At 35.8% G+C, this 72,089-nt stretch overlaps 1 protein-coding gene, 2 non-coding genes and 1 pseudogene across 5 annotated transcripts; 3 read left to right on the top strand and 1 right to left on the bottom strand.

Moving 5' to 3' along the window:
- Positions 1-4,300: 4,300 nt before the first annotated feature.
- Positions 4,301-4,408, top strand: LOC148544733 (small nucleolar RNA R71). The gene has a single exon (XR_015900705.1). It is a non-coding gene; the product is annotated as a small nucleolar RNA R71 (small nucleolar RNA).
- Positions 4,409-26,477: 22,069 nt separating this feature from the next.
- LOC107619223 (RNA-binding ASCH domain protein) lies at positions 26,478-30,862 on the bottom strand. 3 transcript variants are annotated; one of them, XM_016321472.3, is made up of 8 exons: positions 30,574-30,862; positions 30,355-30,498; positions 29,537-29,604; positions 29,397-29,447; positions 29,230-29,289; positions 28,673-29,131; positions 28,154-28,270; positions 26,478-26,743 (listed from the first exon to the last, which is right to left on the bottom strand). In XM_016321472.3, exons 1-8 carry the CDS (start codon positions 30,698-30,700, stop codon positions 26,708-26,710), a joined length of 1,062 nt encoding a protein of 353 aa, XP_016176958.1. In that variant the 5' UTR covers positions 30,701-30,862; the 3' UTR covers positions 26,478-26,707. The 3 variants fall into 3 exon arrangements, with proteins under 3 accessions (XP_016176958.1, XP_088356232.1, XP_088356233.1); XM_088500106.1 differs by having other exon boundaries at positions 26,478-26,733; positions 30,574-30,850; XM_088500107.1 differs by having other exon boundaries at positions 26,490-26,730; positions 30,574-30,850.
- A 15,367-nt stretch (positions 30,863-46,229) lies between these two features.
- LOC148544732 (small nucleolar RNA R71) lies at positions 46,230-46,337 on the top strand. The gene has a single exon (XR_015901513.1). It is a non-coding gene; the product is annotated as a small nucleolar RNA R71 (small nucleolar RNA).
- A 25,023-nt stretch (positions 46,338-71,360) lies between these two features.
- Positions 71,361-72,089, top strand: part of LOC107615443 (phosphoglucan phosphatase LSF2, chloroplastic-like) — a 1,526-nt pseudogene continuing 797 nt past the window's right edge.

The raw sequence follows: 72,089 nt of genomic DNA, 5'->3' as shown, positions 1-72,089 counted from the left end.
GTTCAACTCTGGTTTTGGCTCCTTTTCTGGCGCTTGACGCTAGATTTGGGCAGAAAGCTGGCGTTGAACGCCAGTTTACGTTGTCTATTCTTGGCCAAAGTATGGACTATTATACATTACTGGAAAGCCCTGGATGTCTACTTTCCAACGCAATTAGAAGCGCGCCATTTCGAGTTCTGTAGCTCCAGAAAATCCACTTTGAGTGCAGGGAGGTCAGAATCCAACAGCATCAGCAGTCCTTCTTCAACCTCTGAATCTGTTTCTGCTCAAGTCCCTCAATTTCAGCCAGAAAATACCTGAAATCACAGAAAAACACACAAACTCATAGTAAAGTCCAGAAATGTGAATTTAACATAAAAACTAATGAAAACATCCCTAAAAGTAACTAGATCCTACTAAAAACATACTAAAAACAATGTCAAAAAGCGTATAAATTATCCGCTCATCACAACACCAAACTTAAATTGTTGCTTGTCCCCAAGCAACTGAAAATAAAATAGGATAAAAAGAAGAGAATATACTATAAATTCCAAACTATCAATGAAACATAGCTGCAATCATATGAGCGGGACTTATAGCTTTTTGCCTCTTGAATAGTTTTGGCATCTCACTTTATCCATTGAGGTTTAGAATGATTGGCATCTATAGGAACTCAGAGTTCAGATTGTGTTATTGATTCTCCTAGTTCAGTATGATGATTCTTGAACACAGCTTCTTTATGAGTCTTGGCTGTGGCCCTAAGCACTTTGTTTTCCAGTATTACCACCGGATACATAAATACCACAGACACATAATTGGGTGAACCTTTTCAGATTGTGACTCAGCTTTGCTAGAGTCCCCAATTAGAGGTGTCCAGGGTTCTTAAGCACACTCTCTTTTTGCTTTGGACCTTGACTTTAACCGCTCAGTCTCAAGTTTTCACTTGACACCTACACGCCACAAGCACATGGTTAGGGACAGCTTGGTTTAGCCGTTTAGACCTGGATTTTATTCTGTTAGGCCCTCCTATCCACTGATGCTCAAAGCCTTGGGATCCTTTTTATTTGCCCTTGCCTTTTAGTTTTAAGGGTTATTGGCTTTTTGCTCTTGCCTCTTGGTTTTAAGAGATTTTGGCTTTTTCTGCTTGCTTTTTCTCTTTAATTTTTTTTTTCACCTATTTTTTTTTTTTTTGCAAGCTTTGTTCTTTACTGCTTTTTCTTGCTTCAAGAATCATTTTTATGATTTTTCAGATTATCAAATAACATGTCTCCTAGTCATCATTCTTTCAAGAGCCAACATATTTAACATTCTTAAACAACAACTTCAAAAGACATATGCACTGTTCAAGCATTCATTCAGAAAACAAGAAGCATTGTCACCATATCAATATAATTAAACTAAGTTCAAGGATAAATTTGAAACTCATGTACTTCTTGTTCTTTTGAATTAAAACAGTTTTTATTTTAAGAGAGGTGATGGATTCATAGGACATTCATAACTTTAAGACATAGTTACTACTACTAATGATCATGTAATGAAGACACAAACATAGATAAGCACATAACATAGAAAACAAAAAACAGAGAAAGTAAGAACAAGGAATGAATCCACCTTAGTGATGTCCTTGAGCTCTTCTATGTCTCTTCCTTGTCTTTGCTGCTCCTCCTTCATTGATTTTAGATCTTCTCTGATTTCATGAAGGATGATGGAGTGCTCTTGATGTTCCACCCTTAGTTGCTTCCAATAATTGTGTGGAAGAAAATATATCCCCTGAGGTATCTCAGGGATCTCTTGATTTACAGTCAAATGTTCTACCACTGAGCTATAGACCCTTGATGGAAGCTTTTGTCTTTCCTTTCCTCTTTCTAGAGGCCTCTCTGGCCTTAGGTGCCATCAATGGTTATGGAGAAAAACAAAAAAGCTATGCTTTTTACCACACTAAACTTAGAATGTTGCTCGCCCTCGAGCAAAAGAAGAAAGATCAGAAGAAGAAGAAGAAGAAGAAGAAGAAGAAGATATGGAGGAGATGGATGGATGTGTGTATTCGGCCATATGGGTGGGATTGGGTGGGAGAAAGATGTTGAATTTTGAAGGTAGTGGTTGTATGGATATGAGTGGTAAATGGAAAACAGAAGGGATGATCATGAATGGGAAGAGAGATGATGAGGTAGGTGGGGATCCTGTGGGGTCCACAGATCCTGGGATGATCCTGTGGGGTCCACAGATCCTGAGGTGTCAAGGCATTTACATCCCTGCACCAAATTAGGCATGTAAAATGCCTTTGCACACAACTCTGGGCGTTCAGCGCCAGGTTGGTGCCCATTTTGGGCGTTCAACGCCCATTTGCTGCCATTTCTGGCGTTGAACGCCAGAACCATGCTTGTTCTGGGCGTTCAGCGCCAGGATGTTGCCCATTTTGGGCGTTCAGCGCCAGAACCATGCTCTGTTCTGGCGTTTGAACGCCAGGCAGATGCTCCTCCAGGGTGTGATTTTTCTTCTGCTGTTTTTGATTCCGTTTTCAATTTTTATATTTATTTTGTGACTCCACATGATCATGAACCTAAGAAAACATGAAAAACAATAAAAATAAGAATTAGATAAACATTGGGTTGCCTCCCAACAAGCGCTTCTTTAATGTCAATAGCTTGACAGTGGGCTCTCATGGAGCCTCACAGATGTGCAGAGCTTTGTTGAGACTCTCCAACACCAAACTTAGAGTTTGGATATGGGAGTTCAACACCAAACTTAGAGTTTGACTGTGGGGGCTCTGGTTGACTCTGCTTGGAGAGAAGCTTTTTCTGCTTCCTCTCCATGGTTGCAAAGGGAGATCCTTGAGTTTTAAACACAAGGGAGTCCTCATTCCATTGAAGGAATATTTCACCTCTGTCAACATCAATCACAGCTCTTGCTGTGGCCAGGAAAGGTCTTCCTAGGATGATGGATTCATCCTCTTCCTTTCCAGTATCCAGGACTATGAAATCAGTAGGGATGTAAAGGCCTTCAACCTTTACTAACACGTCCTCTACTTGTCCATAAGCCTGTTTTCTTGAACTGTCTGCCATCTCTAATGAGATGTTAGCAGCTTGCAACCCATAGATTCCCAGTTTCTTTATTACAGAGAGGGGCATGAGGTTTATTCCTGAACCAAGGTCACACAGAGCCTTAAAGATCATGGTGCCTATGGTGCAGGGTATTATGAACTTTCCAGGATCCTGTCTCTTCTGAGGCAATGTCAATTGATCCAGATCACTTAGTTCATTGATGAACAAGGGAGGTTCAACTTCCCAAGTATCAATGCCAAATAATTTGGCATTCAGCTTCATGATTGCACCAAGAAACTTGGCAGTTTGCTCTTCAGTAACCTCCTCATTCTCTTCAGAAGAGGAATACTCATCAGAGCTCATGAAGGGCATAAGGAGGTTCAATGGAATCTCTATGGTCTCTAGATGAGCCTCAGAGTCCTTTGGTTCCTCAGAGGGAAGCTCCTTATTGATCACTGGACGTCCCAGGAGGTCTTCCTCCTTGGGATTCACGTCCTCTCCTTCCCTTACAAGTTCGGCCATGGTGCTTATGTCAATGGCCTTGCACTCTCCTTTTGGGTTCTCTTCTGTATTGCTTGGGAGAGTACTAGGAGGGATTTCAGTGATCCTTTTACTCAGCTGGCCCACTTGTGCTTCCAGATTTCTAATGGAAGACCTTGTTTCATTCATGAAACTTACAGTGGCCTTAGATAGATCAGAGACTAGATTTGCTAAATTAGAAGCATTTTGTTCAGAGTTCTCTGTCTGTTGCTGAGTTGATGATGGAAAAGGCTTGCTATTGCTAAACCTGTTTCTTCCACCATTATTAAAGCCTTGTTGGGGCTTTTGATCCTTCCATGAGAAATTTGGATGATTTCTCCATGTTGAGTTATAGGTGTTTCCATAAGGTTCACCTAAGTAATTTACCTCTGCTATTGCAGGGTTCTCAGGATCATAAGCTTCTTCTTCAGAAGATGCCTCTTGAGTACTGTTGGATGCAGCTTGCATTCCATGCAGACTCTGAGAGATCATATTGACTTGCTGAGTCAATATTTATTCTGAGCCAATATGGCATTCAAAGTATCAACTTCAAGAACTCCCTTCTTCATAGGTGTCCCATTATTCACAGGATTCCTTTCAAAAGTGTACATGAACTGGTTATTAGCAACCATGTCAATGAGTTCTTGAGCTTCTGCAGGCGTTTTCTTTAGGTGAATGGATCCACCTGCAGAAGTGTCCAGTGACATCTTTGATAGCTCAGATAAACCATCATAGAATATATCCAGGATGGTCCATTCTGAAAGCATGTCAGAAGGACACTTTTTGGTCAACTGTTTGTATCTTTCCCAAGCTTCATAGAGGGATTCACCTTCTTTCTGTCTGAAGGTTTGAACATCAGCTCTAAGCTTGCTCAGCTTTTGAGGAGGAAAGTACTTGGCTAAGAAAGCCGTGACCAGCTTATCCCAAGAGTTCAGGCTGTCTTTGGGTTGAGAATCCAACCATAATCTAGCTCTGTCTCTTACAGCAAAAGGGAAAAGCATGAGCCTGTAGACTTCAGGATCTACTCCATTAGTCTTAACAGTATCACATATCTGCAAGAATTCAGTTAAGAACTGAAAAGGATCTTCAGATGGAAGTCCATGAAACTTGCAGTTCTGCTGCATCAGAGAAACTAATTGAGGTTTCAGCTCAAAATTGTTTGCTCCAATGGCAGGAATGGAGATGCTTCTTCCATGTAAATTGGAATTAGGTGCAGTAAAGTCACCAAGCATCTTCCTTACATTATTATTATTTTCGGCTGCCATCTCCTTTTCCTGTTCGAAAATTTCTGAAAGGTTATCTCTGGATTGTTGTATTTTAGCTTCTCTTAATTTTCTCTTCAGAGTCCTTTCAGGTTCTGGATCTGCTTCCACAAGAATGTTCTTATCCTTGCTCCTGCTCATATGACAAAGAAGAAGGCACAGAAAAATAATAATAATAATGGAGATCCTTTATACCACAGTATAGGGATTCCTGTGTGAGTGGAAGAAGAGGGGGAGACAAAGAATGTAATATAATGGAAGAAACACAACTGTGAGGATGGAAGAGAGGTGAGATGAGATGTTAGGATATGAATGAATAAATAGAATGAGATGGGGAGGGATAATTTTCAAAAATTATTTTGAAAAAGAGTTAGTGATTTTCGAAAATGGTTTTTGAAAAATGTTAGTAATTTTCGAAAATTTTTGAAATCAAAAATAAAAAATAAAAATAATTAGTTAATTAAAAAGAAATTTTTGAAAAAGAGGGAAGATATTTTCGAAAATTAGAGAGAGAGAGTTAGTTAGGTAGTTTTGAAAAAGTTTAAGAAACAAAAAGTTAGTTAGTTAGTTGAAACAAATTTTGAAAAGATAAGAAGTTAGGAAGTTAGAAAAGATATTTTGAAATCAAATTTTTGACAAAGATAAGATAAGAAGATATTTTGAAAAGATATGATAGAAATTAGTTTTTTTGAAAAAGATTTGATTTTTAAAATCTCAATTAATGACTTGATTCATAAGAAATCACAAGATATGATTCTAGAACTTAAAGTTTGAATCTTTCTTAACAAGCAAGTAACAAACTTCAAATTTTTTAATCAAAACATTAATTGATTATGTTATTTTCGAAAATTTGAGATAAAAATAAGAAAAAGATTTTTGAAAAATATTTTTGGAATTTTCGAAAATAACTAAGAATTTTGAAAAAGATTTGATTTTTGAAAAAGATTTTGAAAAAGATAAGATTTTCAAATTGAAAATTTGATTTGACTCATGAGAAACAATTTGATTTTAAAAATTTTTGAAAAAGTCAATCCAAATTTTCGAATTTGATGAGAGAAAAAGGGAAAGATATTTTTTTTATTTTTGCATTTTTAATGAAGAGAGAGAAAAACAAGAAAAATGATGCAATGCATGAGAATTTTAGATCAAAACATGTGATGCATGCAAGAATGCTATGAATGTCAAGATGAACACCAAGAACACTTTGAATGTCAAGATGAACATCATAGACACAATTTTGAAAAAAAATTTTATGCAAAGAAAACATGCAAGACACCAAACTTAGAATTCTTTAATGCTTACGCACTAAGAATTCAAGAATGCATATGAAAAACACCAAAAGACACAAAACAAAAAATCATCAAGATCAAACAAGAAGACTTACCAAGAACAACTTGAAGATCATGAAGAACACTATGAATGCATGATATTTTCGAAAAAATGTAAGATGCATATGCAATTGACACCAAACTTATAACATGACTCAAGACTCAAACAAGAAACACAAAATATTTTTTTGCTTTTTATGATTTTCTAATTTTTTTTTTGGATTTTTTTCGAAAATTAATTGAAAAAGGAAAATAAGGATTCCAAAATTTTTAACATGAATTCCAGGAATCTTGCATTCTTAGTCTAAAGCTTCAGTCCAAGAATTAGACATGGCTCACTAGCCAGCCAAGCTTTCAAAGAAAGCTCCAGTCCAAAACACTAGACATGGCCAATGGCCAGCCAAGCTTCAGCATTTAACACGAGAGTATATTGCTCTTGATAACAAATTGCAAGCCTCAGTCCAAATAAATTTAGACATGGCTTTACAGCCAGCCAGGCTTTACATGCTTCATGAAACACTAGAATTCATTCTTAAAAATTTTGAATAAAAAAATTTTTTTTTTGAAAGCATTTTTATTATTTTCGAAAACAGATGAGAAAATTTTAGAAATATTTTTGAAAAATTTTTGAAAATAAAATAAAAAGAAAATTACCTAATCTGAGCAACAAGATGAACCGTCAGTTGTCCAAACTCGAACAATCCCCGGCAACGGCGCCAAAAACTTGGTGTTGTTGCCGGATCCAAACTTGGCACTGATGTTACCGGACCAAAAGCTTGCCGAAAACTCAAACAATCCCCGGCAACGGCGTCAAAAACTTGGTGCACGAAATTGTGATGTCCAGGCTCAAACTATTCCTGGCACGTGAGCAACTTGGTACACGTAATCGTGATTACACATTCATAATTTGTCATAACTTCGATACAACTGACCAGCAAGTGCACTGGGTCGTCCAAGTAATACCTTACGTGAGTAAGGGTCGAATCCCACGGAGATTGTTGGTATGAAGCAAGCTATGGTCACCTTGCAAATCTCAGTTAGGCAGATATAAATTGATAATGAGGTTTTCGAATATTAATTAATAAAATAGGGATAGAAATACTTATGTAATTCATTGGTGAGAATTTCAGATAAGCGAATAGAGATGCTTTCGTTCCTCTGAACCTCTGCTTTCCTGCTATCTTCATCCAATCAGTCTTACTCCTTTCCATGGCTGGCTTTATGCAAGGGCATCACCGTTGTCAGTGGCTACATCCCCTCCTCTCAGTGAATAATATGCTCACGCACCCTGTCACGGCACAGCTATTCATCTGTCGGTTCCCGATCATGCTGGAATAGGATTCACCCTCCTTTTGCGTCTGTCACTAACGCCCAACAATCGCGAGTTTGAAGCTCGTCACAGTCATTCAATCATTGAATCCTACTTGGAATACCACAGACAAGGTTTAGATTTTCCGGATTCTCTTGAATGCCGCCATCATTCTAGCTTATGCCACGAAGATTCTGGTTAGGAGATCTAAGAGATATTCATTCTAGCTTATTTCATGTAGAACGGAAGTGTTTGTCAGGCACGTGTTCATAGGGGAGATGGTGATGAGCGTCACACATAATCATCACCTTCATCACGTTCTTGGGTGCGAATGGATATCTTAGAAGCGAAATAAGATGAATTAAATAGAAAACAGTAGTACTTTGCATTAATCTTTGAGGAACAGCAGAGCTCCACACCTTAATCTATGGAGTGTAGAAACTCTACCGTTAAAAATACATAAGTGAAAGTCCAGGCATGGCCGAGAGGCCAGCCCTCAAACGTGATCTAAGATAGCATACAACTGATCAAAGATACCTAATACAATAGTAGAAGGTCCTATTTATAATAATCTAGCAACTAGGGTTTACAGAAGTAAGTAGTTGATGCATAAATCCACTTCCGGGGCCCACTAGGTGTGTGCTTGGGCTGAGCTTGAGTGTTGCACGTGTAGAGGTCCTTTCTGGAGTTGAACGCCAGCTTTTGTGCCAGTTTGGGCGTTCAACTCTGGTTTTGGCTCCTTTTCTGGCGCTGGACGCCAGATTTGGGCAGAAATCTGGCGTTGAACACCAGTTTACGTCGTCTATTCTTGGCCAAAGTATGGACTATTATACATTACTGGAAAGCCCTGGATGTCTATTTTCCAACGCAATTGGAAGCGCGCCATTTCGAGTTCTGTAGCTCCAGAAAATCCACTTTGAGTGCAGGAAGGTCAGAATCCAACAGCATCAGCAGTCCTTCTTCAACCTCTGAATCTGTTTCTGCTCAAGTCCCTCAATTTCAGCCAGAAAATACCTGAAATCACAGAAAAACACACAAACTCATAGTAAAGTCCAGAAATGTGAATTTAACATAAAAACTAATGAAAACATCCCTAAAAGTAACTAGATCCTACTAAAAACATACTAAAAACAATGTCAAAAAGCGTATAAATTATCCGCTCATCAGCCGCCTCATCAAAAAACAATCTGTTTCTGCCATCACCGGAGAATCCTGCCGGTAAGGTTTTAAGTATTGGGTTTCGTTTCTCCTGAGTTTTCAGAAACGTTACAATCACTGCATATTGATTTCAGTCGCCGGAGTCTGATCACCGTTGCCGCCTAGGATGGCTCCTGGGGCTGCCGCCGAACCGGTTCGGAGACTGCCGTTGTTTCGGTTCAGCCGTTCCTTTGGTTCGGTAAGCGTTTCGATCTGAAAGCCCTCCCGTTACTGCTCTATTATACGTTGAGGAGTTGTAGCATTTGTTGTTATGAGAGTTAATCTCGGTTATTATATATTGTGATTAGAGTCGTTGTGGTTGCTGAGAAAATGGTTTGGAGCTGAGGTTTTGGTAGCCGGGATTTTGATTGTTGATTTCGGTGACGCGTTTGAGTTATGGAATTTGCGTTTTGAGGTAGGGGCACTTTCTGAAAACTACAGTTTATTAATTGAATTATTACATATGGATACTGATGTGAGATATGGTGTAATTAGTGATTGTATCTGCCTTATGTATTATTTGATTGACTCGAATGATTATGGATGTTGGCTTGGCTGAATTGTTGTGTGGCTTGTGAAATGTAATGTTTGAAGTTGATTCTTTAAATATTTGAAATGAGTTTAATCCGTTGAGGATTGGTTTGAATTGAGTCAATTATTTTGATCATGTGAAAGATAGAATGCTCTTGAAATTCAGCCTGGGTTGCTTTAATTGCTCTGGTTTTGATAAATGATTTATTGCTGAACCGATTCTTTAAAGCTTTATAAATGAGTTAAATCGGTTGATATTGAGTTGATTTTTGAAATGGTTTCCTTGAGGTATGCCATTGAGGCGACTGTTGGATTTAGCTTGCTTTTGAATTGATTTCTGGTTTTGAGCTGTTGAAAAGGAATGAGAAACGGTTTAGTTGGGACCCGAACCGGGTGGCAAAAGTCCAAGTTTTAGGGGAGGTGCTGTCGAAATTTCTATAAAATCCGAGTCTTTATTGAAAGGTTGTCTGGAAAATGATGAGTTAAAGACTTCTACTATTTTATTTGAATTATCGAGAAAAGGATGATTCATGCTTTCGAAATGAATTAATAAAGAGGAAATTGTGATTTAGTCTTACTTCTTAAGAAAGGCATTGTATCTCTTTCAGGAGAAGGTTATTTAGATGAAACTTGTGTTTTAAAACTGTTTGGATGTGAAAAGGGTTTATGCCTTTGAATTTGACTTGGGGGTTTCAATTAAAGAAGTTTCAATGATTTTGAAAGAACCTGAATGTCTATTGACAAGTTTCATTTTGAAATGTTTTGAGAAAGGTTTTAAGTACTCTTTGAATTCTGAATTCTTGCAAGACTAAAACAATTTTGAACAGTTGAAACGTTCTAGAATTTATCATGGGGTTGAAGTTGGTTTTGCCTAAGTAAAGGAAACGGCTTTGAAAGAAGTAAATGATTACATGACTCGGTTTGGCTTAGATCCTATTTGCTTACTCAAATCAGAAAGCCAATGTTTTAATGATTTTAAATGAATTTGGCGAAATGAGTTATGTTATTCTCCCCTAAAGACTTGGGACTCTGCCGAGAAACTTTTGTTATGAAATCCCATTGTTGTATGGGTGATTTTGAATACTTTGAAATAAATCCTTAACTTGCCATGGTTTTGGAAGTTTTGGAAAGAGAATGCCGAGAGTGGCTTTGTTTTAAAAAGGTAACTCACTTTGAGTAAATTTGGCTTATGAGCCTAAGATGATTTGAGAAACGAGATTTCTAAAGCCAAGGCTGAAAAGAGTTGAAACTTGATTTCAAAGTGAAGCGATTTGAGAAAAAGTGATTTATGGCTTAAATGCCGGTTTTATGAATTTGATGATGTTGGATGGTGGAAGTGCTATTTTGTGTTGGGCCGGAATGGCTGTGTATGATTATGAATATTGGCTGGTTCTGGATTGAACCGTGAGCCGGAATGGCTGTGTATGATATTGATTTATGGCTGATTGCCGAATGAGTTATGGGCCGTATGGTTGACTATGAATTATGAATTTAAGCCGGATGACTAAGATGGACGTTGATCCATGGTTGGGACTGAATGAATATATGCTTGAGATACCTGGGTAGTAGCAAGGGTTGTTGTTCGTCCCACTTGCTCCAGGTCAGAGATTGTGACGCCTGGGTAGTAGCGGTAGTAGTGGTGATTCCACTCGCTCCAGGTTGAGCTTTTAAACACCCACCTGGGTAGTAGCCGCAGTAGTGGTTGTTCCACTGGCTCTGGGTTGAGCGGGTAGTAGCAATGGGGTTGTAGCTCAAACCTACTTGCTCCGCGAGGGGTGTTTCTGTCCATGGTTAGCTACCAGGACGTGTCGGGTTGGCTATATAACCGACAGATGATATCATCAGCCACTAGAGACAGGCATGCATCATATACATTTATGTGACATTGTTTGGGTGTGCATATTATACTTGGTTTGCCTATGTGATTAATTGCTAATTGTTCTACTTGCAATAACTGTTTGCTTGTGCTTGCATCTTCCTATTTGTGTTTGCTACTGGGACTCTGTTGGATTGTGGTGATTGGTTGGTGGTTGGATTGTTTGGGCCTAGGGCCGTGGTTGAAATGAGGTGGACCGATGGTTGGTTTTGTTTGTGTTTCCGGTTTGGAAGGATATGAAAGGCTATTTTGGTTCAGTATAGATAAAGCTTTTTGAAAGGGGTTTTTGAGTTTTGAGAATTGAATGGTTTCTCTTTCAGTAAAGATTTTCGACTTTACTTTTATTGAAAACCGTGTTTTTGAAAAGAGGCATAAAAAGCTTATTAATCACTGGTACGGTTTATCTTCATGTATCCTATTACAGTAATTCCCAAAAACCCTCTACTGAGAACCCTTTCGAGGATGATGTTCTCACCCCCTACATTTTTCCCCTTTCAGGATATGGGCGCAGAAGTTACGAAGGGTTTATTTAGTTGTTGTTGAGATACTCTGTATTGTTTTAGTTATGGTTTATTGTACCCTCGCCTTTATCTTGATATATTCTGTAAGAGGGATAGGAATTGTATTGGTTAATGTTTGTAATAATATTTATATATATGTATGTATATATATGGATGTACTCTCTATGATTTTCTGTAAGTTGTATGGTATCTATGGATGTATGTTATCGAACGAAAGTACTTTTTGAGAGCGGTATTGCGGTTTAAAGTTTTAAACAGGCTCATATTTTAGTATTAAATAGTATAAGAGTCGTCGTAATATCCGAGCTATCAGAATCGCGCAGCCGGAAGTGTGAACTTTGGTAGTTAGGGTGTTACATGCCATGGAAGGAAGCACGCATGATTGGATGAAGACAATATGAAAGCAGAGGTTTAGAAGCAACAACGCATCTCCAAATACTTATCTGAAATTCCCACCAATGAATTACATAAGTATCTTTATTTTAATTTACGTTTTATTTATCTTTGAATTATCAAAACTCATAACCAATTGAATCCGCCTGACTAAGATTTACAGGATGACCATAGCTTGCTTCAAGCCAACAATTGTAAAGGCACTTTATCAACTATCTAAGGTTTGGCTATATATATATATATATATATATGATCCTTGAGAATGTGAATTAATTCAACTACATGCAAGCTTTATATACAAGTGCATAAAAATTAGAATTGCATGATGCATCTAGGTAGTTGCATTTAGATTAGATTGCATTGCATGGCATTCCACCACTTTAACCTAACATTACCCTTGGACTTAGCATGAGGACATGCTATTGTTTAAGTGTGGGGAGGTTGATAAACCCATATTTTATGATATATTTTGTGCTTAATCTGAGTGATTTATTCAATCCTTCACCCACTTATTCATATTAATATCATGGTTTTACTTTCCCTTCCTTATTATGTGATGTATGTGAAAAACATGTTTCCTATACTTTAAAATTAATTATTTTAATTACCTTTATTTCCATTCGATGCCGTGATTAGTGTGTTGAGTAGTTTCAGATCTTCTAAGGCAGGAATGACTTAAAGGATGGAAAGGAAACATACAAAAATGGAAGGAAAGCACAAAACAGAGTTTTTGAAGAAACTGGCAGCCACGTGATCGCATGGGCGACGCGGCCGCATGCCAGCGTGAAAAGGCATTGACGCGGCCGCATGACTGACGCGACCGCGCGCCTTAAGCAGAACACATATGACGCGGTCGCATGACTGACGCGACCGCGTGACAAGGAAAACTCCGAATGACGCGACCGCGTGACCCACACGGACGCGTGACAGAGGCCACGCACCAGAAATTGCATAAAACGCTCATAGCAAATTCTGAAGCCCTTTTGGCCCAAATCCAAGTCCAGAAGGCATAGACCAGAGGTTATGAAGTGGGAGAATGCATCCATTCAAAAAGAGTCTACACTTTAGTTAGTTTTCTATGATTTAGATTTAGTTTAGAGAGAGGTTCTCTCCTCTCTCTCCCCTCTTTAGGATTAGAATTTAGATTTAGGATTTTATGTGCTTTCAGGATTATCTCTTTTTATCAGGTTCAATATTCCTTTTTATTATTTTCCCAATTTTATTTATGGATTATTCTATGTTACAGATTACTCTTTGAATTAATGTTATTTGAGGTATTTCAGTTTATTATTGCTTTCTTTTATTTACATTATTGTTATTCCCATCTGAAGACATTTTTATTCCAGTAGATTTACTTTTCTCCTTTTGATCTTGGTTAAGAAATCAGTAACTCAGGAGTTATCAAACTCAAACATGATTGATAATTGTTATCTTTGTTAATTAAATTGAACTTCAATAATCCCAATCTTTTCTTAGGAAATAAATAGGATCCGAAGATCAAATCAATTAATCCCTTGACCTTCCTTTGCCTTAGTAAAGGTTAACAAAGTGGAATTAAGATTCAATTTTCATTATCATTGATAAGGATAGCTAGGATAGGACCTCTAATTTCTGATACCTTGCCAAAAGTTTATTTACAGTCATCTATTTATTTTACTTGCCATTTAAATTACTTGTTCTTCATTAACTTTAATTGCTAATTAAACCATTCGCTCCTCATTCTCAAAACCCCAATTTACAACCTCCATAACCAATAATAAGAACATACTTCCCTGCAGTTCCTTGAGAAGACGACCCGAGGTTTGAATACTTCGGTTATCAATTTATTTAGGGGTTTGTTACTTGTGACAACCAAAACATTTGTAGGAAGGGATTTCTGTTGGTTTAGAAACTATATCTACAACGCGACTATTTTTATAAATTCTTTACTAGCAAAAATTCTAACGTCAAAATGGCGCCGTTGCCGGGGAACTGCAATCGTGTGCCTTATTTTTGGTTATTGTAAATATTTTTCTTTTACTTGTTTATTTGTCTTTATTTTCCCCTTTTTATTTCTATTAGCTACTATGAATTCTCACCTCTTTCGCTTTGATTTTGGTTCTAATGTTATTGAAAGGAATGGAAGTTACAATAGGAACATGCATCAAGGTCAGAACAATCAAATATGGATGGAGCCAAGAGGATCTGATCAATCCTTTAGGCAACAACACCCTCCAAGATATCATGGACAAAGACCATTCTACAATGCATACCAAGCCAATAGACATGGTGGACAACCTTGTAATTACCCACAAGCCCCACCATGTGCTTATAGACCATCCTCTCAACATAACTTCGAACCACCACACTCACAAGCTCCTTTTCACCATTCACCACCGTATGATCCTCATCTACCCCGATTCCAGTCCAATTACTCCCAAACATCACCACTTCCCCATGTACCATATCCAAATCTATCACCCCGAGAATCAGAGGTTCGCCTCAAGGAAACAGTAGATCAACTTCAAACAACCCTTCATCAACTGGAGCAAGCAGTAAGTCTATTATCTTCTAGACGTTCGAACATTCAAGGACCTCCCACATCCCCATGTGGACAATCTAACAAAGAGCGTAGCATGAAGGAGATACTAGAAACTCCAGTGGACAAGACAGAACATGGCTTCGTCCTGGAACAAGTAGAGGAAGCTGTCATTATTAAAGAAGAAGAGTTGGTTGAAGACTTAGGAGACGCTGAACTTCCATGGGAATCCAGAGTTATGGAAAATTCTGTCAAGGACGTTACAATTGATGCTAAGGAGGACAGTGCCCAACCCCCACGTAATAAACTTGCATCCGCGAGTGAATTCTCTGAGATCGAAGAATCTTCCCCAAGTGAATACGAAGGTAATACGGAGGTAGATTTCTCTCAACCTCCAGTCTATGACTTAAGTGATGAGGAAGACATAGATGGCTTTGATCAGGACATGGATACATTTGAAGAATCTTGCAAAGAAGTGGAAAAATTCACAGAAGAGCACAAGGGAGTAGAACTCACAGAACCACTGGAACCACCTATCCCAAGGCCATTACCACCCAATACAAGTTTCAAGTGGGTACAATCCTTAACCTTTAACTGTGTTTTTCCACTTGAATATGGTTTGCTTGAAACAGATGGCCAGCTTAGAGCTCTCTGCGGCTTTAAGAGTAAAAGGGAAATGGCTCGTACTTAGAGCTGGTGCACAAGGTTCAATAAGGTTCCATGCTTCGACTCGAAGTGTGCGGATTGGCATCATGATCTATCAAATGGATCTCGGAAAACGTTTGGTTATTCTGGTGAGAATCTAATTTCTAAACTGCCCGGATGGAAAAATATAGATCAAGATGAAGGCGGATTTAAAAGCCAAGTTCGGGATCCTGGAATCTATTCTGACACTCGTCACCCCAGGAGCCTGAGAATCTATTTGAAGCTGCTCAGAAGCTTTACATGCCTAGTTTGGGACTCCGGAGGCTATTGGCATTCCAAGCGTTGGTGGAGATTTCTGGATGAATTTAAGCACAAGCCACCATAACAGGAAGCTCATCCAATGTCCAACTTAAGGACTTTAACTAAAAGTGCTAGGTGGGAGACAACCCACCATGGTATGATCATTCCTTTTTTTTCAATTTTAATTTTATTCTGTTTTGTTTATTTTTGAGTTTCATTTTATTTTACTTCATTGAACCTGGAATCATGCATGACATTCATATTAGCATTGCATTCATGCGATCGCGTCAAGTTGCGAAAAACACTTCCCACGCGACCGCGTCATTCACGCGGCCGCGTGATCTGGAGATCGGCGTAAAGATCCAACGTCCAGAAAGTTAGGCTGGAATCGTGCGCCATTGTGTGTTTCGCACAAACGACCCACGCAGTCGCGTCCCTGACGCGATCGCGTCACTTGCACAACATCAATCCCACAAGATCGCGTGAGCGACGTGATCGCGTCATATGGATTACACAACACGCCTAAAGGAGACAGAGAGTTACGCTGAAACGATGCTGGATTCGTGCGTTTAGCACAATTTCCAGTGACACGATCGCGTCATTCACTCTTTTAGCTATCCCATGCGATTGCGCCACTCACGCAATCGCGTCGACCCCCATTTCACTCCAGCCACGCGACCGCGTGCCCCACGCGATCGTGTGGATTCAAATTTATAACCCCCCAGTCATGCGAACCCTACCATTCGCCCCCCCTCCCCCCCCCCCCCAAACCCTTCTCCTTCCTCTCTTCTTCTCCGATCACACCACCACCACCCAGCCACCATCACCGAACGACCGCCACCCCGCCGACCACCCAGACCCCGCCGCCACCCACCCCCCTTCCTTCCCCCCCCCCTCTTTCTTCTTCTTCCTTCTTCTTCCTTCCTCACCGCCCCTGCCCTCCTCCGCGATCACCACCACCACGCCGCCGTCACCTCCCAGCGCCACCCACGCCCTCCTTCCTTCCCCTAACCCCCCTACACCCATTACCCTTACCTTTTTCTCCCTGCCCCCGAACAGCAGCCACCGTCGCCGCACCACCCTCCTCCGCCGCGCCAGACACCACCGCCACCATCCCCAGCCACCTCTCTGCCCCACTCTCCTTAATTCGCCTACCAGGTTCCGACAAACGCCACCCTTCTCTCCATTCGTAGTTAATTCATATTTTTCTATTTACGTTCATATTTAGGCTAGTTAGATATACATGTTGTAGTGGATTCTAGGTTGTTAGGTAGCCTAGGATGTGGTTAGTGGATTTAGGCCTGTTTAATTGCACTGTTCGTGTTTCTTGTTTTATCAATTTGCAATTCTGCTGTTACTGTGAAGTTTAGTAATGTTCATATGCTGCTCTTCAAGTTCATGCTGCTATGCTCTTTCTTATTCATACTATTTAATTGCAGCTTTACTTTTGATTCATATGAACTATTCTATTGCTGTTTATTTTCCGGGACAATCCAATTTCAGCCGGAATGCTGCCCAAATTTTTATAAACTGTTTTTTACTTTCATTCATGTTTTGGTTTTGGCTATTTAAACTCTGGTTTACTCCACTTTTACCAAACTAATTCATGAATGCTAGGGCAAGCTTTCTCATTCTCTTTGATTTCCTGGTTCATAATCTGTATTTTTGATGATTAGATTCCAATTTTTTTTGCTATTTCTATATCTATCTGAATCATCATCAACCTAATTTTCTTGTTTGGTTATGAGTTACCTGTAGCCTTTAATTGTGAATACTTGTTACTTAGAAACTTATCATTATACCACTTACATTAACCCACTTTTTACTAACTCACTAATTTTAACTTCTTAAACTCTTTTTCAATTCTACCTAACCTAACCTTTCATACTCTCTCTTCTTGGTTTTTCACTTTCTCTTTAACTTTCTAACCATGGCATATTGATAATTTTTCCTAATTAACATGCCTTCTATTACATTTTGGATTGTGAATTCTTCTTTTCAGACTTTTAACTCCTATACCATCCTTAATGCACATTTACTTAACTCATTTTCCTTCTTCTACTGCTACTTTGCCACTTTGTGTTTCTTTTGATTATTTGCCTATTTGTTTTCCTATTTTTTTATATCCAGATTTTCTGTCTTTCAGGATGTCTGCCAGCCAAAGAAAGGGAAAAGCAAAGGCAACTACTGGAAAATGTAAACAAGGAGAATCCGCTATGTCCATCATGGATATCATGCACGATGACTCTTAGCGGGAGAAGAACTTTACCCCGCAGGAGAAAGCCGACCAGTTACTCCCTGCTACTGATCCAGTGAAGTTTGCAAACCGATACTGTGAGCTGAAGTATCCGGTGTTTGCAACCTCCAGGAACCTATACCTGGAGAGGACTCTGAAGATCCCAGAAGAACTCCAGTAATACACCTCTGATCAGATCAAACAAAGAGGCTGGTTCTTCCTAGAAAGAAACTTGACTGAGGTCAATGCATCTTGGGTAAGGGAATTCTACTGCAATTACTTCAAGACTTTCCTAGATGCAGTGAACCTAAGAGGGAAGCAGATTCTGGTCACTGAAGAGGCCATAGAGGATGTTCTGAAACTTCTGCCTAAATCTGATCAGCTGGATGGTTATCAAAAAGCTGAGGAGGACATGCGCTTCATGAAGTTTGATTGGGATGCAGTCAAGGCCAGGATAGCCCTTGACCCGACCGTTCCTTGGATTATGGGTCAGAACACTACCATGCCAAAGGGAATCAAGCGGATTTACTTGAATGATGAAGCTCGGTTATGGCATTAGATACTTAGCAACTTCATTATGCCGAGTACTCACGAGACTGAGATACCAGCCGCTATGATCACCCTCCTATGGTGTGTGATGGAGGGTAAGGACCTGTACCTGCCACGCTTTATCCGATACTATATGGCCAGGGTCCACGTCCAGGCACTCTTTCCTTTCCTTATCTGATTACACAGCTAGGCCGTCGAGCTGACGTACCTTGGGAGGATGCTGGTGAAAAGCCACCTGCTGCAGAATGCAAGAAGATTATCCCTTACAGCAGGAACTTTCTGGCTTTGGGCTACAGACCTCCTTTCCTCACTGCTACTGCTGAGACAGCCACACCATCTGCCGGCCCCTCTTCCTCTACAGCTACTCCTGCCACCACCACTGCACCTCCACCTGCTCCAGAGCCCGTCTATCATCTAGTGCACCGCCTGTTTCGACGGCTTGACCAAATGGAGCGTCGCAACAAGCGATGCTATGAGCACCTGAAGCTGATGATACGATCTGGCGACATCCCCTCCGAGCCTGACACACCATTCGAGGCATCTGAGGAGGAGGCGGATGATCACGAGGCAGAGACCCATCCACAGAGTGAGGCTGCGCAGGCAGGCACAGAGCAGGCCGCATCACATCAGGAGGCTCCACCTCAGATTCAGGCTGTAGACCCCGAGATCCCTATCCAATCAGCACCTCCTCTGCAACAGGCAGATCCTCAGACCACCACCACAGAGACTCCAGCTACCCGTCCTTCCAGTGATGACACCCCTTCACACCCTGCTTGAGTGAGCATCAGGGACGATACTTCATTTTAAGTGTGGGGAGGTCGCCATCTCTAGCGTACATTTTTTTTTGGTGAACCACTACAGACTCTTTTTATTTTATTTTGCTACTTTTCTGTATTTTTCTTTTTATTTTTATTTTTCTTTTCTCAGTGCTTATATATTTCTATTTTTATGTATTTTTACTCTATTTATGTATTTTGCACTTTAGTTCATATTTTAGCCATTTAGTTTAGTAGCAATTCTAACTTATTAGTTATAGAAATTGTGGATTAATTAGTATAGTTTACCCTTTTTAGCATAAGATAGCTTAGTTTAAATTGAAAAATATAAAAAGGGAGTAAACTAGGAACTTGAACATAATAGAAACAACCCACACCTTGTATATATAGCATTATATGTTAGTTAGTTAACAACATTTCATCAAGGAGAAACACAAACTTTAAAGCCATTCAAAATAAATTTTACATTGAGAATAATGGGAACTTTTTATTTTACTTGCATGACATACATAACTGATAAATGATTTTTGAGCTAGAGAACACACAGCCTGTGAGTTTTGAGCTTAATTATATGGTTACATTCAAACCATAAATTTTATTCTTGTGTGTTCCGCCCTTCTTATTTATTCTGGTGTTCTTTACTTTGTTTTAATCTATATGTCCAATTATAGAATAGAAATACATACCAAGAGAGTGATTGAGGCCGTTATTTGATTTTAGCTCACTTATCCCAAATTAGCCTACCCTTTTACATCACCCTTGTTAGCCCCCTTGAGCCTTTAAATCCCCTCTTATTCTATAAGCCACAATACTAGCCTTAAGCAGAAAAACAAAATAAAAATCCCAAGTTGAATCCTTGGTTAGCTTAAGATAGAAAGTGTGTAATTGTTTAAGTGTGGGAAACCTATTGGGAACATGGATGATAAAAACAAAAGGTAGAAAAGTTGAAAAGAATAAAATTATTCAAATAAAAATTTTGGGAAGCATGCTCATGTAAAATCAAATAATTGAATTACCATGTGCAATAAAAAAAATATATTATTTTTCAGTATTGGAATAAAGGGAACACAAAAGAATTCCCCAAATGTGAAATAAAGCAATGCACATGGGGTAAAAAAATAATAAACATTGAAACATGAGCATGTAACATCAAAAGTGGAAAAATATAGAAAAATAGGTAAAGAAGTTTTGCTTTACAAAGTATGTATGTTAGGTGAGATCTTAGACAAATTAAGGATTTACTTATTAGCTTACTTAGCCTTATACATATACCCTTACCTTTACCTTGGCTGCATTACAACCTTAACTAAAGACCTCATGATTTTTGGTATGTCTATATTCTATAATTGTTGATTGGTTAGATGAAGAACAAAGTTATAGAAAGTAAGAATAAAAAGAAGAATAGAGTGATTAACCCAATAAACACTGAGTGACTAGAGAGTAAACACAAAATCCAGTGAGGGTTTAATAGCTCATTAACATATATCTCTGCTGAAATTATTAATTGTCTTGCAAGTTTATGAAATGTTTTTCTCTCCCATTTCAATTGTAAAGGCACTTTATCAACTATCTAAGGTTTGGATATATATATATATATGACTCCTTGAGAATGTGAATTAATTCAACTACATGCAAGCTTTATATACAAGTGCATAAAAATTAGAATTGCATGATGCATCTAGGTAGTTGCATTTAGATTAGATTGCATTGCATGGCATTCCACCACTTTAACCTAACATTACCCTTGGACTTAGCATGAGGACATGCTATTGTTTAAGTGTGGGGAGGTTGATAAACCCATATTTTATGATATATTTTGTGCTTAATCTGAGTGATTTATTCAATCCTTCACCCACTTATTCATATTAATCATGGTTTTACTTTCCCTTCCTTATTATGTGATGTATGTGAAAAACATGTTTCCTATACTTTAAAATTAATTATTTTAATTACCTTTATTTCCATTCGATGACGTGATTAGTGTGTTGAATAGTTTCAGATCTTCTAAGGCAGGAATGACTTAAAGGATGGAAAGGAAACATATAAAAATGGAAGAAAAGCACAAAACAGAGTTTTTGAAGAAACTGGCAGCCACGTGATCGTATGGGCGACGTGGCCCATGCCAGCACGAAAAGGCATTGACGCGGCCGCATGACTGACGCGACCGCGCGCCTTAAGCAGAACACATATGACGCGGTCGCATGACTGATGCGACCGCGTGACAAGGAAAACTCCGAATGACGCGACCGCGTGACCCACTCGGACGCGTGACAGAGGCCATGCACCAGAAATTGCAGAAAACGCTCATAGCGAATTCTGAAGCCTTTTTTGGCCCAAATCCAAGTCCAGAAGGCATAGACCAGAGGTTATGAAGTGGGGGAATGCATCCATTCAAAGAGAGTCTACACTTTAGTTAGTTTTCTATGATTTAGATTTAGTTTAGAGAGAGGTTCTCTCCTCTCTCTCCCCTCTTTAGGATTAGGATTTAGATTTAGGATTTTATGCGCTTTCAAGATTATCTCTTTTTATCAGGTTCAATATTCCTTTTTATTATTTTTCCAATTTTATTTATGGATTCTTCTATGTTACAGATTACTCTTTGAATTAATGTTATTTGAGGTATTTCAGTTTATTATTGCTTTCTTTTATTTACATTATTGTTATTCCCATCTGAAGACATTTTTATTCCAGTAGATTTACTTTTCTCCTTTTGGTCTTGGTTGAGAAATCAGTAACTCAGGAGTTATCAAACTCAAACATGATTGATAATTGTTATCTTTGTTAATTAAATTGAACTTCAATAATCCCAATCTTTTCTTAGGAAATAAATAAGATCCGAAGATCAAATCAATTAATCCCTTGACCTTCCTTTGCCTTAGTAAAGGTTAACAAAGTGGAATTAAGATTCAATTTTCATTATCATTGATAAGGATAGCTAGGATAGGACCTCTAATTTCTCATACCTTGCCAAAAGTTTATTTACAGTCATCTATTTATTTTACTTGCCATTTAAATTACTTGTTCTTCATTTACTTTAATTGCTAATTAAACCATTCGCTCCTCATTCTCAAAACCCCAATTTACAACCTCCATAACCAATAATAAGAACATACTTCCCTGCAGTTCCTTGAGAAGACGACCCGAGGTTTGAATACTTCGGTTATCAATTTATTTAGGGGTTTGTTACTTGTGACAACCAAAACGTTTGTACGAAGGGATTTCTGTTGGTTTAGAAACTATATCTACAATGCGACTATTTTTATAAATTCTTTACTAGCAAAAATTCTAACGTCACTACCCTCACCTATTTTTCTTTTAACGATCGAAAGTTTCAGGGCAAAATTTCTATTAAGGTGGGTAGGATGTAAAACACCATAAAATACTAAATAAATAATTAACAACTAATAAATAAATCAAATGAGTGTGAAAAAGGATTAAAGAATTTATATTTATAATTTGAAAGAATTAAAATATTTAGGGTGCGAATTAAAACGCTTATCTTTAAGGTTTTGGCCCAAAATTGGGCCAACAAGCTAAAACAAGTGAACCGGGTCCAAGTGGGCCCAAACTCAAACATATAAGCTTCCTTTGCTTTACAAAATTCAGAAGTTTCACACACACACACACATATATATATATATATATATATATATATAGAGAGAGAGAGAGAGAGAGAGAGAGAGAGAGAGAGAGAGAGAGAGAGAGAGAGAGAGAGAGAGAGAGAGAGAGAGAGAGAGAGAGACCCTAGCCACCCTCACCTTCAAACTTCCATCACTTTTGCTACGGAGTTCCAATTGATGAGCCGTTTGCAGCCACATGTTTGTCTTGGCTTCCACTTCAATTCTATCTAAATAGTTTGGTGAGTAACTCGAAATTTCAGCCCTAGTTTCTCATTAAAAGCTGGAATCACGTTTTTGGTGGTATCCATCACTAATTTCAGTGGGTAAAAATAAGGGACCTTTTTTTCCTCTTGGTTCATCAACTTATGAAAATTCTAGTTTTTAATATTGTGTCAAATTGTATAATATGTTGTTAGATTGAGTAATTAGAAGTTTAGCTTGGTGGAGTTTTAAAAAGAAAATCTTGGAAGTTTGAAATTGTGACATTAAGGTATGGGTGGTAGTTTTGAGTAGGCATTATGTAAGGTTACGTGGTTACTTACCCTTAGGATAAGTTGAATGGAATTGATTGTTGGTACGCTTAAATAATGGATATGAGTATTGAGTTGGTGGATGTGTTTTGGGTTTGTATCATTCTTTCGGTCCTTCTTATAGTAACTTAAGATATAACTATAAATAATTAGTCTTTTTTGTTTATTAAAGTATATAATTTAATATACTAAGAAGCACTCATCAAGAATATTTATTATTGCACAATCATACAATTTCAATGTTAATTCTTTTGTTAAAAAGTTATAGATAGTTTTTGTTAATTTATAATATTTTTATTATGATTTTATAAATTTTATGAGTTATATAATTTTAAAAAAGAACTCAATATTTTTTTGATAAATCATTTGCTAGCTTCATCTATATTATTTTTACAAACAATTAGTATTTGTGGTACATTAACTTAATATATAAGTATATGATGTTAAATTTTTTAACTATTAGACGGTATAATTAATAATTAAATATACTAAGAACCAAGACTTATTAGTGTTTACAGTAGTTAGTTTGGCGATGTAAATTTTAGTATTTATCAGTTGAAAACAAGGGTTTTAATTTTTACAAGTTATAATTTTAATTTTTAATTATTTTTAAAATCTTAATTTGTGTTTATGGTGGTTAACTTAGCGAAGAAAACTTAAGGGCTCAGTCTCACCAATAATATTATGATTTTGTAAATTATTGTCAAAGTCAATGTAATTCCTTAAGCTTAAAATAATGAATATAATAGCATAAGATTAATTTTATACTCTCTCTTAAATTTTAGTGAATAGGTGTACACAAAGAAGAATTATTTGGATAATCTATACATAATTATGTTTCTATTTGATCTTGAGAAGAAACAAATAGAATTTATATGATTGATTGACACCTTAAGATAGACTAAATCCGACTCAAAAAAATTTACTGGTACCAATTAAAAGCAAATTTTAGGGTTATATAATCTGTATAAAAAATATTAAAATATAACTAAAATTATCTGTATAAACATATTAAAATATAGCTATTATTTATAAATTATTTCTACAAAATATATACTATAGAAATCTAAGGATTAACAAATTGAGAATAAGTATTTGTATCATTTTTTTAGTTTTTTGTATGGTAATTTAAGATATAATTATAAATAATTAATCTTTTTATTTATTAAAATATATAATTTAATATACTAAGAAGTACTCATCAAAAATATTTATTACTGCACGCACAGTGTACAATTTCAGTATTAATTTTTTAATTAAAAAGTTATAGAAAATTTTTATTAATTTATAATTTTTTTGTTATAATTTTATAAATTTCTTAAGTTATATAATTTTAAAAAAATACTAATATTTTTTAGATAAATCATTTGCTTCATCGATATTATTTAAATAATTTTTTAACCAAGTCACCGAATCCAATTTTTATGGTGCATCTAATATTTATATTTTTTTACAAACAATTAGTATTTGTGTATATTAACTTAACATATAAGTATATAATATTAATTTTTTTTACTATAGGAGTATAAAATTAATAATTAAATATACTAAGAAGCAAAATTTATTAGTGTTTACTGTGGTTAGCTTAGTGATGTAGATTTTAGGATTCACCAGTTGAGAATATAAATTTGTATAATTCTTTTATTATTTTGAATATTTATAATTTTTTTAGTTTTATTGTTTCTCACAATTTACAACTTTAATTTTTAGTTATTTTTAAATTCTTGATTTGCGTTTTTAGTGGTTAACATAGTGATGAAAATGTTAGGGTTCACCAATAATGATATTTTTTGCAAATTATTATCAAATGATCAAATCCAATGTGATTGTGTAGGTTTAAAATGCTGAATATAATAGCATAAGATTAATTTTACACTCTCTCTTAAGTTTTAGTAGACAGTTATACACACAAAAAATTATTTGGATAATTTATACACATTTAATGTTTGTTTTAACCGATGTCTGTGTTTTCGCTCTATCTATAAATAAATGTTAGAGAGCATTTAATAAATGGTTTTATATTTGTTGTGGTGTATCCTGCTGTTTACTTGGTGGTTTTCGTAAGGAGGACTCCTCAAGCCTCCCTAAAGAACACGAAAAACTCATAGTTAATGAGGAGGATTGATATTTGTATTGTCATGTCTCTTTCTTTTTGCTCTATATTCAAATAAATGGGATGTTTTTATGGTCTATATTGTTCTTTTTATCCTTTTTTTTTTAAGGTCTCTTTTTTCTTCGTCTTTAATATTAACAATTTTTGTTAGAAAAAGTCTCGGGAGTCAAGTACAACCTAAGTCAACTCAAGCCAATCATTTATATTTTTAGTTTTAAAATTTGAAAAATTAGGATAGTAGATAATTATTTTTCTTTTTTATAACAGATCTCTTATTTTTCAACTAGTTGGTTCTAGTTGGCTACTCTTGGTTGGTTTCCTAACGCAACCATTTTTGTTGACCTCCACTAATTTTTTTTAATGAGAATTAAACTATGTCTTGTGATATAATATAATTTATTCTGTCGTATATTTTTTTTTTAATTGAAGATAAGAAAACTCGAACCCGCAACCTTTTTGGTGAGTATAGAGAGATTATGCCATTTGAGTTATACTTCATTGGCTATTCTGTTGTATACTTGTTTAACATTCGATTTATTTTCTTATTTGTTTTACTTTTATTTTTACGTATATAATCATCTATTTAATTCTTCCATTTTCACATAATCTTTTGTATTTATTTTAATTTATGTATTCGTTTTATAATTTGCGGAGGTAATTCTCTACATCTATAATCTTACGGCTAATGTTTAAGATTTATTGTTGAAAGCGGTTGGATTTTCTTCACTGGAGATTTGGGTTTATAATACAAATCGTAGTAACTATTATAAACAAAACTGAGTAGTTATGGTTGCTATTAGAACATACATTAACTCTCTTAGAAGCATAAAAGTATTTCTTCTTGTTTAATAGCACTTCCAAACCATAATTTGCATAAAAGTGAACCCCTATATAGCTAATACCCAAATCATCGATTTTAAATCCAACAAATAAATAGCATTTCATATTTGACCTTCAAGGTCATCATTGCAAAGTGTTTGGTCTTAAGGGTCAGGAAATGCAAATATCTTCTCAACATTATGCAGTTCACACTTCACAGTTTAAATGGTTGGATGCAATCCCGCTACGCTACTTTTATATGCTAGAATTTCCTTCTTTACGATACAAGAACATGAGCTTTGTATACCTAAGGTTTGTCTGATTTTATTTTCGACTTCAGTTTTTTCCTGTTTTCATCTTTTTTTTTTTTTAGTTAACAGGATTTTGTGAAAGAAAAAGTAAATAGACGAATACAAAAACAAAAACATGATCTAATTGCTTTCACTTTTTTTTCACAAAATCTTGAAAACAAAAAATACTAATACAACCAAAGGTGTTATACATTGAAGTGGATGGAACGAGCATCCAATGAGAACATCCAATGAGAATTAAATAAAACTGTTGAAACATACAGACTTACATACTTTAGCATCCAATGAGAACATCCATTTTACCAAATTACAAATCCTCACTCATGCTCCATGATCATTGCTTCAGGTTTTTCAATGCTGCTGCAAAAATCTAACAATTAAGATAAAAGTAATAGTTAATTCAATTATATGCTATTGCCATTTTCTGTTGTCTATCGTCAAAATTTGTGTCGCATTTAAGAAATCAGAAGTAAAAAGACTCTGATACAGATACTTCAGACTTCTGTTATGGTAAAGTATGAATTGTTTTAATGACCAGTGTTAAGCGAATTTAAACAAGACTAATATATTCGTTTAACTGCACACACGTAGAAAGCCTCACTAAGCATGTCCTACAAGATATCGAACATCTATTTATTTGGGATTGCAGTGTGTTTCTATTTTCTTGAATCGCTAAAGCAACTTCAGATTCAGAGACACAAAAAAGGTAATGGTCTAACCGATGTATAAACGAAAGTGGAAAGAAATCAACATCACTTATTATATTATAATAACAGAATTCACACAAGCCTTGCGAGTTGGTTTATCATAATCCAAAAAATATATATTAAACAATCTACTCTAGAATTAGAATCAAATATCCACAATGTTAATTGATCCCAAGATGCAAATGTATAGAATATACTAATGTTGATTCCATTGATATACTACCATCAAAGTGTTAGAATATATTTAGGATATTATGGATTAGATCAATATTGGGTGAACAAGTATCTTTGTAACCAAGTCCCCAAAAAGTTACTGATATTTTTTCTTTTTTATTAACAGAAAAAAAATCTTCAAACCAAAATTTTTAAAAATCAATGCAGAAATTTTTGGGGAAAAAAACAGAAATATTTTGATAAAAACAAAAATTCTATATAAATGACAGAAGAAGAAGAAACATGCCAAGGGAGTTAGGGAGGAGAAGAAAAAGAAGGGAAAAGAAACAAAATAAAAAGGAGAGAAACAGAAATAATAATAATAATAATAATAATAATAATAATAATAATAATAATAATAACAACAACAACAATAACAATAATGATACACAGAAGAAACAAAAAAATGCAAAAAAAACAGCAACAAGTTAGCAATAAGAAGAAAGCAGATCAAGAACGTTTGGTGTATCCTACTTCACCTAGCATTACTGTATTGCTTATAAAATTTCTAGATATATTTCATATTGATTTTATGTCGATTTTATATTAGGCTAAATTTCGCCACTATGATTAGGAGTGTATCTTTAACTAATAAATAGACACTCTTCGGTGTAGATTATCAAGAATTCCATCACAAAGTTCATATACTAGCCATAATTTATGCACTGTCCCTTTTGAAAAGGAAAATATATAGACTATGTTTAGTCTTCCACCAAAAGAAAGGTAGGTTCTTTCTTCTCTGTTCTTTTCAATTATTTCCACAATGTTTTGCTCGAGTCATGTAACTACAAGTTGAAGCTAATATATTTTAACAGTTCAAAATAAAAGATATATATTGATCAATTTACAGAAAGGGATACCTTAGATGGTGGACGTGGAAAATGTCTTGAATCAGATTCTATACCAGTAGATTGGTTGTCCTTACTTCTTCCCTCATACCTGTCTCGATTGCTTTTCTCTCTGTATTCCAGACTCCCCTGATCAAATTCCTCATTATGAGAATGATATTTACGCAAAAAAGTATTATATACAATGGCTCAATTATTGGAACTCTCTTCTGTTGGAAAACGTGCATTATTAATTAAAGTATCTGCCTAAATAAATCTGAGATAAATAGGAAAGCATTTTGGAGGAGGAAAAAACCTGTTTAGAACTTTTTCCTTACGCTAAAAAAAATAAAAAAATAAAAACTCTTTAACAGTACCTAAACTCTAAACATTTTCTCTGTTGAAAGAAACTCACTAATGACAGAATAAGAGTAATTCCATAACTAGGCATGAGATTTGAGTTTTGCAAGAGATCATATAGGTCTAGCCTCCATGTTGCTACGGATGTGCAAAAGTAACAAAAGCAATTACACATAGTAAGAGATTGCAGACCTTAGTGGGTGGCTGCAGATCAGCAACAGATGATTGATTATCCGAACTACTTCCCTCACTCTTGTCAAAACTGCTATCCTCTTCTTGACTCAATCGCAGTGCCCCATTATTGAATTTGTCAGTTAATTCAGAGGGTGATGCATTATTCTTTGGCATAGATCTTGTCCGTGATCGTAAATTATAAGATCTTGCATTTTCTGTCTCCTCATGTGTATTATTCCAAGAAGTGCTAGGGGAATTCTGATCCTTCTTTGAGAACTGAGTAGCTGCTGCTCGTGCCCCAGCTATGGCTGCACTTATACTTGATGATTTGTCCACTTCAGCTGCTTTTACATTGGGAGTAAGCGTGGCAATACAACCTGGCTTTAGCGAAAACATATCTCGTGGATCTGGAAGTGGAAATTTCACTGGCAATGGACCTTTCACTGGTGATAAACCTCTAACTGCAGCATCATGGATCTTCAAATAAGCAAGGAAAAAAAATAAGAATCAATCTCCATTCATTCAAACAAAAAGCTCAGAAATTATGTGGATATTTTAAACCATATTAGTATTACCTTCCTCTCCAAGTTATAAACACCTTGGTATCCCCGCATCTCAAAAGGAATCAACAATTTCTGTATAAATAGCAGAGAAAAATACACATTGTTGAGCAAAGAAAGAACAGTTATCAATTTACAATGATCTGGATTGCACAGTACAACAATAACAGAACAGCACCAACCTGTGGTTGTTCACATAGCCAACAGTAATCAGTTTGTGCTTCTAGCCTTACCTGAGTGCAAAATGTGATAAACTTATTCAATATAATCAGAATAATTTTGAATCAAATTCAATTAGAAAAAAGGGGTTGGTAGTTAGTACCCCTTCAGGAACCATGTCCCAGCCAGCAAGCTCCTCACGCTTTAAACAGCCAACAACTTCGACACATCCTGCATCAAACAATCAAGTGTGAGATAAAAAAAAATTCAAATAAAAGTTGAGCTAATACAATATATGGATTTTATTTTTATGTCCTGCCACTCCATCGTTTCAAGAAAGTTTGACACTAATAAACAATCAAGTACTGTCATATGGCAAACAACAATGCTATATTGAAACAAAAAATTAGCTACCAAATCAGTCATCATATATTTTTGTATATTTATGCATGCAGCATGTTGCCTAACATATTTTTCCAATAAAATAATCAGCTAACAAAATATCAAACTAATTATAATAAAATAATCAAACTTATGATAGCAAAATCATCAAATTTTTTTACAGCACCATAATCAAAGTTTTTCTTGAACACCAAATATGTATTCCACTGAATGGTGCTGAATTTTTGGATACATGAAGCATGGTTGTATCCCAAATATTTGACAAAACAAGTTTTACAAGACTCTATCTAATTGGATGGCATTATAAAACAGAGTAATGTTAGGAAACCAACTTTTCGGCCAACATCAGCCAATTTTTTAAAAATTATCTTGTTTATATCAAATTCTAGACCATAAATCATGAACCATTAATCCTAAATTATAAACCAAGCCCTAAAATTGGCTAATATAAGCTAACTAAAAGTTGGTTCCTATGAATTCTCTAAAAAACACTCATTTATACCCTGTAAGAGCAGGTGCAGACAGTTCTTTAACCTATTACATAGAATAAGGGGTTGTTGCGGTGGTGGTGGTGCATACCAAGAAGCCTAGAAACGGGGTAGTGTTCAGGGAACTTGATGTCAGTGACGCCATTGATGGCATAAATCTCTTTGTAGAAGTACTCCATTGCTTTGATAGTGGACTCATCTGGGACCTTACTAGCAGCATGAATCCAGAGACGACCTTAACAATAAAAAATCACAATAATAAATTTACTTATTAGAACTTTATAGAAAAAGAGGTTAGTTAGTTACTTACCAGTGATGGGAGAAGGCCAGGACCTGCCCTCGACGTGCTTGATGCCATAAACGAGAAGAGAGGCCCAAGGCTGGTGCATAGTGAGACATGGGTTTCGGTAATTGCCAGAGTTGTTCCCTTTTCTCATAGCTATTCTCTTTTCGATTCAATTCCCAAACAGAATAGAACTTAGAACAAACCTCACTCTACTATGAGATCTCTTTCTGACTTCGTACTTGTCTTCTACTCCCTATTGTTTGGGACCTTGGGGTCTTCAAACTCCATCAGTTTCAACAAAGAAAACAATCTTAATTGAAAATCCAATTTTAACCCTTCCTTTTTCTATTTCCTTACAAATCCCTCTTCTTTTCTCTTTTAAATTTTAAATTTTAAAACGTAAATAAAAACCCTAATTTTAAGTTTTTAACTAATCTTGTTTCGGTTGCAGTCAATATGTCATGCTATTTTTTAGGGGTTTTTTATAAATAAATAAAACTAAATATCTTATTTATGTATAATTTGAGAGGTATTTACTTATTATTTATCTTATTTACTTATTATTTATCTTTCGTGGATTTTAGACGTATGTTTCAATCAAGTTAATTAAAATTTAAATTTAAAATCAGAATAGAATTTTGAAAAAAAATTAATAACCGAAAAAATTAACAATTAAAAAATTTTAAAATCATATACATTTTATAATTTTAAACTTTTGAAATAGAATAAATATATTTTAAATTTTTTTATCTAAAAGTAATATTCTATCAATGTTAGAATTATTTAGATAAATAAATAATAATGAATATCGAATTATTTTAGATAGAATTATTGACTTATATAGGTGAGCTTCGAAAAAAAAAATTTTTTTAAGTTATCTTTTTTAAAAAATCTTATAAAAAAGTAAAAGTAATTTTATGTTGGAATATGTCATGCAAAAAGATTTTTTTGTTTATCAACTATGTTTGGGTATAACCATATAAAAGTACTTTTTTGTTTATTTATTACGCGAAAAATATCTTTTTATAAAAAAATATCTTTTAAAAAAAATGTAAAGAATTGTTTGGACGCCATTTTTAAAAAGATCTTTATAAAAATAAAAGTGATTTTATGTTTGGATATCTCATATAAAAAAACTTTTTTATCAATTAATTATTTTTGGGTAAAATAAGATAACAGTACTTTTTTGTTTATTTATTTTTGAGCTTGTTTGGGTAAGCTTCTAAGAAAATATCTTTTTTCGAGTTATCTTTTTTTAAAAGATTTTATTGAAAAAGTAAAAGTAATTTTATGTTTGGGTATCTCATGCAAAAAACTCTTTTTATTTATCAATTATGTTTGGGTATAATAACATAAAAGTACTTTTTGTTTATTTATTACATAAAAAATATCTTTTTTTAAGAGAAAAAAGATCTTTTAAAAAAAGATATAAATTACAGCTTCTCAAAAAAGATATTTTTTTTTATTTTTCTAGTGCTTTTAATTTTACTATCAGAATTTTGTCAAACACGCTAAAAAATAAAAAAAAATATTTTTTTAATTGAAAAAAATCTTTTTTTATCAAAATAATGGCACCCAAACAAGCACTATTATATGAAAAACATTTTTTTAAGAAAAAAAATCTTTTAAAAAAAAGATGTAAATTGTAGCTTTTCAAGAAAGATGTTTTTTTTTTTTTATTTTTCTAGTACTTTTATTTTTAATATTAGAAATTTGTCAAACACACTAAAAAATAAAAAAAAGATTTTTTATTAAAAAAAATATATCAATTAATAGCGCCCAAGCACTAAATTGTAACTTCTCAAAAAATATGTTTTTTTTTATTTTCTAGTGCTTTTATTTTTACTACTAAAAATTTATTAAATACACTAAAATATAAAAAAGATCTTTTTTTTCAATTTTTCATTAAAAAATAATTTTTTTATTAACTTAACGGCGTGCAAACAAGACCATAACTAAGAGTAAATCTTTTTATTAGAAAATATAAATTTAAAAATATTAAATTTAATTTTGATAGTCGACCTCAAATTGAATTATTCTATGTTCAAAATATTTTTAAATAAATAAAATAATTTTAGCATATAATTTTTTTTAAATTCAATTAATTCAAGATATTTGTTGTCATCAATTAAAAAAGTAAATTAAAATAATAATTTAATATTTTTATATTTTTAAAATATTATTTTTTAATATTTTTTATTATCTAATGATCATATTAATATGATCTAATTTAATAAAATTATTTATCATTATTTAATTGAATAAAAATTTTATTTTATTTAGAGTACCTTTATTTGATTAATTTTTGTATTAGTTGATTCATTAATTATGTGCTAAAATAGAGCAAATAAAAATTAAAGTTCAAATATAAAATTAAAAACAAAATAAAAAAATTTTATATAAAAATAGGCAAAAAAAATAGTTAAATAGCATTTTTTCCGGATATACTAATTGATCGTCACGTTAAAAGTGTATAATAAAATTGAAAATAAAAATATCAAATTATTGTCTAAAAATTGAGATTGATTATGCTAATATCTCCTTAAAAAAATTTTATGTAACATGAATATTAAAATTAAGACTATTGTATATTTATATTGATATATTTATTTACTTTGATTTTGATTAATTAGTTCTCTCGCTATTTCTTTAACTCAACCGTCTTTTATATCCATAATTTAAAAATTTTGACCATATAATTAAATATATGAACATGAACTCTAGAAAAATTATGATTTTTATATATAATGTTGCATTTTTATTTAGTTTTATTATCATCAGCAATTTATGAGAAATATTATACTATTTTATATTTTTATTAACATATTAATAAATGTAAAATATGTGTTGCAATGTAAATCATATCTTTTTAATAAAAAATTGATTAAAAAATAAAATAAAAAAGATTCGACACAAAAAATAATATAAGTTACAGTTTGAAAGAGAATAAAGGAATATATTTTTTATTTAGTTTTTTGTATAGAAATCAATATCATATTAATTATAAGTTAAATAATAAATGAAAAAGTCAAAGTGATTCTATATTTGTTTTAATTAATTTAATATGAATTTAAAATATTCCATCTATCTATCTATCTACCTATTTACTTATCTATTTACTTATAATATATTAAAATTGGGTTTCTCCCTAACTAATAATGGAAGTGAGGTGTCGATTGCTCATGAATTTATTTTTTCTTCTAAGTTTATTTTATAAAAATATCTTTATTATAATTATACTATAATTAGTATTTAAGTAATAATGCATAATTATACTAATTTAGAAAAATATTTTTATTATAGTTATATAAAATCAATATTTAATGCATTATTAAACTACTTATCAATTATCAATCAGAAATATTTTTAATCATTTTAATAATAATAATAATAATAATAATAATAATAATATGATATCATAATTATATGATAATGGCACCAGTTATTAATAACCAATTTATATTTCTCTAAATAAATTTATTTTAGAAAAATATCTTTATTATAATTATATTACAATATTACAATTAGTATTTAATGAATAATATATAATTATACTAATTTAAAAGAATATATTTATTATAATTATATAAAATTAATATTTAATGCATTATTAAACTAATTATCACTCGAAAATATTTTTAATCATTTTAATTATATTGATTTTAATTATATTGATACAATTTTAATTCTTATTTATTATCCAATAATTTTATTAATGGCAAGTTGTTACTTTAATGGTGATCTATTTATAATAATAATAATAATAATAATAATAATAATAATAATATGGTATGATAATGATATGAAGTTGGCCCAATTACTCTATTCATGATAAAAAAAATAATTATTCTAATCATGATATGATAAAATTATATAATTTTAACAAAACAAATATATGATTTTGTGGTACATGAGCCTAAATCTGAGAGTCAACTCATTTTCTTTAAATTTATTATTCTTCTTTTATTACTTCATAGAATGTATTTTTCGTTTTTCATCAAAGTTGATCCTTTTAAGGTACAATTTATAATTTTGTATAGTATATTTTATATACTCATTTTATTATATTATTCTTTTGATAATTTAATGATTGTTCTTACTCCAACTTTTCGATGTTAAAGGAAAGGAGCACCTTGTATGCAAGTTGAAGAAGAGCTTATATGGGCTGAAGCAAGCGCCAAGGCAGTGGTACACGAAGTTTGATTCCTTCATAGAAGGTCATGTGTATAGTAAGACTTCTTTTGATCATTGTGTGTATGTTAAGAAATTCTCTGATGATGATTTTTTAATTCTCTTTCTTTATGTTGATGACATTGATTGTTGGTCATGACACTAAGAAGATTAAAAGTCTTAAGAAAGACGTGAACAGATCCTTTGCTATAAAGGATTTGAGTCCTGCAAAGAAAATCCTTGGCATGAGTATCACTGACAGGAAGAATGGGAAACTGTGGTTGTCGCAGCAAAAGTACATTAAGAATGTTTTAGAGAGGTTTAGCATGAGTAATTCCAAACCTGTTAATACTCCACTTGTTAGTCATTTCAAACTGAGTTCACAGCAATGTCCTACAAGTAAGAAAGAAAAAGCAGAAATAAAGAAGATTCCATATGCATCTACAGTTAGCAGTTTGATGTATGCTATGGTTTGCACCAGGCCGGATATTACTTATGCCGTTGGAGTTATTAGGCTGGATAATTTTTTATTGAGTTGATTCATTTATTTCTAGTTTTAATACTAAATCAGATTTAACAAGATAAATACTACTGCATGTTAAGTTTAACTAAATAAAATACTTTTTAATGATAAATTCTAAAAAAATTATCTATAATTTATTATAGGGCAACAATAACATCATAATAAGAATAAATATATACAGATATATATAATTTTCAGTTTTTTCTTAAAATTCCAATGGGGCAAGTGCCCCCTCTCCTCTTAAGGTAGGTTTGTGCCTGAATGTACGCATGATGGATGCGTATGCACAACATTGGAAACTTGCTTAACACATGCGTATGCTTGAAGAATGTGCCCGCATGACTTCCTTGATCTACCAAATTTGTGCGTATGCATGATGAATGCGTACGCACGTTTCTCTCTTGTTGCTAAATTTGTGCGTACGCATGACTGACGTGGCGTAAATTAGCGAGTCAAGAATTGTTATAAGATATGCGTTGCAAGTATAGTTCTTAACCAACCAGAAATCCGCTTATCAATTTAGAAGGGTTGTCACAAAAATTAAAATTAAAATACTGGGAGTATGAATCCTTGGTCGTCTCCCAACGAGTTGTAGAAAGGTGTGCTATTTTATTAATCAGATATTTTCAAAAAGAGTTTGAGTTGAATAAACAGAAAATTAAATTGAGGAAATTAAGTAATTTAAATGAAAGCCTTGACTGGGAGTAAATTAGTTGGAAGCCATATTCTTGTTGCAGTACTCTCAAGATTAATTGATAATTGAAGGTTGTTCTGTTTAGTTATCCCTTACTAGGTAAGGGAAAGTCAAACAAGTTGGAATGCTGTTTCTATTCACAAGTCCCAATCCGCTTACTTGGAAGGACTGGCGTTAGTGACTAGATGGCAATCCAACAATAAACCCAATTACAATTTCTCTTTTGAGCATTCCAACTCAAGGGTTCCTTTCAATCAACTCCCCATCAAGTTAGGGAACTATTCGCTCATTGTGAATGTAGAACTCATAACATAGGAAAGGGAATTAAAGAAAAACATGATAAATAAAACTCAAAGGAATCAATTAAAAATAAAAGTAACTCTTGTATTAATAAATTCTAAAATAATCCAATAATAAAATTGAGTAAATTAAAGGACATGGAAGAGTAAAGCCAAGTAAAGAAAACGAACTAGAATGACGAAGTCTTGATGAGGTAATAACTCTTCTCAATATCCCAATGCAAAGAGCAATAGAAATAAAAATCCTAAGGACTATGAATGTGTGTAGAGAAAACCTAGAGGAGGAGTAAAAACTAGATCTAAAAACTAAAACTGTGTAGAATAAATGTTATTTTGGTTTCTGCATGTTCTCTAGCTCTAGTCTGCTTTTTTGGGCCGAAAACTAGGTCAAAACAGGGCCCAAAATCGCCCCCAGCGAATTCTGCAGATTATGCAGATCGCGCACGTCACGCGATCGCGTCATTCATGCGGACGCATCATTCGGCATTTTGCTTTGCCACGCGGGCGCGTCGTCCACGCCTCCGCGTCACTTGTGCTATTCCAATCCGCGCGGTCGCGTGAGCCATGCGGCCGCGTCACTATGATTTCCTCTCTTCTGCGCGGTCGCGTGAGCCATGCGGCCGCGTCACTTCTCGCTGGTCATCTCCTTAATTTCTTGTGTTCCTTCCATTTTTTGCAAGCTTCCTTTCCAATATCCAACTCATTCATGCCCTATAAAGCCTGAAACACTTAACACACAGATCACGGCATCGAATGGAATAAAGGAGAATTAAAATACATAATTAAAAGTCTCTAGGAAGCAAGTTTTCAATCATGTAATAATTTTAGGAAGGAAATATAAATGCATGCTAATCATATGAATAAGTGGGTAAGGATCATGATAAAACCACACAATTAAACACATTATAAACCATAAAATAGTGGTTTATCAACCTCCCCACACTTAAACATTAGCATGTCCTCATGCTTAGTTGAAGAAGATAAAATAAATGAATAGGAACATGTAAAACTCATGCAATGCAATGCAACCTATATATGTAAATGCAACTATATGATTCTTGTCCACTTAATCAATAGTAAATAAGCTCTTCAAAACAATTACAAATCAAATTCCACTAATTCAATTCTCATGCAGTAAGAACAGATAAAAATGCAAGAAGATAGCTCATGAAAACAGGGAACATAGAATTTCAAGCATTGAACCCTCACTGATGATGTATGTACACTCTAGTCTCTCTAGTGTATAGGGTGATCACTCTATCCTTCTCTAATCATGCTTTCTAATTTTTGTTCTTCTCCTAACCAATCAACAACATTTAATATACCAATGCAAACATCATGAGGTCTTTTCAAGGTTGTAATGGAGCCAAGGTAAGGGTAAGGATACATATATGGCTAAGTAAGCTTATAAATTGAATCTTTAATTAACCTAAGCTTTCACCTAACCTCTATATATATCCTATATAACTTTAGAATGCATACCTAGCTACCCAGAAATTCCTTTCACATTCCATACTCATGTATCAACTTTTTATTTTAATTTTATCACACATGCATTGATCCTTGAATTCTTAACTTAGCATTGGGGTAATTTTGTCCCCTTATTTATTTATTGAATATTTTTTTTCATAAGCATAAAAATAAGCATAGCTTATCAATGCACATAGATTTTTAATTCTTATAGTTTCACATGAGTAGGTCTCCAAATTTCCATTATATTATCATGACACATTCCCTTATTATCTTTTGTTCCCACAAATTCCCATACTTAATTAGCACACACAATTCTATCTTAAGCTAACCAAAGATTCAATTTGGGATATATAATTGTTTTTCCGCTTAAGGCTAGTAATGTGGCAAAATATAGAACAAATGGGATTCAAAGGCTCAAAGTGGCTAACAAAGGTAATTGAAAGGGTAGGCTTAATTTGGATAAGTGAGCTAAACAATTAATGGCCTCAATCATATGCAAACATATAAATATAATAAACATTGGACATATAGGATGAAACAAAATATAGATTACAATCATAGAGAAGTAAACACACAAGAATAAAATAATTATGGTTAAATAATGTAACCATGTATAAAGGCTCAAATTTCACAGGTTGTGTGTTCTTTAGCTCAAAAATCATGTTCCAAATACAACTTCAAGCAAATTTAACATAGAAGTTTTGATTAAAATCAGTAGAATTTTGTTCCAAAGATAGGGTCTTAGAAGAAACTTATTGTCTTTTCAATCAAGTAGAACATGCATGCAACTAATCTATTACTATGCAATTTATCCTATTCTATAAAAGAAAAACTAACTAAATATCCTAATTTATTGGTGTTTAGGGAAGAGAAATTACCTCCGGGAGTTAGGTACTAACCGACCTCCCCACACTTAAGGCTTTGCACCGTCCTCGGTGCCATCTGTCAGGAACAGGGGTGGGCTGGTAGCAGTATCTCCATAGTCGGGACCATCATGACTCCCTGTGCTGGTAAAGGAAGTGGAGTCCGGAGTGTTTGAGTCCTTGAATTTTCCCATGATCAGCTCCTTGAGGTATGTGAATCGGCGCTTGTTACATCGCTCTCTCATCTTAGCTTTGTGTTCCTGCCGATCCAACCTTTCGAGTATCTGATGGAGCAGTTGGTCTGTGGTAGGTGCTTGTGGTACGAAAGGAGGAATGTCTGCAGCCGGTTCAATAGGCTGGCTTGTAGTGGCTGCTGAGGGTCTGATATATTTCCCATTAGGGACATATTAATCATCCCATGGAAGCATGTCTTTGGTGTTCCCAGCTCTGAAGGAGACTCTGGCTGCGGAGACGAGATCTGAGACCAAGGTGGGGAAAGGTAAGTTGTCCGTGATTTGTACGTGTCCCATGGCATTCCGGATGTGTCTTGGTAGGTTCAGAGGCTGGTCTGTAAGGATGCACCATAGTAGAACGGCCATGTCCGCAGTGAAGGAGGACTCATGAGTGCTTGGAAAGACGTAATGGGACATGATCTGTGCCCATACGCGAGCCTCCAAGGTAAGTGCTGAAGCTGAGATTCCCTTAGGGCGGGTACGATGGTATCCGTAGATCCATCGGCTGCCAGGTAGTGCGATAACTCTAAGAACGGCGTCCCAGTCAAATTTGTACATCTGGCGCTTGAGTGCGGCTTCTTGAAAGGCGTCCAAACCTTCTGAAATAGGGGGAAGACCTAGAGCTCTTTGAATGGTCTCTTCTGTAATGGGGACTTGCTTCTGACGGACAAAGACAGACTGCAGGGTTGGCAGGTGGAAGTTGGACTAGAACTCGACTACCCAAGAAAGATTGACCTGCCACGGCTGTCTCTGTAGGAAACCCCATTGTCTTTGTGCAATTTGCGGTTCAACAAAGGTAGCAATATGGTTTGGGAGGAGAAGAATGTATTCGTTGTTGTAACTCCTTTCTGCCAGGATGGGGAACATCTACTCACAGTAGCGATTGGGAAATCGCGCAGTGTCCTTTGCTGGGAAGGATTTTTCTTTATCATCAACCTTTATAATCCTCTTAAGTCTCTTTGTTGAGGGTTTAACTGCAGTTGAAGAGGGTTCTGCCACTAATGCTCTTTTTGTTCCTCTTCTTGCTGTTGATTTGGGAGTAGCTTTCTCTTTTTCTTTCTTGGTGGCCATTCTGAAAAAGGGAAGAGAAAGTAAATTAAATTCAAAGAGATAGAGCAAGGAAGAGAACGGAAAAGGATGGTTATGAATGCACATTTAAAGGTAAATGATGTTAACACATGGTCATGACTACATGTGAAAAGTCATTAATGGAAAATAGTTAGTGCATATGATGACAAGTGAATGCAAGGTGTTTATTGGCATGCTGGCAAAGGCATGAGTAGCATAGATCAAGCATCACTTGTAACAAACCATCACGTTTGTATTGACAATTATTTTTGACGAATAAAATATAAAAGGGGTTTTTTAAAAAACGGGCATTTAATAGTAGAATAGAATAACGTAGAAAAGTGCATAATGCCATATTGGCTTTTTCACAAACACATAGCATGCATGGTGAAATAATGTATGGAAAGTATTAAATTGAACATGCAAGCAACCCTTTAAAAAGTAATATACAATTGCCAAACAAATTTAGAACAATCCACAAGCATATAATGAGAAATAATGACTCAAATAAATTTCTAATACCAAGTAAAAAGGAAAAAAGAAAGAAAAAGAAAATATAAATAATAAAAGTAAAAAGAAAAGAAAAGAAGATAACATATAAAAATAAGAAGAAAAATAGAAAAGTAAGGAGAGAAGAAGAAAAGAAAAACCTCGTTAATGGGGGTGAGAGAGAAAGAGTAGAAAGTGAGAAAGAATGAAGAAGGAAAAAGGGAGGAGGAAGAAATAAGGAGGGAAAAGAGAAAATAGGATTTGGGGAGAAAAAGATAAGATAAGTGGCAAATCAAGGGAGCTGTGCGGCACAATCAACGCGGTCGCGTGGGGCACGCGGTCGCGCGATTTGCGCTTATAATAATTGATGCGGTCGCGTTGGTCACGCAGTCGCGTGACCCGTTTTATGCTACTGGCGCGAGGGCAGCCTCGCACTTGCACAACTCTCTGTTCAAAATCATTAATTTCCAAATATTGGGTGACGCAACGCGTGGGGCATGCGATCACGCGAGTGGTCATGAGAAGGATATGACACGGTCGCGTTGGTCACACGGCCGCGTGGGAAGAATTTGTGCATTAGCACCAATCCAGCACTACTCTAGCACAACTTTCGGTCGTGCACCCTTTTTACGTCGAATTCCAGGGCACGCGGCCGCGTGGGTGACGCGGTCGCGTGGGAGGCCAATGTTCCCACTTGACGCGGACACGTCGGCGACGCGGTCGCGTGGGACAATTTGTGCCATTGGCACGCCTCCAGCCACGCTCCTGCGTGACTCTCTGTTCGTTTACTATTTTCTCCCATCTCCTTGCGACGCGGACGCGCCAATGATGCGGTCGCGTCACGTAAATTTTTTTTTTAATAAAAGTAAAAGTATGTAAATGCAGATGCATGAAATGTACTAATAAAGAGAAGAGTTATTAAATAGAAAAACTAAAAATAAAGAAAAGAACGATCATACCATGGTGGGTTGTCTCCCACCTAGCACTTTGCTTTAACGTCCGTAAGTTGGACGTTCCATTAGCTCAATCTTCGGCTATGTGAGGATCTTCCAAGAGGAAGATCTCGAGCTCCTTGTTTTTCTGCATCCTCTCTCCATGGTACAGCTTTAAACGATGTCTATTAACTTTGATAAGTTCAGAGCTTGAAGGATGGCTTAGGTGATAAACTCCGTACGGTTCAGCCTTCTCTACTCTGTATGGACCTTCCCATCTTGATCTCAACTTGCCTGACATGAGCCTCAGTCGAGATTTGTAAAGGAGGACTAAGTTCTCAGGTTGGAACTCTTTTCTCTTAATATGCTGATCATGTACAGCCTTCATCTTCTCCTTGTATAGTCTTGAGTTCTCATAAGCTTCTAGGCAAAGGCTTTCCAATTTTTGCAGTTGCAATTTCCTTTCAGCTCCAGCTTTCTCAATTCCCATGTTGCACTCCTTTACTGCCCAAAAGGCTTTGTGCTCTACTTCAACAGGGAGATGACAAGCTTTTCCATAGACTAAGCGGAAAGGACTCATCCCAATGGGTGTCTTGTATGCTGTTCTGTATGCCCAGAGTGCATCTTGTAACCTGGTGTTCCAGTCTCTTCTATGAGGTTTGACTATCTTCTGCAAGATACGCTTGATCTCTCTGTTTGACACCTCGGCTTGCCCATTAGTCTGAGGATGGTAGGCTGTTGCAACCTTATGAATTATTCCATGCTTCTTCATTAATCCTGTTAGTCTCCTGTTACAAAAATGGGTGCCTTGATCGCTCATGATTGCTCGTGGTGATCCAAAGCGACAAATAATGTGGTTTCTCACAAAGGAAACAACAGTGTTAGCATCATCAGTGCGGGTAGGAATTGCTTCCACCCATTTGGAAACGTAATCCACAGCTAACAATATATAAAAATAACCATTAGAATTTGGAAATGGACCCATGAAATCAATGCCCCAGACGTCAAAAATTTCACAGAAAAGCATAATTTGTTGAGGCATCTCATCCCTCCTGTATATATTACCAAATTTTTGGCATGGGAAACAAGATCTACAAAATTCAGCAGCGTCTCTAAAAAGTGTAGGCCACCAGAATCCACAGTCTAAGATTTTTCTAGCTGTTCTTTGAGGGCCAAAATGTCCTCCACTCTCAGATGAGTGACAGGCCTCTAAGATGGACTGGAATTCTGATTGAGGCACACATCGTCTAATTACCTGGTCAACGCCACATCTCCATAAATATGGGTCATCCCATATATAATATTTAGACTCGCTTTTTAGCTTGTCTCTTTGATGCTTAGAAAAGTTTGGAGGAAAGGTGCGGCTAACTAGATAATTAGCTACAGGTGCATACCAAGGGATTACCTCAGATACTGCTTGCAGGTTATCAAATGGGAAATTATCAGCTATAGGAGTGGGGTCATCTGTAATGTGCTCGAGGCGACTCAAATGGTCTGCCACTAAATTCTGGTTACCACTCCTATCCTTAATTTCTAAATCAAATTCTTGTAATAGCAGTATCCAATGTATAAGCCTTGGTTTGGACTCCTTTTTAGCTAATAGATACTTTAGAGCTGCGTGGTCTGAGTACACTACTACCTTCGTACCAAGTAAATAGGCTCGGAATTTATCTAGAGCAAAAACAATAGCAAGAAGCTCTTTCTCAGTAGTCGTGTAATTGGACTGTGTGGCATCTAGAGTTTTAGACGCATAAGCAATAACAAAAGGATCCTTACCTTCACGCTGAGCCAATGCTGCTCCTACTGCATGGTTGGAAGCGTCGCACATTATTTCGAATGGCTGGCTCCAGTCCGGTCCTCTCACAATTGGAGCTTAAGTTAGGGCGGTCTTCAGCTTATCAAACGCTTGTTTGCAATCTTCACTGAACTCGAACTCAATATCCTTCTGCAGTAGTCTGGATAAGGGAAGTGCTACCTTACTGAAGTCCTTAATGAATCTCCTGTAAAAACCTGCATGGCCAAGGAACGAGCGGACTTCCCTCACAGAAGAGGGGTAAGGTAAACTAGAAATAACATCCACCTTTGCTGGATCTACAGAAATGCCAGTATTAGACACAACATGTCCTAGTACAATCCCTTGTTTAACCATAAAGTGACATTTTTCAAAATTTAATACAAGGTTTGTATTGACACATCTATCTAATACTCTAGATAATCCATCTAAGCAAAGGCTAAAGGAATCGCCATAAACACTAAAATCATCCATAAAAACTTCCATACAGTCCTCAATAAGATCAGAGAAAAGACTCATCATGCACTTTTGGAAGGTAGCTGGTGCATTGCACAAGCCAAAGGACATTCTCTTGTAAGCATAAGTCCCAAAAGGACATGTAAAAGTAGTCTTTTCCTGATCCTCAGGAGCTATATGAATCTGGAAATAACCTGTGTAACCATCTAAAAAGCAATAATGTGATTTACCTGACAGGCGATCCAGCATTTGATCAATGAATGGAAGAGGATAGTGATCCTTACGGGTTGCTTGGTTGAGGCGTCTGTAATCAATGCAGACCCTCCAAGCGTTCTGTACTCTGGTTGCTATGAGCTCTCCATGCTCATTCTTCACTGTAGTGCCTCCAGACTTCTTTGGCACCACTTGTACTGGGCTTACCCATTCACTATCTGAGATGGGATAGATGATATCTGCCTCCAGTAGTCTGGTCATTTCCTTCTTGACAACCTCTAAGATAGTGGGGTTCAGTCTTCTCTGGGGTTGACGAACGGGCCTTGCTCCCTCTTCTAAAAATATTCTGTGCTGACATACTTGAAGGTTGATGCCTACTATATCCGCCAAACTCCACCCAATTGCCTTCTTGTGCCTCCTCAGCACACTAAGTAACTGCTCTTCTTGTTGAGAAGTGAGTTCCCTTGCAATGATAACTGGACACTTTTGCTTGTCCTCAAGGTAAGCATATTTGAGGTGTGGAGGAAGGGGTTTCAACTCCAACTTCTGCTCATGGTCAGGCTCTGGATTGTCTGAAGCTGGTGAAAATGGCGAAGTGCCATCATTGTCGTTCAAGAGTGTCCCCACACTCGGACCTTGTCCAGTGTGCTTCTCTTCTAACTCCTCCTGGTGAACTTTAGCTACGGTTTCGTCAATGATGTCACACTGGAAGATAGAATGATCTTCTGGAGGGTGCTTCATAACTCCATTCAGATTGAAACTTACTAATCAGCCATCTATTTCAAAAGAGTATGTTCCTGAAAAAGCATCCAATTTGAACTTTGATGTCTTCAGGAAAGGTCTTCCAAGTAGGATTGATGACGGCTTCTCTGAGTCATTTTGGGGCATCTCCAGAATATAAAAATCAGTGGGGAATGTGAGCCCCTTAATGCCCACTAATACATCTTCAGCAACTCCAACCACTATAATAATGCTTTTATCTGCTAACACAAAACGAGCTGCCGACCTTTTTAAGGGAGGAAGCCTCAAAATATCATATATAGACAAAGGCATTATACTCACACATGCTCCTAAATCACACATGCAGTCAGAAATTATCACACCACCAATAGTACAATTAACCATACAAGGACCTGGGTCACTACACTTCTTAGGTAAACCACCCATTAAAGCAGATATGGAACTACCTAAAGGTATAGTTTCTAATTCCTTAATTTTGTCTTTATGTATACATAAATCTTTTAGAAACTTTGCATATTTAGGTACCTGTTGAATAACATCAAAAAAAGGAACAGTTACCTCAACCTTTTTGAATATCTCTACCATTTTGGGATCAGGTTCCAGCTGCTTCCAGGGCTTCCTTGCAAGTTGTGAAAATGGAATAGGAGTGGTGTCTTCTGCAGTGTCTGTGCCTTTTGATGCTTCCTCCTATGGCTGAACTTCTTCTTTTTCAGCTATGTCCTGTATGTCTTCTTCCTCTTCAACATCTTCTATTTCCACTACCTCTTCAGCTGAGGTGTGTTCTGGTGGGCTTGGCTCCTCCTGGTTCCTCTCCTGCAGTATGGTTCCGGACTTTAGGGTGATGGCATTAATGCCACCCTTTGGATTGGGTAATGGTTGAGAGGGAATTCTACTGGAGCTCAAAGGCTGGTTATTGGAGTTATTTATTGATCCAATCTGTGAGACAAGAGCTTGCAAAGTAGCGTTCAGACCATTTAGAGTGGTATTAATGTTATTTTCCATGGTCTGTTGTCTCCGATCAATAGATTGTAGTAAATCATCATTAGAAGATGAGGAAGGATAAGTAATTTGAGAGGTCTACTGTTGGGTATTCTGTGGTCCTTGGGATTGTCTCAGGTGAGGTGCTCTGTAAGGCTGGTTCGGGTTCTGCTGCCTGTTGTTGTTATTATTCCACCTCTGATTTCCCTGATTGTCTCTGCCTCCTCTGTTATTGTTGTTGTCCCTCCAATTATGGTTAGAATTGTCCTACCATCCATGGTTGTAATTGCCACCTTGATTGTACCCTTGGTTGCGGCGGTCATAGAAGTTATGAGTGGCTACCACGGTGTTGTCTTCCTGCTGGAGCTGCGGACATTCATCAGTATAGTAGCTATAATCAGCACAGATTCCGCAAACTCTCTACGGGACTAACTGTTGGTTTTGCTGTGGTGGAGAAGGTTGAGCTTGCTGAACTTGTTGTTGATTCAATTGCATCTGCTTCAGCAAGTTGGTCATTTCACAGATACTCTGAGTTAGAGCAACAGTCTCTCTGCTAGAGGATACTTCTGCAACGACTTTTGAACGGCCTTGTTTCTGCCTGTGATTTCGAGTAGATTCAGCTAAGTCACTGATCAATTGCCATGCCTCATCAGTGGTCTTGTACTTTTTCATAGACCCATTGCTAGCACTTTCCAATGTGGTCTTATCTTGGGGCCTCATGCCCTGTGTGACGTAACCGAGTAATACTATCTTGTCAATCATATGGTGGGGGCATGCTTCCAGAAGATTATTGAAGCACTCCCAGTATTCATAGAGAGTCTCAGATTCATCCTGAACAATCATGGAAATGTCTTTCCTCAGTTTATCAGTATCTTCAGCTGGAAAGAATTTTTCCAAGAATTCTCTTCTCAGTGTATCCCAGTTGGATACAGTTGCTGCTGTTGAGTGTAATACCACTCTCTTGCCTTCCCCTCAAGAGAAAATGGGAAAGCTTTCAGCAAAATTGAAGTTTCATCTGCACCATCATGCTTGACAGTAGAATAGGCTGCTTGGAAATCTCTCAGGTGCTTGATAGGCTCTTGAGAAGGCAAGCCATGAAACTTGGGCATCAAATTGAGTAGTGCGGTCTTTATTTTAAAGTCTGTAGCCACCGCTGGGTGATGCGCTTGAAATGGTTGCATTGTAAAATCAGGGGCTCTAGCCTCCTGGATAGTAACTCTCCTAGCTGCAGCCATGTTACCTGCACGTAAATCAACTAAATCAGTAAAACGGGGACTGGTTTCTTTCTCAAGTGACGTTTCAGATCCGCCTTCAGAGAGGACTAACCAACGCCGAGCTTGCCTTATTCGTGAAATAGTTCTTTCAATCTCAGGATCGAATACTGGCAAGTTTGGATCAGGAAGTGAACGCGTCATCTAATGAAAGAAACAAGCAGCTCATAGTAGCAAAATAAAATAAAATGCAAATAAATAAAATCCAATCAATAACTTTAGCACTCTATTGCAACTCCCCGGCAATGGCGCCAAAAATTGACGTGGCGTAAATTGGCAAGTCAAGAATTGTTATGAGATATGCGTTGCAAGTATAGTTCTTAACCAACCAGAAATCCGCTTATCAATTTAGAAGGGTTGTCACAAAAATTAAAATTAAAATACTGGGAGTATGAATCCCAGGTCGTCTCCCAACGAGTTGCAGAAAGGTGTGCTATTTTATTAATAAGATATTTTCAAAAAGAGTTTGAGTTGAATAAACAGGAAATTAAATTGGGGAAATTAAGTAATTTAAATGAAAGCATTGACTGGGAGTAGATTAGTTAGAAGCCCTATTCTTGTTGCAGTACTCTCAAGATTAATTGATAAATGAAGGTTGTTCTGTTTAGTTATCCTTTACTAGGTAAGGGAAAGTCAAACAAGTTGGAATGCTGTTTCTATTCACAAGTCCCAATTCGCTTACTTGGAAGGACTGGCGTTAGTGACTAGATGGCAATCCAACAATAAACCCAATTACAATTTCTCTTTTAAGCATTCCAACTCAAGGGTTTCTTTCAATCAACTCCCCATCAAGTTAGGGAACTACTCGCTCATTGTGAATGTAGAACTCATAACATAGGAAAGGAAATTAAAGAAAAACATGATAAATAAAACTCAAAGGAATCAATTAAAAATAAAAGTAACTCTTTTATTAATAAATTCTAAAATAATCCAATAATAAAATTGAGTAAATTAAAGGACATGGAAGAGTAAAGCCAAGTAAAGAAAACGAACTAGAATGACGAAGTCTTGATGAGGTAATAACTCTTCTCAATATCCCAATGCAAAGAGCAATAGAAATAAAAATCCTAAGAACTATGAATGTGTGTAGAGAAAACCTAGAGGAGGAGTAAAAACTAGATCTAAAAACTAAAACTGTGTAGAATAAATGTTATTTTGGTTTCTGCATGTTCTCTGGCTCTAGTCTGCTTTTCTGGGCCGAAAACTAGGTCAAAACAGGACCCAAAATCGCCCCCAGCGAATTCTGCAGATTATGCAGATCGCGCATGTCACGCAATCGCGTCATTCATGTGGACGTGTCATTCGGCATTTTGCTTTGCCACGCGGGCGCGTCGTCCACGCCTCCGCGTCACTTGTGCTATTCCAATCCGCGCGGTCGCGTTAGCCATGCGGCCGCGCACTGCGATTTCCTCTCTTCCGCGCGGTCGCGTGAGCCATGCGGCCGCGTCACTTTTCGCTGGTCATCTCCTTAATTTCTTGTGTTCCTTCTATTTTTTGCAAGCTTCCTTTCCAATCTCCAACTCATTCATGCCCTATATAGCCTAAAACACTTAACACACAGATCACGGCATCGAATAGAATAAAGGAGAATTAAAATACATAATTAAAAGTCTCTAGGACGCAAGTTTTCAATCATGTAATAATTTTAGGAAGGAAATATAAATTCATGCTAATCATATGAATAAGTGGGTAAGGATCATGATAAAACCACACAATTAAACACATTATAAATCATAAAATAGTGGTTTATCAATGACCGCTGTTGGATGCCACTTCTCCCTCGTTGGATGACCAAGCTTCCAAGCCTCAATTTCTTCACTTTTTGGTCTCAAAAGCATGTCAATCAAAGCGTAACCTTAACTTCAAAGTGTATTCTTGGCTTGAAAGTGTGTCCTAGGCTCTTTTTGCTCCTCTTGGGTCTTGTTTTGCTTAGTTTATCTTCAAAATCTCATAAAACACATTATTCAAGGTATTAAACATACTTTCTACTAATCTATGAATTTATTACTAAAAGAAAACAAAAACTATTGCAATTTAAATGAAATTCATAAAAGAAAACTACAAATGATGCAAATGCATAACAACACCAAATTTAAAATATTGTTTGTCCTCAAGCAAAGAAAGATTTAGAGACAAGTGAATTAAGAAAGAATTGAATTGATTGAGCAAGAATTGAGTCAATCTTTGAAGGTTTGTATCCATCTTAGTCAATGGGATTAATTAAGCATGGTGGTTATGATTGAACTTTTCTTCCTGGATGAATTTTGAAACCTTAAAATCTTAAGAATGATGACTTCCCTTAAACTTAGGCTTAAATGAAACTATGAGACTTCATTATTGCATTTGCATGATCCTTGAACCAAGTTCTTGTATTTTATTTTAAAGAGAATTTTCAATCCATTCAATTTTAGGTGTTTTGTCTCAAGGAAACTTTTGATAATAAGCTTTCAATCGGTAATCCCAAACTAATTGGTTTAAATTACTAGGTGATGAGGCACCCCAAAGGATTTAAACACTCAAATCTCTCCTTGACACGTCTACACCATAAGCATATAACCAGGGATTACTTCCACACATTGGTGTCCAGAACCTCTTTGGATTTCTAAATATTTTGTCGTAAGGTAGCTCTTGATTGTGGACTTTCAATCGATAATCCTGAGTTAGTTCACTCAAGTTATCAAGTGATGAAGCACCCCTTGGATTTACTTATGCAAGCCTTTCTTGAACACAAACACCATAGACACAAAACTGGATCCTTGGTCATTGATGTTCAGAACTTTATTATTTGTTAATCCTCCCCCCTCCCCTTTTTTCTTTTTCATTACTTCCTAATTTTTACTTCTCTCATTTATTTTCTTTTCCTTTTGGTTTTCATGGAAAGGATCTTTTTGAGTTAGAAGTCTCACAAGTATCAATCTAAACCTATGTTCAAGAAAATCATTCTATCACTAACCATTGTTCATAATTCACTACTTTTCACAAATCATAACCATAACTCATATACCACCATTTTCTTTTAGATGATTTATTTGTTCTTTATAGATTAAACTCAATTATTTTTCTTCCATAGACAATTAATTTATTCAATTCAAATTCAAATTACTCTAGGACATGCATAACAACTTCAAGTAAGGCATAGACTAGTCAACAATAGAGAAGATAACCAAACAGAACAAGAACATAATTGAAATTGCAATAAAACAGCAAATAGTTAAGGAGCAACACAACCTCTTGGGCCCAAATTCTTTACTAATAATCCTCATCATTGTTTGGCTCAGTATGTCTTGATTCCCAGACATTTGGTGTCTTTGATTTCCAGAATCCTTGCTCTTCCATTCCTTTTCGCACTCTCTCTTCATGAATGATTCGAACTCCTCTCATTTCTTGCACAAGTTTCTTTACTATTCTTGGGTACGGTGGTAAAGTTGGATGCGCTTGTTCGAATCCCGTACACAGGTAATCTAACTGTGCTTGAGCATTAATTTCATCTTCTGGTCTATTCCCATATCTGCATTCCTCTAGAGCTCTAAACTCCCTAAACTTCCTTTATTGTTGATTTTGTACCTCAAGTAACTATTGAATTTGTGCTTGTTGTTTCCTTTGATATTGGAGTTTTTGTTCTAGAAACTGGACTTGTTGTTCTTGAAACCTTAATTGTTGGTAAAAAATGCCTTGCAAAGTTCTTTGAAGCTCTTCCTAATTAAATTGAGTTCCTTCTTGAGCTTGTTGCAATGCTTGGCTTGAACCTTCCTAAAATTGTTGAAATTGAGGCAATTGGGGGTTGAAATAATGATGGATGACTCTGTTAAAGTGATGACTCAAGAAATTGTGGCTCTTCCTCCTCATGCACTTCTTGTATTTGCTGATGAGGTGCTGTTCTCACCTTTTCTATTGATTTCTTTGTGATTGGTCTCTCTGATGGGATGGAAATATCATCTTTAATGCATACTCCAGCCTCTTCATAAATGCGCTGGATAACATTTGAAAAATCCAACAGAGAGCTTGAAACTGAAGTTGAGGATAGGTGATAAATTTTATTTGGTATTATTTTATCTACTCTCACCTCTGCTCCAATCATGATACAGTGAACCATCATAGCCCTTTCTTTTATAAGTTCAAACCTGTTGCTAGTGGGTGTGATTGAATAGTGAATGAATTCCATCCACCCTATAGCTTCTGGTTTAAGATCACTTCTTCTCAGATGAACTATTCTTCCATGAATGTTTCTCAGAGCTCCAAGTAAACCAATTCCCTTACAACATCATCATATCTCTGATTGTCATTTTTTCTCATGGAAAGGCATTTCATAAGGTACAGAAGCTAAAATTCTCAGCTTAAGAATTCTCCTTATGCTTGCTGGGCTAAAATCTATTACCTTGCCCCTTACAAAGCTTTTAAATGTGAGAGGTTTTATTCACCCTTGTTTGCTCATCAGTGAGCCAAACGTTTGCCATGAATTCTTGAACCAAGATTTGGCCCACCTTTGGTCTTGGGTTAGTTAACTCCTGCTATTCTCACCTCATTATTTGTTCTTATATCTCTGGGTATTCATATTCATTGAGGTTGAAAGAAACTTTAACAATCACTTTTTTACCATATGTCTAGTTGTAGAACCTTTCTTCCTTCTCTAAAAAAGAGAATCTGTTTGAATCAAATGAAGGAGTGACCGGCTCCTTTCCCTTCCTTATGGACATCTTTGGTGCCATTGCCTCTGATGATATAAAAGTGCTGAGCTTGCTCACTGAAAGAATGAAAGTCTCGCGCGATCTAGAATTTTCACAATAAATTCGCGTTGTAAGTATAGCTTCTAGACCGACAAGAATTCCTTTCTTACAAAAGTTTTGTTTGTCACTTAAGCAAACCCAATAAAAATAAATAACCGAAGTATTCAAACCTCGGGTCGTCTTCTCAAAAAATTGCAGGGAAGTATGATTTATTATTGGTTATGGAAAAAGGTATATTTTTGGGTTTTTGAAAGGATGAACAAGGAAAATAAATTGCAGGGAATTAAATCAATAGCAAAGAAAACTCTTGGCAAGGTATGAAAACTGGGAGTCCTATCCTAGTTATCCTTATCAATGGTGATGAGAATTATATTTTTGCTCCCACTCAGTCAACCTCTAACTATGAAGGTAAGTCAAGTGGATAAATCAATTTAACACCTAAAGTCCTAGTCAACTCCTAAGGAAAGACTAGAGTTATAGGAATCTAAATCAATCAGCAAAGATATCAATTATCAATCATGATGAGTTTGACAACTCAAGAGTTACCAATTAATCAACCAAAGCAAAAAGGGGAAAATCTAAATTATTTATATAAATAAAGGAAAGCAATCATAATTATGAAATACCTCAAATTATATTAAATAGAAAATCAATCTAAACATAAAGAGTTCATAAACTAAATTGAGAAAATAAATAAAAGGAACATTGAACCTGGAACTCAAAAGAAATTGTAAGTTGAAATAATAAGAAATCATAAATCCTTTAAGAGGAATCCTAATCCTAAATCCTAAGAGAGATGGGAGAGCCTTTCTCTCTCTCTAAAACTACATTTAAAACTAAAAATTATGAATTATGAGCTGATATCCTGAGTCTCTGCATGTTCCCTGACTTTAATCTGTGTTTATGGGCCGAAAATTGGGTCAAAACGCAGCCCGAAATCGCCCACAGCGTATTCTGTTATTTCTGCAGATCTCGCAGGTCATGCGTACGTGTCGTCCACGCGTGCGCGTCATTCAGCGTTTTTCCTTGCCACGCGTACGCGTTGTTCACACGTTCGCGTCACTTGTGTGGATTCAAATCCAAGCTTTTGCGTCAGGCACGCGAACGCGTCACTGCGCTTTCTCCATTTTTGCGCGGTAGCGTGAGCCATGCGTCCGCGTCGATTCTCGCTGGTCATCTCCTTAATTTCTTGTTCTCCTTCCATTTTTGCAAGCTTCCTCTCCATTCTCTAAGCCATTCCTGCCTTATAAAGCCTAAAACACTTAACGCACATATCACGACATCGAATGGTATAAAGGAAAAATTAAAATACACAATTTAAAGCTTTAGGAAGCAAGTTTTCAATCATAGAATAAATCCAGGAAGGAATTGTAAAACCATGCAAATCATATGAATAAGTGGGTGAAAAGCTGATGAAAACCACTCAAATTAGCACAAGATAAACCATAAAATAGTGGTTTATCAACCTCCCCACACTTAAACATTAGCATGTCCTCATGCTAAGCTCAAGGAGATAAAGAGAATGAATAAGGGAAAGTGAGACTCATGAAATGCAACCTAAATATAAATGCAACTATATGCTAAAATGATTCTATCTACTTAGTTAAAAGTAGACAAGTTCTCCAAGACAAATACAAACCAATTTCCACCAATCTGAATCGTACAATAAAAAGCAAGTAAACTTGTAAGAAGATAGCTCATGAAAGCAGGGAACATAGAATTAAGCATTGAACCCTCCTTGGTGGTGTATATGCACTCTAGTCTCTCTAGTGTATAGGATAATCACTCTACTCTTCTCTAATCATGCTTTCTAAACTTTGTTCTTCATCTAACCAATCAACAAAAATTTAGTGTACCAATGCAAACATCATGAGGTCTTTTCAAGGTTGTAATGGGGCTAAAGGTAAAGGTGAGAGTATATATATGGCTAAGTGAGTTATAAATTAAATCTTGATTATCCTAAGCTCTCACCTATATACACACTCTATATACTTTTAAATTCATGCCTTGCTACCCAAAATTCTCACTTTTTCATCACATACTCATGTACCAAATTCTTCTTTAATTTTTATTACATGTGCATTGATCTTTTATTAAACTTAACATTGGGGTAATTTTGTCCCCTTATTTATTTACTTATTTATTGAATTTTTTTTTTGGATTTTTTTTCTTTTTCTCTTTTTCTCTTTCTTTTTTTTTGAAAAATAAACATAACTTATCAATGCACATGGATTTTTAATTTTTCTGGTCTCACATGAGTAGGTACCCAAATTTCCAATATTTTATCAAAGTAAAAACATAACACATTCCCTTATTAACCCATGTTCCCACAGTTTTCCCACACTTAGTTGTTACACCATCTCTATCTTAAGCTAACCAAAGATTCAATTGGGGTATTTAATTATTTTTTCGCTTAAGGTTAGTGATGTGGTAAAATATAGAACAAATGGGGATTAATAGGCTCAAAGTGGCTAACAAAGGTAATTGAAAGGGTAGGCTTATTTGGGATAAGTGAGCAAAAATTAAATAATGGCCTCAATCATATGCAATCATGTAAATACACTAAATATTGAACATATAGAATGGAACAAAGCAAAGATTGCAATCATAGGGAAGAAAAAACACAAGAATAAAATATTATGGTTAAATAATGTAACCATATAAATAAGCTCAAAGTCTCACAGGTTGTGTGTTCTTTGGCTCAAAAACCATGTTCCAAATACAACTTCAAACAAATTTAACACAAAAGATTTTAATTAATTATTATTTTTTTAATTTAATTTAAATTAGTGAAAATTTTCAAAAATAGGGTCTTAAAAGAAATTTATTACTTTAACCAAGTAGTAACTAAATGCATAAAATCAAACAAATATGCAAATGCAACAACTAATTTAACAAAGAAAATTAAACATTGGTGTTAAAATATGAAGTAACTAACCCATGGAAGTCGGTATCGACCTCCCCACACTTAAAGATTGCACCGTCCTCGGTGCATGCTTAGATGTACAAGTGGACAGGTGGCTCCGCAGCTAGTGCTCTTTTTGTTCCTTTCCTTGCCGGTGGCCTGGGAGTCGCTTTCTCTTTACCCTTCTTGGTGGCCATCCTAAAAAGGAAAAGGAAAGTAATATGTAAAGGTAAGAGTTCGAGCAAGGAAGGGAACATAACAAATGATAATCAATGCACGGTAAAGAAGGATGTCGTGGGTGACGCGGACGCGTGGGAGGCTATTTTTCCATATGACGCGGACGCGTTAGCGACGCGGTCGTGTGAGCGTATTTGTGCCAAAGGCACGCCTCCAGCCACACTTTCGCGTGACTCTCTGTTCAATTTTCTTTTCTTTCCAATGCACTGGTGACGCGGACGCGTCGGCGACGCCGTTGCGTCGTGTGCGATTTTTTTTATAATAATGCAGTATGCAGAATGCAATGCTAATATGTATGTTATGCATGATTCCAGGTCCAATCAAAACTAAAAAACAAACAAAACAGACTAGAATTAAAACTGAAAAAGGGACGATCATACCATGGTGGGTTGTCTCCCACCTAGCACTTTTAGTTAAAGTCCTTAAGTTGGACATTTGGTGAGCTCCTTATTATGGTGGCTTGTGCTTGTACTGATCCTTGAATCCCCACCAATGTTTGTAATTCTAATGGCCTCCGGGATCCCAAACTAGGCGCAGAAAGCCTTCAAGCAGGTTGAAGCAAGTGACAAGGCCCCAAGAGTGTTGATTTCTAGAATGAATTCCGGGGTCCCAAACCTTGCTTTTGCACCCGTCTTTGCCTTGATTATCATTATTCCGATCGGGTGACATGCAGTGTAAATTCTCATTGAGACATCCAAATAGTTTCCTAGACCCATTCAATTGAGAATTGTACCAACCCTTGTACTTCAATTTGGAGCATGCAACCATATTGAACCTTGCATGACAACTCTTACCACTAACCATCTCCCTCTTACTCTTATAGCCATAAAGAGCTCTAAGCTGACCATCTGTTTCAAGTAAAGCATATTCAAGTGAGCTAATTAAGTTTAGAGATGAGAGATTTATCCACTTTAATGAAGGGATGGATGGTGATGGCTTTGGGGGAGAGGTCTCCAACAGCTTTGGCAAGGTGATTCCAGCTCCATTCCCTTGAGCTCTTCTTTGACAACTTCCACCTCCTTGCAAGCTTCTTCAATTTCAACCTCTTCCTCTTGGTAGCTTTCTTCTAATTCAATCTCTTCTTCATTGTTCACCAAGGGCAGGGGAGGTTATGCTTCTTCTTCTTTAATCTCTATGTCAATTCTAATGGGAGAGGATTCAATTGCAGATATGAATTTATCAATGATTGAATCCATCTCTTGATCAACCTCTTCAAAGTCTTCAACCATGATATGCCTTGGAGGTTGTACACCCTCCTCAACATCAATTTCAAACATCTTTGAAGGAGGCTTTATAACTTGACTTTCCCATAGGGGTTCAGCATCTCCTAAGTCTTCAACCACTTCTTCCTCTTCAATAATTACAGCTTCCTCCACTTATTCCAGTACAAAGTCATGCTCCATACTGTCCATTGGAGTTTCTAGTATCTCCTTCATGCTACGTTCTTCATTAGATTACCCACATGAAGCCATGGGGGTTCCTTGAGTGTCCGAACATCGGGAAGGTAGTCTATTTATCGCTTGATTCAATTGGTGAACTGTGGCATGAAAATTTTCAAATGTTTCCTTGAGTTTCTCCCTTGATTCTTGGGGTGATAGATATGGACATGGTGCATAGGGAGGTGGTGGTTCTTGGGAGTAATTGGGTTGGAATTGGGGTGGATAAGGGTTAGGGTCATATGGAGGTGAATGGTGGTAGTTGGCTTGTGAGTGTGGTGGTTCAAAGCTGCGTTGAGGAGGTAGTTCATAGGCATATGATGGGGCTTGTTGGTAATTACAAGAAGGTCCACCATAACTATTGTCTTGACATGCATTGTGGAATGGTCGTGGTCCATGGTATCTTGGAGGGTGTTATTGCCTAAAGGGTTGATCAGATCCTCGTGGCTCCTTCCATCTCTTATTGTTTTGACCTTGATGCATGTTCCTGTTATAATTTCCATTCCTTGCAACAGCATTAGAACTAAACTCAAAGCGAGATGGGTGAGAATTCATGGTAACTAATAAAAATTAAAAATAAAAATAAAAACAAATAAACAGGTAAAATAAAATAAAATAAATAAGAGAAAAGGTTTGAAAAAGATTTGATTTTAAGATTAGAAAAAAAAAAGATAAGTTAGGCGAGAGAAGATAAGTTTTTAAATTAAGAGGTTTTGAAATTTAAATTTTTGAATTTGAAAATTAAATTTTGAATTTTAAATTTTGAATTTTTGAAATTTGAAATTTGAAATCTGAAATAAGATAAGATAAGATTTTGAAAAAGATATGATTTTTTTGAAAAAGATTTGAATTTTGAAATTTAAAACTAAGATAAGATAAGATAAAAATTTTAAAATAAGAATCTGAATTTTTTTTAAAAATAAAAACAAATAAACAGGCAAAAAGCAAATATTTACAATAACCAATAATAAGGCACACGTTTGCAATTCCCCGGCAACGACGCCATTTTGAAAGAACGAAACTCTCGCGTGATCTAGAATTTTCACAATAAATTTGCGTTGTAAGTATAGCTTCTAGACCGACAAGAATTCCTTTCTTACAAAAGTTTTGTTTGTCACTTAAGCAAACCCAATAAAAATAAATAACCGAAGTATTCAAACCTCGGGTCGTCTTCTCAAGGAATTGCAGGGAAGTATGATTTATTATTGGTTATGGAAAAAGGTATATTTTTGGGTTTTTGAAAGGTTGAACAAGGAAAATAGATTACAGGGAATTAAATCAATAGCAAAGAAAACTCTTGGCAAGGTACGAAAACTGGGAGTCCTATCCTAGTTATCCTTATCAATGGTGATGAGAATTATATTTTTGCTCCCACTTAGTCAACCTCTAACTATGAAGGTAAGTCAAGTGGATAAATCAATTTAACACCTAAAGTCCTAGTCAACTCCTAAGGAAAGACTAGAGTTATAGGAATCTAAATCAATCAGCAAAGATATCAATTATCAATCATGATGATTTTGACAACTCAAGAGTTACCAATTAATTAACCAAAGCAAAAAGGAGAAAATCTAAATTATTTATATAAATAAAGGAAAGCAATCATAATTATGAAATACCTCAAATTATATTAAATAGAAAATTAATCTATAGAGTTCATAAACTAAATTGAGAAAATAAATAAAAGGAACATTGAACCTGGAACTCAAAAGAAATTGTAAGTTGAAATAATAAGAAATCATAAATCCTTTAAGAGGAATCCTAATCCTAAATCCTAAGAGAGAGGGGAGAGCCTCTCTCTCTCTCTCTCTAAAACTACATCTAAAACTAAAAATTATGAATTATGAGCTGATATCCTGAGTCTCTGCATGTTCCCTGACTTTAATATGTGTTTTTGGGCCGAAAACTGGGTTAAAACGCGGCCCGAAATTGCCCCCAGCGTATTCTGTTATTTCTGCAGATCGCGCAGGTCATGCGTACGCGTCGTCCACGCGTGCGCGTCATTCAGCGTTTTTCCTTGCCACGCGTACGCGTTGTTCACGCGTTCGTGTCACTTGTGTGGATTCAAATCCACGCGAACGCGTCACTGCGCTTTCTCCATTTTTACGCGGTAGCGTGAGCCATGCGTCCGCGTCGATTCTCGTTGGTCATCTCCTTAATTTCTTGTGCTCCTTCTATTTTTGCAAGCTTCCTCTCCATTCTCTAAGCCATTCCTGCCTTATAAAGCCTGAAACACTTAACGCACAGACCACGGCATCGAATGGTATAAAGGAGAAATTAAAATACACAATTTAAAGCTTTAGGAAGTAAGTTTTCAACCATAGAATAAATCCAGGAAGGAATTGTAAAACCATGCAAATCATATGAATAAGTGGGTGAAAAGCTGATGAAAACCACTCAAATTAGCACAAGATAAACCATAAAATAGTGGTTTATCACTCATCCCATACCAAACTTAAGATATTGGCTTGTCCTCAAGCCAAAGATTGAACAGAGAGGTAAGAGTGTGTGAAGCTTGAAGCTAATAGTTCTATGTGATGAAAGAAAATAGAATTATTAAAAGAAAGAGAAAGTTAAGAACAGAGGCACAAATGGTTATGAATGGTGAAAGGAAGGGGAGTATTAGGATACAAAAGTGTCACGGGCGTATTCAAAGCAAGAAAAATGAAAGGCAAAGACTAGAAGCACTCTGGAAGAAAAGAGTTATGTGTGAAGCTGATGAACCACAATTTGATAGTTTATTTTATATTGAAATAAGTGGATTTTATGAACTTATCCTATATTTGTTCACTAAAATAGCATGGTTTTATGAATTCCTCATAAATGATGTTCAAGATTAAAAACATGCTTTTTAGGCCCTTAATTTGATAAATTTAATTCACTTTAATACCATTCGATGTCTTGATATATTTGTTGAGTGATTTCAAGCTTACAAGGCAAGGATGGATTGAAGGAAGTGAAGAAAAAGTATGCAAAAGTGGAGAATTCATGAAGAAATGGAGTTTGGAGAATTTCAGGGTTATGCGTACGCATGAATATCAAGTTGTGCGTATGCATGCCTCATGCGTACGCATTACTGCCAACACGTGACTTCACTTAAGTGAACATGTGGGTTACGATTTTAGGACTTTCTTGAGCCCAATCCAACTCATTTCTAAAGTATTTCAAGCCAAACTCAAGAAGGATCAAGGAAAGAGCAATTAGGATAGATTTTTATTATGTTTCAGGTTAGATTTCTAGAGAGAGAAGCTCTCTCTTTTCTCTAAAATTTAAGGCTTTAGGTTTATTTCTCTCTATAGATTTAAGTTTTGAACTTTCTTTGATTTAGTTTCATTTACAATTTCTTTTTCTAGCATCTTAATTCTCTTAGTTTATTTGTTAATTTCATCTATTTTGTTGCTTTCATGTTTGTGAACCCTTGTTAATTTTGATTTTATTTAATGGAATTTGATATTTTATGTTTCTTTGATGCTTGTTTGAGTTATTGTTATTATTTTCTTGCAATTGGTAGTTTAGATTTTATTATTCATACAATTTACCATTTTTTTCCTTTTATACATGTCAAGTGTTTAATAAAATTCCTCTTTTAGTTTTAGTGTAGTTTTTCATACTCTTAGCAGGGATTGGGGACTTAGATGACCTTGAGTCATTGATGTTCAATATTGATTTGTAATTTAGGGTTGTTAGTTGATTTGGTTTTCACTAACGCTAGTCTTTCATTAAGTTAATTAGTGAGTTGGCTAGGATTTGTGGATTGAAATCAATTATGTCCATTTGACTTTTCTCAATGTATATAGGTTGACTAAGTAGGATTAACTCTTCATAATTGCCATGTTTGTGGTCAATGAATAGGATAGAAACCTTGACTCTCAACCCTTGCCAAAACTCTTTTTAGTATTTGAATTTCATTTCCTTTACTTTAATTGCCTTTAGTTTAATTCCTTGCATGCTCATTTAATTTCTCGCTATTTATATTTCTTGTTTATTTTAACCAAAATCCCCGAGTTCCTTATAGCCAATAATTGAGCACTTGATTGCAATTCCAATGGAGAATGACCCAGGATTAACACTCCTGGTTATTTTGGTTTGTATTGTGACAATCTTGATTTAAACTTTGATTAGGGTCATTTGTTAGTTTGGAACTATGCTATTGATGAAGTAATTCTTTTTGAGAAATTCTAAACCGATGTTTGGCCCTTCATCAAGTTTTTGGCGCCATTGCTGGGGAGTTACAATGGTGTTATATTATTGGCTATTGTGAATATGTGAATATGTTAATAGTTTATTTTTTGGTTGTTTGCTTGTTTTTGTTAATAGTTAGAATTGTGTTTTTCTTGATTCTTGGTATTTTTTATTTTTATTTTCTATCATTTCTATGAATTCTCACCTTTTTGACTTGGAGTTTGGTTGTTACTATGTTGTAAGCAATGGTGATTTCAATGCCAGTTTGCATTTATGGGACGAAAAATTAATTGAGGGAAGAGTCACATGCTTATACACAACCTTCATGGCAACAACCTCCTCCACTTCACTATGAGCACAATCCTTCCTATGGTGCGTACCAATTCAATGGATATGGTAGATCTTCTTACGGTTATCAACCACCACCATATGCCTTTGAATCATACCCTCAACATAGTCCTCAACCACAACATTCTCAAGTCCTATTCTACCACCAAACACCTCCATATGAGCCTAACTCATATCCACCATGCCACAAACCTTATAGGCCTCATGAACAACCATATGAGCCACCCTTAGAACTACCACCCTTCTAACATCTATACCCTCAAAACCTTTTTGAATACATACCTCCATACACATCACCTCAACATTCTCACCAATATTAAACACCTTCTACATATGAAAACCTTCTCCCAATTGATGAGCCCTTTTTTCCCCACAACTCTCAAGGGAGAAAGCACTCCAAGTGTTCCTTCAAGAGCAAGAATAGTACCAAAAGAGGCAAAAGAACATTATGGCTACCTTAGTTGGAGCTCTATGTCACTTAGCTTCAATACATTCTTCCAATAATTCGAGCACTTCCATGGATAAAAGTGAAGAACCAACTTTAAGTGAAGCATGTGGAGTGGAAGAAAGCTTAGAACTTCAAGGAAAAGAAGAGGAGTTGAAGCATGAGTTGCAACAAGTGAAGGAGGTTGAGATCAAGGAATTGGAAGAAATGGTTGAAGAGGAGAAGTTGAACAAGGAAACAAGCTTGAGGAAGCTTGTAAAGAGGTGGAAATCATACAAGAGATGCAAAAGGGAGTGGAACTCACATTGCCAAAGCCATTGGAAACCTCTCCTTCTAAAGTCACCACACATTCCTTCATTTAAGTGGGTAAAACTCTTAACCTTAAGCTTTATTATCCTGCTTGAATATGGTTTGCTTGAAACAGATAATCAACTTAGGACTCTTTGTGGATTAGAGAGTAAGAGGGAGTTGGGTAGTGATTGAAAATATAATACAAGGCTCATTAAAGTTAAACCCCAAGGGTTGGTTTCCATGGTTGGGAAAATACCAAATTGAATGGATCTCGGAAGATGTTTGGGTGCTTAAGTGAGAATGTCAAGGTCTTGCCACCCGAATAGAATCATGATGATTAATTTGAAGATGGGTGTGAAAACAAGATTTGGAAGCATGAATTACAAGATGAAGATCAATTTTGGGAGCTCGGAGCTTGGTTCGACTTTCATCAAAGCTTGGAGCATTTACTTGGGAATCTTGAAGATCATTAGAAGTCCAAGCATTGGTGGAAGCTCAAGGATGAGTACAAGCACAAGCCTCCTTGAAAGAAGTCACCAAAATATCCAACTTAAGGACTTTAAATAAAAGTGCTAGGTGGGAGACACCCACCATGGTAATATCTTTCTAACTCTTCTTTTCTTTTAGCATTTGTTTATTGAGTTTTTGCTTTTTTGGTTAGCTTAGTTTGGTAGAATTTTTGTATTGATCTAGTATTTATATGATAGAATAGGTTTTGGAGGATGAAAACCATGTTGAATATCATGTTTGGTGACTCTAGAGTCCCAAAATTTTGCAAAAACAGAGTTCTGTGCGTGGGCACACTGCTGTCCATACACACAGAAAATTTTTGAGTCCTCTGTTGCGTGCGTACGCACGCTAGTGTGTGTATGCACTAATGATATGTCAAAAAAAAATTCTATTTGTGCATATGCACACAGCTGTTCGTGCGCAACCCCAATTTTGAACCCTCTGTCACATCCGTACGCACGGGCTTGTACATACGCACCACCCCTCAATTGCCCTATTTGTGTGTATGCATGAATTTAAAATTCCAACCCCTTATGTGTGAAGCCTAAGGTGTTCGTACAGCATTCCCTTCTCTTCCCCAACGTTTCTTCCTCTTCGTCTCCAACGTCTCCCTCCCAACCTCCATTGCCATTCAATTTACCTCCACAAACCATTGTCGGCGACCACCACAGCTGCCATTAAGCCTCTTCTTCTTCTTATCCATTTCTCTCATTTCTTCTTCTTCTTTTTCATCCCTCTCTCCCATTCCCCCTCTCTTCTTCCTCTGCCATTATCGTCGCAGCTCAGTTGTCGTCACAGCCATTCACCACCCTTTTTTCCCTTACTTTCATCTCTCTTTTTTCGCCCTTTTCCTGCCTTTCTCTCCATCTCTGAGGTAGCCAAACAGAGCACCTGTGGTAAGTGCTGATGCCAGGGCATTTTGGCCAGTTTCACTGATCTTTTTTTACTGTTTTTAGGGTAGTTTCATGCATTTCCTTAGAAAATAAGCTAGTTTTGGGTAGATATTCACTTACATCTTGATTCAAGCATACATTGTGCACTTTACATGATTTCATGAGGATTTTGCATGAATTTAATGACAAATTAGATGTTGTACTTCCCATGACTTGGACTAGAACTTTGATGCACTCTATTGCTTGATTTCAGGACAAAGGAAGCAAGGAAGAACCACGTTAGCAGCCACGTTAATCTAATTAACGTAACTCCTAACGTGGAATGGGAGTAACTTGCAAAGTTAATGAGAAAAGTAATCGCCAATAACGCTCCCGAAGCCATCATTGGCCACGTTAAGAGTCACGTTAACTAAGTTAATGTGAACTCTAACGTGGAGGAAAGAAAATGGAGCCAACATTAGTGACACTTACCTTTGTCACTAATGTTGGACCAAGCTCATAAGTGGCCACGTTAGTTGCCACGTTAACTTAGTTAACGTGGCCTCTAACGTTAAGAAGTAAAGGGGAAACCAACGTTAGTGACATTCAACTTTGTCACTAACGTTGGCCAAGTCACAATAAGCCACATTAACTCCCACGTTAACCTAGTTAACGTGGAAGCTGACGTGAAGAAAGTAGGTGATCGACAACGTTAGTGACACCAAACATTGACACTAACGTTGGGATTAACCCACACAAGCCCCAATAAGCCACGTTAACTCCCACGTTAACCTAGTTAACGTGGAAGCTAACGTGAAGAAGGAAGGTGATCGCCAACGTTAGTGACACCTAACATTGTCACTAACGTTGGAAGGAGCCCACACAAGCCACAATGAGCCACGTTAACTCCCACGTTAACTTAGTTAACGTGGAAGCTAACGTGGATAAGGGAATGATGAGCCAACGTTAGTGACACTCAACTTTGTCACTAACGTTGGAGATCGCTAGCATGGCCACGTTAGAAGCCACGTTAACCTAGTTAACGTGGACTCTAACGTGAGAAATAGGGGCACATTGGAACGTTAGTGACAAAGGTAAGTGTCACTAATGTTCTCGAAGGTTGGCAAGCCTACGTTAAAAGAGCCACGTTAACTAAGTTAACGTGGACTCTAACGTAGGAAAGGGGGAGACTTCTCAACGTTATTGGAAAAGGTAAGTCCCAATAACGTGTGCGAAGGACAAAGAGGCAACGTTAGTAGCAACATTTATGCTACTAACGTTGGAGTTAATGTGGCTCTTACTTTGGTGAGGAACGTTAGTGAAAAAGGTGATTGTCACTAACGTTCTCGAACCCACATTTCCACTTAAACGTTAACACCACTAACGTCCTGAGCTAAAGTCTCTGCCCACTTCACACTTTTTCTCTGCAAGTAAAACTAAGCCCAATGAAGAAGATAACTGCTTCAAACTCAAGATCCAAAGGCCCATACCTAAGACTTGAAGAGCCAACTAGAAGATCAGAAGAGTAGTATATATAGGAGTAGCTTTGAATTAAAATGGGAGTTGGAAATTATAGGGAGCCTCTTGGCATAGAACTACTCTCTATATTTTACTTTCTCTGCACTTCTAGTTTCATTATGTATTCTCCATCTTTGTTTTCATTTTCCAGAGCTATGAACAACTAAACCCCTTTCATTGGGTTAGGGAGCTCTGTTGTAATTTGATGGATCAATACTAGTTTTCATTATTCTTCTTTTATCTTTTCTCTTGATTTTACTTGAAAGCTTTCGATCTTCATCGAATTGGGTAGTTATCTTGGAAAAGAAGCTATTCAAACTTAGATCTCTTCTGAACCTTGAAAGAGGAATGAAGAGATCATGCTAGAAATGCTTTCTCATGCTGGACCAAATTGGGTTTGGATGGATATGTGACTATAATCCTCTCAACACTTGATTTGGGAAATGCATGTGGTATAATCAGTGACCATACTTCATCTCTTCTCATGAGCAATTGACCAAGGAATTGACTATTGATCAAGATTTGAGAGATTGAATTACAAGGAATTGCAATTCGATCACTTAAGATTGCCAAGGAGATCAATGAGTGCATTGATTGAGGAAGAGATGAAAATGAAATTGATCCGGAGAATGCAACATCTCCTGAGCCCAATGAACTCCCCATTTCTGATCTTACCCATTCTCTTTAATTTCTGTCATTTACTTTTATGAGCACTTACCCCATTCCCATTTAAGATTCTGCAATTTACTTTCCGTCATCTACATTCAGCTCTTTATTTCTAGCATTTACTTTTCTGTTATTTACTTTCCCACCATTTAATTTTCTACAATTCTCAACTCAAATTCTGATTCGCTCAACTAGAACATTCCTCTAATTAAAGTTGCTTGATCAATCAATCCCTGTGGGATTCGACCTCACTCTATTGTGAGTTTTTACTTGATGACAAATTCGGTACACTTGTCGAAGGAAATTTGTTATGAGACAAGTTTTCCGTGCATCAAGTGCCACCAGCGCAACCCCTGTGGTTGCCATTGTCTCTGCTACCGTGGTTACACCACCACTTTCTTTTTCCTTTCTCCATTTGTTGCTTGTTCCAGGTTCTTTCCCTTTCTTTGCCTTATTTTAATTTTTGTTAGTTAACTGTTAGATTAATTAGTTAATTTTTCTTAATTAAAGTAGTTAAATGCATGTTTTAGTTGATTTAGGTGGTTTGGTAGATTTGAATATAGTTTGTAGAGGATCTTAAGTCTAGAATTTTCTACTGTTTGGTTTGGATTACTCTTTGTTTATTGGATGATGATGGTTCAATGTTTTTGTTATATGATGAACTTTACTGCTTTACTTAGTCACATTTGTTCGTTTGGATTCCTATAACTTAATTGCTGAATTATTGTTGAATTCATATAGATAAATGTTGATTGAGTGAATTATTTTGAATTCTAACTGAATTGCTGCTAGAATTTTATGACAATTTGCTGAATTCACTTGATATTCTTCTGATTCAGTGAGCTGTTGAACCATGTGGTTTACTTGTTGTTTTTGCTAAAATTATGCTGCCTGAATTGTTTGATTGTTTAACTTGTGCACCCTTGATAATTGTTGTTGATTGAGATGAGTTTTATAATGATCTTGTTTGGTATTAATGCCAACAATGTTATCACACTATGTACAACTCCATTAACCAATTGTCCAGGTGCATGATGTCTTATTTGCTGCTGTTATGTTGCTTAAGTTTTTGGTTGAAGCTATTCCATAGAGATGTGTTGGTTGAAGCTGCGCCAATTGGTTCTTAAATTACCTCAATGACTTTATTGTTAGGTTTTTTGTCAAAATTTTCTCCTTCAAAGATTATTTTCAATTCATTTTATATCACTGCATTGAAGTGAATGCTTTTATGTTTCTTCATGGCCAAAACTCGTGAATTATGCTTAATTGAGGTCCCTTTTGACTATACTTGCAAAATTGGTACATTTTGACCTTTTTAACCATTCAATTACACTATTGGCTCTTAAATGATTCTTGTGTTACATTAGGTATCACTCTTACTCCTTTCCACGCCAATTTTACAATTTTAGTGGTCAAACGCATTGATGCATGATTATGCCTTGTTTTCCACTTTTTCTTACTTGTTTTATTATCAATGATTTGTGCATATGCGTTAATGACTTGTGAAGCTTAGTTGCTTAAATATGTGCACTACACATACTTGAACTAGTCATTTTTAACATATTGCTTTACTTGTGAAGTTGAAAGTGAGCTTGTCTATTTTATATTATTTTTAAACCTCTCAACGTTAAGGGTCATGCATGCTATGTGCATAACAATTAACTTTTTTTTTCCATTAACACTTTTTTTTAACTAACTTTTTTCTTTTTCTCAAGACATAGCAAGATTGTTTCCCTACGTTCTCTTTTTATTGAATGGGCAAGCTGACTTACTATAGTTGACTTCGATTGATTGGAGGATGTGATTTCTGCTTGATTTTGTTTTGTCATTTCACTTCTTCTTCCACTCAACTCTATTATTTCCTTTCACTTCACTTATAGTTTTACCTTATTTTTTTTTTACTTTTTGCCTGCTTGTCACATCACTCCACTTTATGTGCCTTTAAAATACATTTTATATGCCCGTTCCTCTTTTTTTTTTTAGGATGTCTGACAAGATACGCAACGAAAAGGCCACAGGATCCAGTAAAAGGAAGCAGACTTCATAGACCACTAAAAAAATGGATGCAGCATTTTATGACAGACAGATCTGTGAGAGAGACAGAGCTGATTAGAATACACCTCCCATTGATCCGTATAAGTTCAGCAGCCTTTACTCGAAGATTAAGTTCCCCAATTTCCTTTGGAATAGGAGCCTCTATGTTGATTTGGATAGTGAATGTGCATCATCTAAGTGTCCTTAATTTGGATCTTTGATTAGCTTAGACTAGTGAGTGTGCATCATCTAAGTGTGGGGGAATGGAGTTTGAGAGCATGGGTAGAGAAAGTGAAATGGATATTTTGGATTTTTTTAGAAAATTTTGAGAATTTGGTACATATTCATTGATGCGTGAGTATCTTTTCTATACTTTCATAGTAATTTAGATATAGATTTATTGAATTTTTATTAGATTTTGATGTTTTAGACCAGTTTGGACACTACTTTGATTCGCACTGTTGTTCTGATTATTTCAGGTAAAGTTTGTGCGAGTTGACAGAGTTCGTACAGAAGAAAAAGAAGAAATTTGGATGTTGTTGGTGCGTACGAACCCTACACTCTCGTACAGCAGTACCAGCAAGTGCACTGGGTCGTTCAAGTAATACCTGAGCGAGTCAGGGTCGATCCCACGAGGATTGTGGCTTGAAGCAAGTTATGGTTATCTTGCAGGTCTTAGTCAGGCAGATAAGAAGATTTTTGTTGAAATGCAATTTGATTGTGAATTTTTGAATGGAATAAAGCAAAAGAGGTAGAAAATAATGATAGGAATAGGGTTAAGGATTGGAGATGCTTTGTATTTCTGAATTAACTTTGGTATTACTGCTTCCTTTGCTTGTGAGTAATTTCTTCAATAGCAGGTTGTATGTGATTGACACTGGTTTGAGCAGCTGCCAATAATCCTCCAGATCTGAACCCCATATTTAGTGCGGATCCATTCTGATTAAGGGTGAAGCTTCTGAAGTTCATTCTTCTTGATGATCCTACTCAAAATGCCACAGACAAGGTCGAATCTTCTGGATCAGAGGATGCTGCGCCTTAGGTTCTAGCCTCTACCACAGAGACCCTAATCTCCTCGTAAATCGACTGAACTGATGTCTCGAGAAGTCTCCAATGAAATCGTGGATTAGCCGTCTGAGAGACGTATATTTAAGCTGATGGTTCATCATTGTCCGATGAAAGACGCACTCTGAACCCATGTAGAATGTGATAACCTTATGCCAGTTCAACGTATTTATATTGATAAAGAACGAATATACATCTTTGAATTAATCAAACACGGATCGAAGAGAAACAGTAATACTTTTATTAATTCATAGGACTCAGCAGGGCTCCTCCCCTCATCCTAGGAGGTTTAGAAACTCATACTGAAAGTGAAAATACAATGGAATAAATGAAATAATGCTGAATGGTGGTAAAAGTGTACGAATAACATGAATCTAATCCCTTAAATACTAAACAAATGAGTAGTAAGGGTAAAACAGTCTTTTTAGTGCTAAAATCCACTTTTGGAGCCCACTTAGTGAGTGTTTGGACTGAGCTTTGATGAGATCCACGTACTATGAGGCTTCTTGGGCATGGAACATCAGCTAGGGAGTCCTCTCTGGGCCTTTGGATGTTGGGCTCTGCTCTTTGGGTGTTGGACGCCTGGAAGGGAGTAGGTAGCTGGCGTTGGATGCCAATTTCGGGAATTCTAATCCGAAGCAAGGTATGAACTATTATATATTGATGGAAAGCTCTGGAATTCAGATTTTCATAGCCGTTTAGAGTGATCCATTTGGACTTTTGTAGCTCCAGAAAAGCTCTTCTGAATGCAGGCAGGTCAGATTTGGACAGCATCTGCAGTGCTTTCTCTGTCTCTGAGTCAGATTTCTGCTCCAGCTCCTCAATTTCAGCCAGAAAATACCTGAAATTTTCCAAAAATACAAAAACTCATAGTAAAATCCAAAAATGTGATTTTAACACTAAAACCTATAAAAACTCAATGAAAACTAAATAAAAACTACTAAAAAATATGAAAATGATGTCAAAAAGTGTATAAAATATCCGCTCATTAGCTGTCACCTGGCGCCAAATGCCACGACCCAACATTTAGTGCCAGGAGCTTCGTAATATGTGCCCATAATGTACGCTAGTGGCGCTAAATGCCACTACCTGGCATTTATCGCCAAGAGACTAGTAATCTCAGAATTCGTCTCTGTTCAGCGGCACTAAACGCCAAACGATGAGCCTGGCGTTTAGCGCCAGTAGCGCATTTTTAAGATATACAAAAGACCTTGTTTAGCTTTTAGTTTTCGATTTTTAATTAAAATAAAACAAATCTTTTAGGGTTTCTATTTTTTATTTTTATTTGATTTTCAAAAATCAATTAAGATTAGATATAAAAGGGAAAAAGATTCAGCGCTTCGGGCTCTCTTTTCTCTCCTCCTCCTCATTTTGCACTTTCAACTTTTTTGAACCCTAGGTTTTTCTCTGATCCATGAGCAACTAAACCTCCTCTGTTAAGGTTAGGAGCTCTATTATTTTAATGGATTAATACTATTGTCACTCATCTCTTAATCAATGCACTATTTTATTTTCAAGGATTGAATTCGTTCTTTATCCTAGGGATTAGAGTATATTGAAAGATAACGCTTTTTCTACTTGAATTCTTGTTGAATACTGGAAAAGTTAAATCACTTGAATAACACCTTGAAATCAACTCCTCATAATTCTCTAATTGCCTGTATTTAACGTGATATGTGACATATAATCATTTTATCTTTGGGTACTTAAGGTTTGTGTGGCTCATAAACTAGGATCGGACTTAAAATTCTACCCATTCATATAATAGAACAGCAACTAAAAGGATTTGAAACAAGGAACAGCATACCATACTAAAGAGAAATGACCAAACCGAGCAGTAGCAGCAGCGACAACAACACTCGCTGCAACACCGGCTCAGAGCAGAGGCGGCAGCAGTGGGATAGTGGCTCCAACGGCGGCGTACGACAGAGTAACTCACGATAATCATATTCCTAGCATAGACAAACTCAGCAACAACTCTTACAGTAACAAGGATTTTGACAGACAAACACTACAAGAAAATGGAACATTTGTAACAAAAACTTTGTAACAAATTTAAAATTGTTACAAAATATTTTGTTATTTTGTAACGACTTAATTTTTTTGTTACAACTTATATTGGCTTTTGTAACGAATCGGTATTTTGTTGCAAAATTTTATAATATTTTGTAACAAAAGATGAAGTCGTTGCAAAAGTTCAAAATATTTTGTAACAAAAAATTAATTTGTCACAAAATTCAATATTATTTGTAATAAGTTATTTGTTTGTCACAAAATACAAGAAGTTTTGTAACTAAAAAAAATTATTTTAAAATGTTAAAATCTTTAAGATAATTTTATTTTGGTTCAAAAATTTAATTTTTTAAAATATTATTTATATTAATTAATTATTTTTTATAAAAATTAAAGATTAAATGATTAATTTTTAAAAATAGTATATATTATTTTATATTTTCTATAAAATTAATATATAATTTTTACTAATAATCAAGTCTTAAATGTTGACTAAAAGTTAATTTTTTAAATTAAAAAAAAAATTGTTAAACATAAATAAAAGTAGTTAAAATTTAAAAATAAAAACAAATGTAAAAAGTAAAAACCCTAATTCTAATCCTCACTAATAAAAAATAACCTAATTTACACACATTCTCCAAACTCTAACCCTAATCCTCACCATTTTTCCTAATGTAATTTTATTAATCAAGATTCTTATGTAATTTTATTATAATTTAATATTTTACATGATAGAGATTAAAATTCAATAATAATAGAAGAATTATATAGTTTAATTTAAGTAATTTCTATTATGAATAAATTATGATTTATTTTATTAATTTGAATTCTTTATTTTTAAAAATTAATCTAAAGTAGTTAAATTAGTTTTATAAATATTTAGAGTTAAGTTAATTAATATTTTTGTGAATTTTATTATAGTTGGTTATTTTATATAATTTGAAATTAAACTTTTGGTAATAAAAAAATAATGAAGAGTTAAATAATTTAAATTAAATAATTGATATTTCAGGATTAAACTGTACTTTATAAAGTATAATTAATATATTTATTTTATAATTTAAATTAAAAATAATTATTAGAACTGAACAATATATTAATAAATTATGTTCTTAAATATTTTTAATGAAGTACATTTAATTTTGAAATTATTATTCCATCATTCAATTTTATCAAAATATTTATTTTATCCATTTTTTTTATAAAAACTTAACCTTAAATTCCCAAATAAAAAACCTTAATTTTCAATTATAAATCCTAACCTGAATCCCCCTTTCTCCTTTAACCTAACACAGACACAACACAGAAAACATAGGAAAGAGAGAAGGTTCGAGGAATAGCTGCGCCAGAAGAAGGAAGAGAGGAGAAGGGGGATGTCACCGACGGAAAAGGGGACTGCTGCCGCCGTCACATGCCTCGCCATTGCCGTCGATTTCGCCAGGAGAAGATGCGTGGAGAGAAGAGCCGTGGGTCAGGCCAGAGATCGCCGAGGGGGAGAGAGTTGTCGTCGCGTCTGCTGCAGGCTCGCCATCATCGCCATCATGGAGCCGCGAGGAGGCTGTCACCAGTGCGAGCTCATGTAGGGAGAGAGGGAGCCCGCGAAGTCGCTGCTGAGCCGCCGTTCATGCGAGGAACAGAACACGCAAGAGGGGTTCGAGGCTGCACTGTTAGCTGCTTTTGAATTCGAAGAACAGAACCTCTTCTGCTTCTGCTGTCATGCTGTCATCTGCCCCTTTGGACGTCGCTGCTTTTGAATCGTGTTCTATCACTCGGATATGCTACAAGAAGCTATTAGAAAGTGGCATTGAAGAGAAGAAGCACAAAACCTCCACCAGCAATACGAGTGCCTTTAAATCCAAGGACAGAATGGAAGATTACAATTTTGCTATGAAGAGGATGATGAGGAATCCTTATGAGTATCACCACGATCTGGGTTTGTTTCCTCTTTTTTCCCTATTTGTTAGTTATGACTGCCAACTGTTTGATATAATGATGAGTTTCCTTTGTTAATTACTTGCATTTTGTATAAGTGCTAGAAGAAACAGTTAGTGCTGTATTAATTTGTGTCTATTATATAAAATGCATAGCACAGTAATATGATT

The sequence above is a fragment of the Arachis ipaensis genome, chromosome B9 (assembly GCF_059453495.1).
Source record: "Arachis ipaensis isolate K30076 ecotype BB chromosome B9, ASM5945349v1, whole genome shotgun sequence".
NCBI classification, from domain to species: Eukaryota; Viridiplantae; Streptophyta; class Magnoliopsida; order Fabales; family Fabaceae; genus Arachis; species Arachis ipaensis.
Note: the sequence above shows the minus strand (reverse complement) of the source record. Positions and strands in the feature narration are given on the sequence as shown.

Excerpts from the sequence above, each read along its gene's own strand:
- LOC107619223 (XM_016321472.3), bottom strand. The coding sequence starts at position 30,700 with ATGAGAAAAGGGAACAACTCTGGCAATTACCGAAACCCATGTCTCACT. Across the intron at positions 29,132-29,229 it reads TTTATAACTTGGAGAGGAAG|ATCCATGATGCTGCAGTTAG; the intron begins GTAATACTAATA and ends GCTTATTTGAAG. Across the intron at positions 26,744-28,153 it reads TTCCACGTCCACCATCTAAG|ATTTTTGCAGCAGCATTGAA; the intron begins GTATCCCTTTCT and ends CTTAATTGTTAG.